At 38.2% G+C, this 61,614-nt stretch overlaps 2 protein-coding genes across 8 annotated transcripts; one reads left to right on the top strand and one right to left on the bottom strand.

Moving 5' to 3' along the window:
- Positions 1-1,037: 1,037 nt before the first annotated feature.
- sybu (syntabulin (syntaxin-interacting)) lies at positions 1,038-14,080 on the bottom strand. 7 transcript variants are annotated; one of them, XM_067448278.1, is made up of 9 exons: positions 13,831-14,080; positions 13,493-13,535; positions 10,117-10,171; positions 8,942-9,119; positions 8,516-8,713; positions 5,718-5,814; positions 5,083-5,232; positions 3,198-3,350; positions 1,038-2,824 (listed from the first exon to the last, which is right to left on the bottom strand). In XM_067448278.1, the coding sequence occupies exons 3-9, from the start codon at positions 10,138-10,140 to the stop codon at positions 1,678-1,680; spliced, it is 1,947 nt and encodes a 648-aa protein (XP_067304379.1). In that variant the 5' UTR covers positions 10,141-10,171; positions 13,493-13,535; positions 13,831-14,080; the 3' UTR covers positions 1,038-1,677. The 7 variants fall into 7 exon arrangements, with proteins under 7 accessions (XP_067304379.1, XP_067304377.1, XP_067304382.1 ...); XM_067448276.1 differs by having other exon boundaries at positions 3,198-3,353; positions 13,831-14,078; XM_067448281.1 differs by having other exon boundaries at positions 3,198-3,353; positions 10,124-10,171; positions 13,831-14,078.
- A 5,847-nt stretch (positions 14,081-19,927) lies between these two features.
- Positions 19,928-25,842, top strand: gdf6a (growth differentiation factor 6a). Its single transcript, XM_067449578.1, has 2 exons — positions 19,928-20,379; positions 23,792-25,842. The coding sequence occupies exons 1-2, from the start codon at positions 20,043-20,045 to the stop codon at positions 24,673-24,675; spliced, it is 1,221 nt and encodes a 406-aa protein (XP_067305679.1). The 5' UTR covers positions 19,928-20,042; the 3' UTR covers positions 24,676-25,842.
- Positions 25,843-61,614: the final 35,772 nt, after the last annotated feature.

The following is a 61,614-nucleotide window of genomic DNA, read 5'->3' as shown; positions in this document are numbered from 1 at the left end:
CACCATAAAACGTGGAAAACACAACAAGTGTGTATTTCTATCCCAGTGGGGACTTCAACCTGAATGCACACTGACTCATGGGGACTTGTATCACGGTGGGGACCTAAATTGAGTTCCCCATGAGGAAACTAGCTTTTTTTGTTGAAAGTGTAAAAATGCAGAAAATGTTGTATGACGCGTATGTTTAGGGGGTAGTGTAAAGGGATAGAATATACATTTTGTAAAAACCATGAAGTCTATGGAGAGCCCACAAAGATAGCAAACCAGACGTGTGTGTGTGTGTGTGTGTGTGTGTGTGTGTGTGTGTTGGACATTTATAAAAACATTCATGAAACAGTCATTTCCAATCAAGATGTAATGTCAAATAATGAAAAAAAGTTTACAAATATTATGTGTGTGTGTGTGTGTATATATATATATATATATATATATATATATATATATATATATATATATATATATATATATATACAAAATGCTAGCTAAAAAATGCTAGCTTACAAAATGCAACACTGAAATGCCACTGTAGGTGTGGCATTGACATAAAAACAATTTCCTGGTGTGTTAAAACATTGCTTTATAAACTCTTTGTAAAATCTTTGTGAACAGCAAAAAAAAAAAAAAAAAAAAAAAAAACCTGCATTAATAGGATTAATCGTGTAAATTAACTCACTTTTACTCACTTTGCTGGGCTCATCACAACATTAAACCCTTCTCTCCAAAATAAAACATCTGGGTTATGGAGATTTTTATTAAAATTATTTGAAAAGCAGGCCCAGATAACCTAGCAACTATTTTGGCATTTTAGGCACTAATTTTAGAAAATCTTACAAAAATACTACACTTTTATTGGTAGCTAAAAGCATGATACAATTATGCAAACATTCAGAACAAGAAAACATACAAATGGATGAGGATGTGTAGTACTTTGTAAATGACAGTCATTATTTATTAAACTATTAGGCCGGCCTACCTACTAATAAAACAAGTTTAGACACAAGGCAACTTTACCACACAATAAAAGACCAAACTTTAAGGGGTTTTCCATGCTTTAATAATAAATATAATGATATACATCTCATATAAACAAAAATATTGCACATAGCTCAGGCACATAACAAGTGTTCGCTGTACTGTGGCAAGTGCTGCCTTTTGGGAAAATTTCAGTTTACAGAGCAACATGTAAAAGCTCTAACTCCAAGGAGAAAAATACAATTTCACTTAACACAAAACGCAGAACACGTTTAAGCTTTGGCAGAAGGTTTTAGTTCTTTCGGAACAAGTGACATTTTAACTACAACAAAAACAACGGTCAACTGACAGTCAACCCCTGCTGTCACTCCAAATGACTTCTATCAAAAGCTGGGAATAGCAGTCAGCAGAGAACAAGACTTGAGCAACATAACCACCTGCATGATCAGATTCTGCAAAAATAGTTTATAAATATATATACACACACACAAACATAAGGGCAATAAATAACAAAAAGACAAAACAAGTCCCTTTACATCCCCTTAAATTCATCCTTTGTGCTTCAGCTGGCAGAAATACAGTGCAAAGTAGGAATGTCATAACTAAACGGAAAATAAGTGTATATGCGTATCATCACAGGTGTGCAAAAACAATTTCTACTTGATGAAGTGTAAGTGCTCTTGTTGCAGATATGGGTGAGGGCTACTAAGTGTCTGGACCGTGAGAGACATGGCGGAGTGAGTGCAATCCCATAATGCAACAGCCTCTAATCAAAGCTACAATGTTGTACACTGGAGCCCCTCCGACCAAACCGTGCTGCGAGTAAAGCCACGCCACGGTGGGCAGCACGGGTGCTGCCACTGCAACCAGATCGACCAAGAAGTTGTTGCTCCAGTGGTTTTTCCCCACGACTGCCATGCTAGAGGTGTTCTTGGAATCATTCAGGTCGAAATTCAGCTCCTCCATGAACCGGGGACTCACTTCAGGCTCGGAAACGCACAGACCGGAATCACTAGGAGCGTTTTGGACATTGTTGGTGCAAACAAGGCCAACATCTTTGACTTCTTCGTCCTGTGCTTCAGGTACCTTCTTTATGGGTTTTTGTGCTTCAGGCAAGTCCTCAAACGTTTTGAGAACCTGTGCTGGTGGCAATTCCTGGGATTGGTGGGGAGAAGGAATAAGGAGTCCAGAGAAGCCGCCACCCTGGAGCTTCAGCAGCTGGAAGAGGAGAGCTTGGAGATCAGCGGTGTAGATCTCATCCGTCTGGACACCTTTATCTTCTGCAGCAAAGGGGTCGCAGGAGATGTACTCAACCGTGCTCTTTTCCGAGACACTCGGCTCCAAGGTGGACAGTCCTGGTTGGGGAATGACCTTGGGGCCACCGTCCTGGCTTGAATCGACCGCAGTGGACATGAGAACCTGCTCCAGAATCTCTGCTCTGTTGGCCATCTCATCATTGGCCAGAAGATCACTATCAGCCATCTCCTCCGCCGCTTGTTCCTCACCGTGTAGCTCCATCTCCAACTTGCCAGCGGATCTTTCCGGAGACTCACAGATAAAGTCCAACGTCGGCTCATCCTGTAAGCTGCAGCCATTCTGCGCCAACTCCATGCTGTGGAGCAAGGACTCCAGCTTCCTGTTTTGGATGTTTATGTCAATGAAGTACTTCTGGATGCCTTTGTCCTTCTCCATGAGGCTGTTCTTCATGGTTTCTACCACTTGACGCAGCTGCTTGATCTCTTTGCGTGCTTCTTTAAGAGCAAGCTGAGCTTCCACACGGTGACATTCCTCCTCTATCCAGTCCTCTCGCATACGCCCCATTTGGGACTTCAGCTCCTCAATCTCAGACTCCCTGTAACCCATCAATGTGATATCAGCGTTCGAATTGTGTCAGAGCTCTTAAGGGAGTTGTCATTTAAAAAAAAAAAAAAAATTACACATCTCAGTCGTTTCATTTTTAGTTGAATAACATGACCTCAATGCTGCCTTTTCTGGTAGTTTTACTAGAACATAATGCAGTAACTACTAACTAACATTACCTGAATATCTGGTAGTGTGTTTTAAACAACTGTTCCAAGGTAAACACAGGGATTGGTATAGTAATGTATGTATACAAACAATCATAAATGAACGAAAACTGGGTATGGAATGGAAAATTTGTTCCTAAGGGAATCCCCTCCCTTTTCCCATCAATTTATATAATATATATCAAAGCAGAGTCTTACCGGTCACAAACGGTGTTCTGCGAGTCTCTGAGCTTGGTCGTGAGGTGTCGTATGGCTACCTCTTTCTGCTGTAGAGGGGTAAGGTACTGCTCTGGATTGGGAGGCTTGATGCCATGATTGTCTCCGCAGGAATGGTAGCGCACAGGCATGGTTCTTCTGAAAGTTAAAAAAAACATGTTTACCTTTATAATATGTGATGCAGCATGGGAATATGAAAGCTAGAGCTTAAGTAATTAACTACATGACCTGTTGTGTCTGTATCCAGTTACTCTTTACATCCAAATCGGTCAAGATTTTTAAAATGAAAAACGCCAGGGCATACATTACACAAGTCACCACAGCTAACTTTATTTGGTCAAATAAATTTAGTTTACATCAGTGGTTCTCAACTTGTGGGTGACACAGATATGGACTGCAGGACTGTTCAAGGGTGCGTTTCCCGTATACCGACGTAACGCGTTGCTTAAAGGAATAGTTCACCCAAAAATTTAAATTCTGTCATTATTTACCTCGTCGTTCCAAAACTTTATGATTTTTTTTCTCCTCCTGATATTTTAAAGAATATGTTTAAATAACACACACACACACACACACACACACACACACACACACACACACACACACACACACACACACACACACACACAGTTTGGTTACCGACATTCTTTAAAAATATCTTATTTTGTGTTCAGCAGAACAAAGAAATTCATACAGGTTTGGAACAACTTGAGGGTGAAAAAAAATGACAATTTTCTTTTTTTGGGTACACTATTCCTATCATAGTACAGTGCATTGTTTTACCATGAATTATGGACATAGCATCTGAGGACTAATTATCATTTTTTTCTCAATCCTTTTTCTTTATTTTTAGATTTAATCATAGGCTCAAAGCACATGCACACTTTAAAAATGGCACTTTAATTCTCATAAAATAAAAAATCTGTGTGTATGCATGTGTGTATATATATATATATATATATATATATATATATATATATATATATATATATATATATATATATATATATATATATATATATATATATATTTATATATTTATTTATTTATTTATTTATTTATTTATTTATATATATATATATATATATATATATATATATATATATATATATATATATATATATATATATATATATATATATATATATATATATATATATATATATATATATATATATATATATATATATATATATATATATATATATATATATATATATATATTTATTATATTAAATTAAGAACATTTCTTTTATGACAAACAATTTTAGTATTGTCACCATTTGATCTAGATAGAAAGCAAGAATCATTGGCCCTGTTAGCTGCCAACAAGGCTAGAGGCACAATCTCCTAGCAACCTGCTATGTTGCTTTGAAGTCAAATTTGCATCCGAGCCAGAGACGGAACAACAGAAGAACAAACAAGGACTCTTGAGAAGCCCAGGCATTACAGAGCGCACACATTCTGTGCTTGGATAAGAAAAGGAGCAAAATGGAGAATGTATGTTATAAAAATATAATAAAAAGGAATCTACATACAGGATAAACCCAAATCATTCCTTCCCACCATGTCAAAAAGAACTTGCCACTGAAAAACACTTTACTCCTATCAGCCAGACAACGGATTTGCTGTCTGCGTGGGCTAAATGAGAGCAGACAATTTTGCCAAAATCCCCTCAAAGCCTCGCTGAGCCAAACCGTGACCAATCTAATCCTTTATTCTGTGAAGAGTTTGAGGACACGATAACACTATGTTGCCTGCACCCTGTGTAGAATATATTGGCGACTACTATAGTATGTTCTAAACTTCCTGTCGGGTACTCAGCCTCCTGTCTGTCCGTTTGTTGGTTTCTGCCTCTGGTCCATACCTTCTTGTAGAGCTGGAGTTGCTACTGCTGTTGGTGACGGAAGGGGCTTTGGGGGGAGTCCTGTATGGGGCATAAAGCTCTGCATCACGAGGGACAGTGGGGCTTCCGGCGGGCTTGAACACAGGCATGCTCCTGATTTGAGGCCCACGGCTGAGGGAGATCAGAGCAAGCAAATAGGACAGGACAGTGTCATGATAGGAAAGGCACATAGGCTACGTTTAGAATACAAAAAAAAAAAAACACCATGCAACTCTAAGAATACTTGGAATCTATTGTTAACCTACTACACATTTGCCAAAAAATGCATCACGCTTAATTTGAACTTCCACTTTACGCCATTTACTGAATACAACATGCATGCAATGAGATCAGGTGACAACTGCACAGTTGTGCAAATATATATATATATATATATATATATATATATTTTTTTTTTTTTTTAATAATATAATGTTTAAAATGGTGACAAACCATTTTAAACATTATATTATTTAAAAAAAAATTTTTTTGTTTGACCCATGCATCATGCAAAATTATGAAATCTTACAGAAAAGAACATATAAAAATCAAACAAAAACAAATATCAGCTACCTTGTATTAGGCTTCAGCTACATAAAATGAAGCATAAACCATACCTGCGAGAAGATGGGATCTTCCCTGTGGAGCTGGGCAGTTTTTCACGTGTCTTGTAGCTTCCAGTGCTGCTAGATGAGCTGAAATCTGTCTCACTGACTACAGTGGGTAGCAATGGAGATCAAAAGTTTAAAGTTTCCTTTAAAAAGACTATAACATCAGCTAAACTTATCCATTCAAGGGTATCCAAAAAGACATGGTGGAAGTAAAGACTTCAAACCAGACTAATGCACAGCCCAAGCACGTTTCCTATTAGCATATTTCCAGTAGCCAGATCAAAGAGGCTTGTCAGAGGATATAGGGTTACACACTTCTGTGATGAGCATTGTCTGCTTCCATTATGGAAGAACTAAAGCTTGGAAAGTCAAAGACTGAATCTTTCAGTACCAGAGGAAAACTTTTCATTGGATTTCTCTCAGACTTTTATGCAAGCTTGAATATAAACTTTTTGGCTAGTTAGCATTAGCACTTAAACCACCATTTCTGCTTTGACAGCCATTCAAAAGTAATGTATTCGATCTTGCAAGCAACATACTAATTGCAAGCATTTCATTATGTTTTAGGTTTTACCAGTGACTTTTCTTCCCTTAGGCAAAGCCTAGCATATGATATTCTTATATTTTCCCTGTTTACTGCAATGAGATCTAATATTTGATTACGTACTTCCATTAACGTCCATGAAGTGGAAAAGCCAACAGATAACTTGGAACTATATTAGGCATCCTTGTATCAGATCAATACGTTTCAGATAATGCAGTATATTTTGCAGAAAAAAAACTACTGCCTTCACATACTATTTGAAGTTTCCTACTTCCCACTTCTGAAGTCGTAATTATGAGCTAATCACATAAAAAAATTGACTTGAGAGGGTGTTCATGTCCAATTTGTTTTAACTAGGAAACTAGTATTTACCATAATTCCAATAGCACGTGAAGGCAGCATAAGCATTAAAATCTAAAAGAGGTGACTGAAAGGCAAATATATGCTAAATTTGGGGTACGATAATTAAAGATCTTGTTTTTTTCCAAAAATATACACACCTGAGAAGCATCTCTTTCCTTTTGACAAAACCATGATAAAGTGTACTTTTTTTAAATGTGCTAACTATCTACCGAACAAACCAAACAATTGTGACAAACTCACTAACAATCACAAAATTGTGCAGTTGCTCAACAGGAATCAAGTTCAAATGCTGTGAATACTCACAAGCAGTGGGAGGAGCCAACTACTTTTAATTGCACTGATTGGCCATCTACAAGCCAACCAATCAGTGGCCTCTATGAGACAGGGTAATCAAGTTAATGGCACCTGCTGCCATAGATATCCATAATAAAGGCTAGATGTCTTTAGGCGGAGTCACCATCGTCATCACCGGCGGCCATCTTGTCACAGGCAAGCTTTCTGTCGGGCTCTGGGCGGGGAACCTGATGTAAGGTGATCGATCTGTACGAACATAAATACTCTTATCTCACTAAAATCTTGACAGATTTACAAATGGTTTGATTTCTTACAAATGTTATTAACATGGCTACAAATCTGGATGCTTTAACACGTTGAAATTGCAGCTTTTCGTTTCGCTAAACGACTTAATTGTGCAGCTTGTGTAAAAAAACCCCAATATTCTAGCCGCTATAACTCTGGGCCAGTACTTCACATAATTATTCTGCTTGTTTCCTAAGAATCTACAGGGTCTCAGCTTTCTAAAGAGGTAAGGCATTTGATGGTAGGCAAATTTAGGTGGGAAAAGTGATCTCTGAAGTAGGCACAGTGAAATGTAGGGGGGAAAATCCTAGTAAATTGCGTTTTTGAAGTTAAAATAAACTTAGTTTGCATGTTTTTTTTTTAAATACAAATAATTGTATTATAATAGTGATATTCTTATTATAAAGTGTGTGTGTGTGTGTGTATATATATATATATATATATATAATATAATATTTTTTCACAGTTTTAGTAGCCTATATATTGATTTAACATAAATACCTTGTGTGTGTGTGTGTGTGTATATTCATTGCACCTATCTGTTCTTTTCAATGTTACTTTCATATTGAATTCCATGGCTACTCTCTAAAAAATGCTGGGTTAAAAACAACCCAAGTTGGGTTGAAAATGCACCAACCCAACAATTGAGTTGTTTTAACCCAATAGTTGAGTTGTTTTAACCCAGTGGTTGGGTTAAATGTTGCTTAAGACAACCCAATTGCTGGATAAGAACAACTCAACCATTGGGTAAAAACAACCCAATTGTTGGGTGGGTGCATTTTCAACCCAACTTGGGTTGTTTTTAACCCAGCATTTTTTAGAGTGTATAATTATTCATAAGTATGTAGTGGCATAACTACATCTCTGGCGTCAAACGAAACTGTTTGAAAAACGGTTGAAATTTGAGCAACTTATGGTTATTAAAAAGTACATGCAACATTAAACACACTGTTACGAGTGAGCAAGCTGCCTGTGACAAGATGGCCGCAAGTTGCGGACGGCGACCTCCATTGGCCAACAGCGCACATGAGACATCTAGCCTTTATTATGGATATCTATGCCTGCTGCTTCCTGGAGTGTGTTGCCTCCAATTATTTATGTTTTCAAGAAAAGTCCTAAGAGAAACCCAGCCTCAAGGGCAAAAGAAACCAGGAGAAAGATAGGAGAACTGCATGTGTTTTCATGTTCGTACTTGCACACCCCAGTGGACATGCAGCTTGCACACAGGTTGATATGGAGGTCCTTGTGCTAGTCGTGGTTGTTTATGTGACTACATTTAGATTATAAAAAGTAGCTAATATTGTATAAATAAAATTACCTTTGTGCATGATGGAGGCAGGCTTCTCTCGCTTGTGCTTCTGTGTGGGTGCTCTCCACTCGGCCACTACGTTCATCCGAACTCTCTTCACTTTGACCTTGCGCTCTCCCAGAGAGGGTGAACCCTGTGGGCTGTTGTCAGAGCCTGAGCGGGTCTTGGTTGGCGATGCACATTGACTGCTTGGGCATCCGGTATCATCTGGGAAGACATAACCAAGTGAAAATGCTACTTCCCAATGATGTAACACCCACTTAAAGGTTATGCTAGTGTCCTTTTCCTTATCAGAGAAGTCAAATGCACTAGGACATCAACATACAAAATAAATCATACAGCAAATAATGACATATGTGTATACTAGGCTACATTAAACTTGGAATAAAATTCCCAAGTATCCTATCAGGATCCTATCATCCACATGTGGCCTACCGGAGAACAGGCTGTTTGGACTGATGGTTCTTTTCGAGTGCTGGGAGCTAATGTCAAAATCCTTGCTCTCCTCTTCTGACAATGGCACGTTGGATGCCGATGACTCCTTTGCTTTAGTACGCAAGGGGTGGAGGACAAATCGAGGGATACGGCTACGCATGCTTCCCTTTTCCTTCACCTGCAGGAAATGGAATATTGACAACTGGTGGTGTGATTCGATTACATAGAGACAAGAAATATACAGTCAGACTTGAGGTGAGTTATTTAGCCTATTTTAAAGCTGATATTGAGCTCAGTTATGCTTGCGTCATTAAAGGGGTAGTACACCCAAAACATTGCCATGTATTTACTCAAGTTATTCCAAACCTGTATGGATTTCTTTGTTCTGCTAAACACAAAGGAAGATATTTGGAAGAATGTTCGTAACCAAGCAGATCTCGGCTAGCCTTAAAATCTAGACGCACCCTAGCGGCAGCAAATCTACTTTGCAGCCAAGGTAGTCTAGCAACTCTCCGTTGGATTGTGAGCTGGAAAAACCAAACTATGGTCAGGCCAATCACATTGTGTAGTTGGTGGGCGGGCTTAACATAATAACAGCAGAGTTGCGAATGGCGGTCTTTTAAATCGGATTTGGCCGTGACTCTGGAAGACTTGGAGTTAAGCTTTTCTTTGAGAAAAGAACAAAGGACGGCACTGAAATCTTTCTTAAGAAGGGAAGATGTGTTCAGAGTTTTGCAGACCTGATACGGCGAAAGTTAAATCTGTCAACTAGCTCCGCTTCACCTTCATCTTTGCTCTGGTTGGTTGTAGCACTATCCTATCGCGTGCAGAGGAATTTGAAAGACAACCGTTTATCCCGCCCCTCAGATTGAGCCCTGCCAACGGTGAGTTCCCAGACCAAACATCTTGATGTGGATCTGGCTTGTTAGGCTAGATCTCGAAAGCCATTGACTACAATAGTAGGGGGGAAATACTATGGTAATCAATGGCTGCCAAGATCTGCTTGGTTACAAACATTCTTCCAACTACCTTCCTTTGAATGTTCATTTTTGGGTGAACTATCTCTTTAAAGTTATTTCAGTATGCAATGTAAGTTTTGCATGCATGCCGCTTGTCTTGCTGAAAAGGAAAATGTGTTTAGACAAAAATTATTTAAATTTAAGATGGCAAAGCACCTCATACATCTGCAAAGGTCCCATTCTTCTTAAATAGAAAATACTTCAAGTAAAACTGCAAAAAAGGAAACAGATTGCTTGAGCATAACGTAATGGTATGACAAACAAACTAGAAAAAAAGAAAGATAATGGTGTACAAAATTAGGTCATAACACATAATGCTGTTTTAACCCATTTTATCAATGGCTCTATAAAAAGAATAGCTTATACGGCTGAAATTCAGCAGGGTAAAGTATGATTCATGGGGGGTGGGGTGGGGGTGGGGGGGGTCTCTCTTTCTCATCAGTTTCAGCCACCCGCTAAATCTAAATTAATTTCACAAGTACTTGGCCTGCATGAACTCTTATTCTAAATTAAACTAACCCAGTACTCTTTTAACAGCTTTAACATGATTCATTTGATGGTCAGTGAATTTACAGAGTGTTATGTAAAAGGCTTTGCACTTTGAGAAGGAAGTAATATGGTCAAATTAATCCTTGTCCGTTTTGAGAGATGAAAAAACCCAACCCTTCTGGTTAACTTATTTAACTGCTTTGGGTGTTCCCGATCTGCTCATAACTAACAGACCAAAGCCCAGCAGCTGAATAATTTAATAAAATATATCATGCTTGATTGACTATGGCGTCATTTCCTGTTGTTAGTGGAGTAAGTTTTGTGCAAATCTTTTTTTGATGTTGGTTATATAAGAGTTGGAGTTGCTTTCAATGCGGATGATGTAACTGACCCCTTAAGGTTCTTATTCGTTGCATAGCTGTGTTCCTGCCTCTTTCAATTTTCTATCCGGATGCCATGTTTCATTACAAAAGAAGTCAAAGCACAACCTTTATGTAAGTTTCCCATTACACTCAGATATTCTTTTAAATTATGCATGTATTATGCAAGTTTTGAAAAAATGTTATACTTCATTTAAAAAAAAAAATAAAAAAAAAAAAAAAAAATATATATATATATATATATATATATATATATATATATATATATATATATATAATGTACACTAGTCAGTAAGTTTTTCGGTAACACTTTACTTAAAGAAACACCCCACAGTTTTTAGAAATAGGATTTATTCAACTTCTTTCTTATATTTTGATATGTGGGCAAATGCATTTTTGTCTCAAATGCATTTAGTTTGGCAGGGTCGCCACTAGCTTAGCTTAGCATAATGAATGGAATCCTATGTTGCCAGCTAGCATGTCCCGAGTAAAAGTGATCCCCCCTCCCCCCGACCTAACTAATTTTTGTGGCCTGCGTATTCACAACAAGTACAAATTGTGATGCATATTTAGACTAGGCGATTTCCTAGGCAGATATTGATTTATTATACTATATTATGGGGATGCACATGAAGCACTGCTACTTGGGCACAGAGATCACGCAACACATTGCGAAAGCTCAACAGCCAGAGTATGTGAGCAGTGATATCTCTGTATCGCTTTAATTAGGTGGGTGTTTTTTTTTTTTGGATCACTTTTACTCTGGACATGCTAGCTGGCAACATAGGATTCCATTCATTATGCTATGATAAGCTATAGTGGCGACCCTGCCAAACTAAAACTAAATGTAGGAAAGAAGTTGAATAAGCCCTATTTCTAAAAACTGTGGAGTGTTACTTTAAAGCCTTTATGTATAATGCATATAAAAGTAATTTGAATGCATTAATTATTGCTTTGAATGTGTATTATAATGCATTGTATGGTCTCATAAATAACTTTATTGAACACATCATTAGAAAGTATGGCGCCTTAAAACACATGACAAACAACCCATTTCAGAATCTGCAAATATTATAATGCATTTGAACTTTGGTTAGTCATTTTTGAAAATATATAATGCATTATAACGGACATTATTTATATTTGTATAATGCATTTTATATAAGGGCTTTAAGTAAAGTTTTTTTCCTGAAAGAAATTAATACTTCTCTTGAACTTAATTCTCCTTAATACTTCCTAATACTTCTTTTGAACCTTATAATTATCAAAGACTCCTGAAAAACTGTTATCACGGTTGCATAATATTACTAAGCAGCACACCTGTTTTCATCTGATAATGATACAATGTTTTCTTGAGCACCAAATCAGCATATTAGTATGATTTCTGAAGGATGATGTGACAGTGGAGTAATGATGCTGAAAATTCGGCTTTGCAATCACAAGAATACATTACGTTTTAAATATATTAAAATAGTTTAATAACAATATTACTGTTTGATCAAATAAATGTATGCAGCCTTGGTGAGCATCTTAAGTGTTGATATTTTTCCCTCATTCATTCAATTAGCTACAATTCGTCTGACTGTCAAATTGCCACTCATGGGAGCTAGAGTGTTCTCTTTTGGAGCCCAAATCAGAGCCTTAGCAACAGAACCTAGCAACAAAGACCTGGCAACACAGAAAAACGAAGTCTTTAAAGAAGCCAGATAGTGGTCAGTGACATTAGGCGGCCCTAATTGATGCCTTGTGTCAGGACAAGAAGCTTAGAGTTTTTACCCCATGTAAGCCTAATAGTTTCAGCCTAACACTGTTACTGATGCAATCTCTGTTAAATCACCATCCATCATATGAAAATGGCATGACTGGCTTGAGGTGATAAACAAGAGTGAAGTCACAGAGTTAGAGGTTGTATATTTGTTGCATCACAACAGCTTATGTAATGTAATGCTCATATTTAATTAAGAAGAATGACTTCATACATAAAACATGATAGCACAAATCAGCATCATATTGTTCTTTAGCCTTTAAAAAAAAGACTGTAGTTATTTCTGATAGGCAGATATATAAGTAAACAGACTGTCCTCTGGCTAAATAAAGTTAACACAATACATTAGCATTGAGACACTTTAAATCGGTTGCCTCAGCACCAGTGACTCCTCATTCTGTCATTAGTCCACTAAAGCAATGATGACTCCATGTTAATGGAGACAGAGAGTAATGTGCACAAATGCATTTGCTACTGGCTTTGAGTGCTTTCTCTGCTTACTGGTTTCAGTGTTGCCATTTGAGCTTGACTACAGAAGACGGTGTCTATACAGGCTGACAGTGTACATAAGCATACAAGTACAAATTTCAGCAATTCCTTTTCTCTAGTTGCTTCTCTATTCCCTAAAATCTACACACAGCATTCCATACATTTTTAACTGACTAGGATGTGTGCAGTAGACTTGGAATATATATATATATATATATATATATATATATATATATATATATATATATATATATATATAAACCTTTTTACTTCCTAACACTTTTATAGTGTCTTGCAGAGTCCTGGGAAACTACGTATTTTGTCTTTCCAGTTTCCCACAAAGGAGAGATGTTTCATAATTTTAGCTTGGAAAAATGAATCTCAATTAAAAAAGTCGATTGACAGTTACCTGATTGACAAACGTTGACGCTTCTGCCCAACCTAAAAAGCAACTATGCAAAAAAACAAAACAAAAATACGATTTAGTAAAAGTAGAAAAGTAATCTTTAATTTTCCTATTCCTATTGTGTCTTCAAAGTAAACATGAATGCGTTAAACAATAGCAGCGTTATTCAGATAGAGCAAACGTGTTGAATTGAGGCTTCCGTACAAATGCCGTTTTCGAATTAAAAATTTGCTAGCCTATCAAGTAATATAGACTATAACATTATTTTCCTTAATACCGTATGTTTGTTTAAAAAACGCTATGGAAAACAACAGTGTGACGCAGTAAGTAAATACACTTGCCTCGTGATGGTCTGGACGGACTCCTGTGAGTGAGAGTGAAGGATGCGCAGCTCCGTATCCCTTCAAAACAACACAATGCGCGCTCTCGGTCCTCAGCTCTTGTTTTAATCTGATGTGAAGGACTCTCAGCCTCTGTCTGCGAGAGAAGCCAGATTATTCCACACGGCACATCTCAATGCATCAGTGTGTGTGCTCAAGCAGAAGAGACTGAGGACACTGACATCGCCAGTACGACGTAAATGTTCCAAGTGTGTTATGTAACGAGTAGCAAGAATTAACCCGTACGTAGCCGAGTGAGATTTAACAAGTGGGTTTTATTGACGTGCACGGTAGACTAGCTAGCCTACTGTGACAGTAGTCATTTGCCTGAAGCTTAGTCAAAAGTGACTAGAAGTCCCCTTGTTTTAGGGTAGTGATTCTTAATTGATTAATCCAATTGGGTTTGAATTGCAACCTTTTATTTAGCCACACCTCATGGTGTGTTTTATTCTTTCCGCCGGTTTCACAGACGAGACTAAAGTTAGTCCCAGCTATAAAATGTCAGCCGAACTTAGTCCCGCCCACAACATTTTTAGGTCGGGCAGTTCGGTCTGGCCTTGCTCCATAGAGGAGTAATTATCCCCGAACAGAAACTGTTCGGACCAATGAAATCATCAGGGCGGGCTTTAGATAATGATGGACAGATGATCAACAGTAACGTAATCATGCACGTCATCAAAGGGGCTTGGATTATATTTTTTCGAATAAATGGAGAGCTTGCTTGTATATGCATTCACCTTCTAGCCTAGAAATCTAGACGCACCCTAGCGGCAGCAAATCTGCCCGCGAGGGTCGTCTAGCAACTCTCAATACCCTTCTGAGCTGTATTCCCCTAACTCTTGCCGGGCCAATCACATCGTGTATAGAGTCGGTGGGCGGGGCCATAATGATGGCGGCCGTGTTGCGTTTGCGTGCTTCTAGTAAACACAGAAACTGGCGAACGGCGGTCTTTCGAATCAGCTTTGACCGCGACTCTGGAAGTCTTGGAGTTAAGCTTTTCTCTGAGAAAATACTGTAGTGCTGTGGATGGGCCTGATGTGTTGCATTTGTTTTGTCTTGTCCAGAGAGTAATTGGAATTAGATGCAGATGCCATGGGACATGAGCTACTTTTTGTAGATGAGGCCGGTTTTAACCTCAGTAAAACCAGGAGACGTGGCAGGAACATTATTGGATACCGTACCATCATCAATGTCCCAGGACAACGTGGTGGTAACATAACCATGTGTGCAGCTATAAGCCAAAATGGTGTTGTTCACCATCATGCAACCATAGGCCCATACAACACTGCACACATTATTGCATTCCTGGACACCTTACATGACATGCTCACTGTTTAGAGACCAGAGCTTACCCGATATGCCATCATATGGGACAATGTTAGTTTCCATAGGGCTGCTTTGGTCCACAACTGGTTTGCAGACCACCCATTCTTCATGGCACTCAACCTCCCTCCATACTCTCCATTCTTAAATCCCATCGAGGAGTTCTTCTCTGCCTGGCGCTGGAAAGTGTACGAGCGTCATCCTCATCAACAGGTAGCCCTTTTACAGGCATTGGAGGAGGCATGTGGAGATACTGACCAGGCATCATGTCAGGCCTGGATACAGCATTCAAGGAGATATTTTCCCCGGTGCCTTGGACTGGAGGATATCGCATGCGATGTGGACAAAATGTTATGGCCGGACCCAGAAAGACGACATGATGTAGGCTGATTGATTTTTTGTGTGTGTGTGTGTGTGAAATTACTATTTTGTGTTCTGATTTTGTCTTGGTTTTGATGAGCGTGAATAAACACCAATACTAGAAGTTTGGATCCTTGTATGTTTACATGACACTATGACAAAAGTATGACCTCAAATTGACATTTGCACACAGAGAAAGCAAAAGCCAGATGTGTTTTGTATTCATACCATCAGTGTGTGGTTGGCACATTGTGTGCTTAATAGATGATGACTTGTGTTTACTGTTTGATACAAAAACACAATTTTTATGAAGGTGTGAAGAGTTTATCTAGCTGTGTTCGCTTTTGCAAGAGAACTACAATGTTTTGATAATTGGGTGAAAGGTTTTCTTATTTGTGTGTAGAGTTTTGCAAAAATAGCCAATAGTTACAAAAAATGTCCTTAAGCAATCAGAAAAAACTGTAAATCAGGTCCATTCTTCCTTATCCTTATAAATCCAGAATAAAATTGTTTAGAAGTCTCGCCTGCTGCAAAGTGCCCATGCTTCTTACAAGTTTTTTTGGGGGGATTGCTTACACACTAAAATTAAAAGTAGTTCACTATTAGCAAAACATTACACTCAATCAGCCCATATTTGCACAACTATAAGCACATTGTCAACCTCACACTTGTTGCAAAACTCTATGCACAGTGATTTGCAAAACACTAAGTGAATTTTATTAACTAATTTCGGGAGGAGCACTAACAGATAATTAAACAACGGAGCCGTCAGCTAATCAAACCTAATTAACAAGGGGAGCACGGCAGATAATTAAACCTAATTGAACACAGGTGGAGCATGGTAAGCTAATCAATCTGATCAACGATAGGAGATGTACTTATACTACAGATTTACCTCCTCTCGTTGACCATTTTTATTTTAGCATCCCTCCACCACCCCATCTCCTCACTTCAATTTAATAAACTCTCATTAGATGCCATCACAATCCATAAAACATTACAGTCTAGTTATAGAGTATCTTTATCACGGGGGGGGGGGGGGGGGGGATACTCTGGGTTCGGGCAAAAATCTGAGCCCGAAGCCCTCCCCTGGACAGCACGCCAAATACGCATAATCTTCACTCTATTTAATTTGATGTAAGTGGGAACTCGTGAAACACACTTAACATACATCACACAAAAAGCTATCATAAACTCACTTTCTTGCAATACCAAAGCACTGAATGTCAAATTACCACACCGTCCAAACAATTGGTTCAACACAGCCATCAGGTGTGCAAACACTTGTTCGCTTAATTGTAGACACACCGATCAGGTGTATAAGCACTATAAAAAACAGCCGGTGAGGTCATTAGTCTTCAAGCACAATGGAAAGAGCCAGAGAAAGAGTAAGATGAGGAGGAGAACGAGGAGGACAAGGAGGACAAAGAGGAGGCCTGGGACCAGATGGAGGTAGCAGCAATGCAAGGATGGATTCGTCATTCAAGACGTTTCTTAAGTGTCTTGCTAATGACAACATTCTCTGGCCAGATCCAGCTAGGAGTTTTTTTATAATAATTTTTTATTTATTTATTATTATTATTATTATTATTATTTTTTTTTTTTTTACAGTATTGCAGAACAATACATAAAGTGACATTTTGTTACAGTATCATAAATGTCCATGTCAACATTTTGGTCGTGTTGAAATAAATGAGTTTCTTCAGTCTGCAACATTGGTCTTGTGTAGTGTTTGGTGGATTTATATTATATTTGTATACTTTGATGATGGTAGCCTACTGTAATCATATGAGTAAAAGTGATAAAAGTGTTTTAGGTTTATCACAGCAGAGTGTACCTCGTGCAAACAGAGTATAGTAATGCGAAACGTGTGTGCTTCATATGCAAAGTGTGGTTTTTAAACAGAAGTGTATAGTTTTTACAAGAGTGTTTAATTATGCAAAGGATCTGTAGCGTTTGGCTAATTGGGTGTGTGGTTGTGCTAATTGTGTGTAGTGTTTCCAAAAAAAAAAAAAAAACTCAATGTTGACTGGCCTGGGCTGCTGGGACACCATCTAAGATGAGAATTAAGATGTTGACTTTCGGTAGGCTATAGGATTCATGTGTGAGTAGCTCTGCTGACAGTAGACTGAGCGCGGTGAGGAGGCGTCGGCTCTCCATGGTGCTGAAGTCAACTCACCAGACGAGCGTGAATTCAGTGAGAGTCCGCGTCATTCTCCACATGGGATTCTCCGTGTTATCGCAGGCCGAGTGAGTAACTTCCGAAGTATATGTCTGCACATTGATCGAACACAAAATAAATGATTTAGATTCTTCATTTTAAAACAAAAAAAAAAACGTTGTTTTAGGCAATCAGTTAACTTTTCTTAATGTAACAAATTAATGATAGGCTACTCAAGCAAACACGTGACTTATTGAATAAATAGCCTACTTTATCTGCTGTTTGTCATATGAAGGGCGCGCAATAATAATAATATGGTGTTTCACTACCCTCTGCTGGTAGAAATAGAACGACAAGTGGCGTTTGACTGTTTATATGATTAAAATAAACCCCCAATACTAGATCGAGTAGTCTGATGCATTTGGTTTCTTTCCTAGTGTTAAATAAAAATAAAGAAAACCTTTGGGGGAAAGTGGTCTCTTTATACAAATATGTAAAAGGTTTCGTATAATTTATTATTGTGTTTTAGGAAAAATAATGAAACGGTAATGTGATGTGATGGCAGACATGCTGAACTGGACATGTGACGTCAACAACGAATATAGCCTACCGTTTTTTGTCTAAAACTCTTACTTGTTACATTCTCGCTTAATTTTTCCATAATTGTTTACATCTTTTCCTGTTTAATGACACATTATATTCTGTCAACAATGGTGCATGAAAATTCAGATAAAATGATTTAAAATTACCTAAGTAGCCTACGTGACAGTTGTCTCCCCTGTAGCCTATGTGTCTGACCACACTTGTTGTGTTAGCTCTAAAAATGCTATGAAGTTTAAGTCGACCTATAGGACTAACTGAACGTGAATTTTGCAGGTTTCATTCAGAGGCTTGTAATTCAGAGGCAAAATTGTAACATTGTAGCGATGGATAACCGCAAGGAGGCAGTGCAGCGCAAGGGAACGGGGCATTTGAACCCGGCGAATTAACCGAGTGTCTTACTGCTGGGTATTCTGAGGAAAGAGGTGAGACGACTAGTTACAATAAATTCTTTCAGCTTCAGGACTTTAACATATGCAGAGGCAAGACTATCTGGAAATAAATCTGACCATAGATTTTAACAGAGTTGCGTTCACGTTGAAGATACAACTTCCAACAGGTCGAAGTTATTTAGCTACTAAGTTATTATGGACTTACACTTTACAACAATATATTCTCACACGACCTGCAAATAAGTTCTCCATTTCTCCATTTCATACTAATGGTACTGATTTATTAAGCAACTTCTCTTTGTACGGGACTGGTGCAGTTCTTCGCCAGACAATGTGCCCAGCAGTGATCCCTTTTAGCCGGTGCAATAGATCTGTGAATATTTTTGCCGACCTGTTAACCTCTGTCAACATGTTAGTCTACTTGGAAGACCTGGCATCCTGTTGCGTTGCCTGGTGCAGAGACAGAGAGTAGCCTATGACTCCTGAGACCGAGCAATTTTATGTCCTATATAGCAATTTTTTGTCCATCATATTTTGTTAATTTATAAGGTGACCAAACATGTCACTGTTTTAAGCAGATATATATATATATATATATATATATATATATATATATATATATATATATATATATATATATATATATATATATATATATATATATATATATATATATATATCTATCTATCTATCTATCTATCTATCTATCTATCTATCTATCTATCTATCTATCTATCTATCTATCTATATATCTATCCATCTATCCATCTATCTATCTATCTATCTATCTATCTATCTATCTATCTATCTATCTATCTATCTATCTATCTATCTATCTATCTATCTATCTATCATTAATGAAAAGCATAATTACATTTTAAATACATTAATGATATGAAATTATTAAAGTACATTCATTATAATATTTATTCTTCATATTTTTATATCGCTATTATTTAGCCTATATATAATAAACATAATAGTAATAATAATGCTGAGGACTACAAGCCTACTACTATTTTTAAAAATATATTTTTATTTATTTATTTTTATAGCAAATATTAAAATGACATAGGCCTACAAAAAACAACAACTCGGAAGGTTTTCAGAGAGTCTGGAGAAGTTCTCCAATAAATACAGGAGCTTCTGTGTAGTGGGCGTGACTCTGAGTGAGTGTGTCAGCCTCGGACTCTTGAGCGCACTTCACTTGAGACACGCAACACGGATCTCGCGCTTTTCGCGTTCGTGAAGAAAAAAAAAAAAAACACAGACCAAAAAAATCCCCGGCTTCACTGGGAGACACGGCTCGGCTTCACTTTTGGGGGGACAGTAACACCATGGATGCCTTAAGAGCAGTCGCCTTATACACGCTCTTCATTTTCCTTTGGAGTTTACCGTGCTGCCAGTCAGCTGCGCTTCTATCGCAGAAAAGGAGCAAGGGTGCCAGGAGCGCGCATGATGGACAAAGGTCACCCAAATTTCTCAAAGAGATTCTCGCATCCTCCCCGGGCGCGAGTCGTCGGGATGATTTAAAGGACCCGGTTGTGCCTCACGACTACATGATCTCTATATATAGGACTTACTCCGCCGCTGAAAAACTGGGACTCAATGCAAGTTTTTTCCGCTCTTCAAAGTCTGCAAATACCATAACGAGTTTTGTAGACAGGGGAAAAGGTTTGTTTTGTTTTATTCCCTTGTCCATGCATTATCTGAATTATGCACTCTAGCGTTTTTTAGTCTTTATTAAGCATTATTCTTACTTGAAATCTTGATTCTAATAATCGTTTAAAAATGATGTATATGCTTTAAACTCTTCTGTTCTAAAGAAAAAGAAAAAGAAAAAAAGCATCTGAAATTGACCTGGATTATTGTTAAAGGGAAAACGAGATCTTCCGTTTAAACTGGATGAATTATTTTCAGAGGTTGTTAATGGTTTGGTAATCGCTCATCCTGCTTGGGCCGCAATTTAATGGTCAGCACGACCTCATATTTTTGGCTAGTATAAAGTTATATTGGCTTTACATTGACCCTAAGGTAACATGCCAATAAAACACTAATTGGTGCGTTTTCTAAATGAAGGCAATAAATCATTCCCTTTACATTCTCGCGTGCAAGCAGTCCGAGCGGTTCTCATGAGGAAAAATTGCAGCTACATACGCATATAATATATGAATACAAACTGTACTGAAATGTTATATTTTTATTCCTACAATACAAATTAAATAGTTTCTTTTTCCTTTTAAAAGTAAAAAAAAAACCTTGCAATCCAGCTACTCCACAATTCCTTTTTTATTGAACAATAATGTGCGTAAAAGTTGCACTTAAATTAATATGTCCTTGCTACAAAGTAATTGTGTGAACTTTGTGGCGATAAACGAACACATGCAACAAAAAGAGGAAGGCGCAAACATTGTACTTTTCGTTTGCAGATATAAACGCGTACGCCGAAAGAAGAGAAGCGCACTGATTTGATGAAAAAAGCTTCACTTTCCTCACTGATTTTGATTTGATGTGTCATTGGCTATGACCCTTCACTGGACCCTCTGAGGGTTGCTTTGCATCAAACCGCTGATTGGAGTATTTGAACTGGGTGATCTAATTGAGTGTCCATGTCATAACATATCAAACACTGTCTATTCTCCCGTAATGAACTAGTTCAGCCAGTGGCACATGACCAAAAGAGGAGAGCAAAAACTGGAGAGGACCTTACGTCTATTCAAGTTAGGAGAATTGTTACTTTATGGAGATTTTGCTGACTTTATAACATTCAAATGATGGATAGTTTGGTGCATTACGCGGGGTTACGGATCAAAACGTTTTTCATAAGCACCTTAAAGCGCTGTAGAAATAGGTGTGTAACATTTACCCTCAGTGCTTAATGCAAAACCAAACTGTTCCAGTTGCCTGGCTGCACTACAGTGTATTGGCTATATGCGCCATGCGCGTCATTCGCTGCTGAATGTCATCAAGAATCATTTCCACTCAAGCGCCGTTCAATTATGATAAGGCGGTAATCTTTTTTGTGTAACAGGAAGGAATTTCCTCCAAAACAGATAAGACATTTCCCCAAATTTTAGATCGTTATGGTTGCAAGATCAGACAAGAACAAACGGAATGTATGAAAATTACTTTTGGCACTTGTAAGTAACTCATTAAAACGCAGATGGTGCCCCGGTAGCCACAGCAAGAGAAGTCTCTCTCTCTCTCTCTCTCTCTCTCTCTCTCTCTCTCTCTCTCTCTCTCTCTCTCTCTCTCTCTCTCTCTCTCTCTCTCTCTCTCTCTCTCTCTCTCTCATCCTACAGATTGAAATTATTGGACAAGAATGTTCATTGATTAAAAGCGATTTGTACATTTATGTTCGTGGCTAAACTTGTCTCAGTTATGTTTAGGCCGTCGCATAAACTCGTCCAACTCTTGCTGCATGCAATTGCATTTTATATGCGCAATAATCACTTTTGAACCCGTTTGTTTTTGGCAGAAGGGATGAAATATAAGAGGGGTGCATTTCAACGGGGTGGGAGGGAATTCAGAACTGTTAATTATTTGGTGACCTTGTATTCGATTTGTTTGAGGTCTTATAAAAACGCTAATGTGGACCATACGTGCATAGGGACGAACACAAACCTTTAATTGTAACAATTTGACAAGTATACGCCTGGCCAAAAATGTCATACTATAACCTGTTTGTTTAATTTTCGATTTCTTTGTTCTAAATGCTCATTTAAAAGGAGTTTTTAGGTTTTGATTTTAACTGCAGTGGGTTTATTTAGTATTCCCGAACATTAAAAAGCAATCGGCTCTCGAACTGCCCAATTAAAATTAGTCTGGTGTTATTCAAAATTATGCACGTATTTGTCTGGCATTTTTGTTCAGACAAAATTATATCTGCGCCCCAGGCGTATTTGGAGCGATAATAGTCTAACAGTTCAACTAAATTTCTTACATACACAAGCCCACGTGAATGCAGATAAATGCTTCTCGTTTGGTCCGTCAGAGAGATAAAAGGCGGTGATAAAGTGCGACTAGGCCTCTGGATTCCTGAAGGGGAAAGAATGCATTAATTGTGCATTGTTCAACACGTACAGTATGCCGCTTTGTGTCTGGCGCACCCCCCCCCCCCCACACACACTATGGCTACCAGATCTCTCTTATTTGTGTTATCACCTGTACATGTTTATGACAAAACTATTTTGCAAACAGTTAATATCTATTAGACAGGAATAATGACCACACACACACACACACACACACACACACACACACACACACACACACACACACACACACACACACACACACACACACACACACACACACACACATATATATATATATATATATATATATATATATATATATATATATATATATATATATATATATATATATATATATATAAAGCAAAGTTTTTAAAACAAAAAGATGGTTTAAAAACTTTGGTGCTTCATAGAACTCAGATTTGATCTGAAGAACTGGTAAAGTACAACCAAGAACTTTTTTGAATCCCCAAACGACTAAATTTATCGAAAAAAACATTTCTTCTCGAGGGTCGTGTGCTGAACCGTGCTACACCTGAAGAACGGAGGGGAAACAAAAGTTTTTCTCCTCTGACCTTACAAAATATTTGTCAACAAATTTGTAGGCTACTGCTGATATTTTTTTCTCTCCTTGATTTTCTCCTTGATTTTTGATTTCGTGTGAGTTTGTCTCACATTCCAACTCAAATAAAGCTGACAATAAGGAGTTTTAGAATGTGAGTCAACAAAGTAATTATTTAACAATCCATCTTCTATTTATTTTTATGCCACGCTACATTTGAATATAAACTCAATAATTTAAAATGTTGCATGCTTGCTACGGTTACCCAACATTTTAGCAAAACAAAAGTATAATATTTATCTCAAATGCATTGCATTTTCAATATCTTTTTTTTTAAATGAGCTATTTGCTCTCCGCTGTTCATTTTGTTCAACAAAGACTAGAAGAAAGCCGAAAATAAGGCTTTTTAGGTTTTACCTGACCCCTTTATGAGAAAGTGAGTCACTCTAAGTGAATCTGACTGCAATTATTTCTCTTTATCTTGCAGACGATCTCACGCTCTCTCCTTTGCGAAGACAAACGTATCTGTTTGATGTCTCAACTCTCTCAGACAAAGAGGAGCTGGTCGGTGCTGAATTAAGGATATTTCGCAAAGCGCCCGGGGATGTTCAACCGTCTCCATCAGGCGTCTACAACATTCATTTACTCTCATGTCGATCAGAGAGGCCACTGGCTTCCAGATCTATTGATCTTCAGGATTCCCGAAAAGCGGAGTGGGAGGTTCTGGACGTTTGGGGGATTTTTAAAAATAGGCATCAAGGGAATCAGCTCTGTCTCCAGCTCAAGGTTACGCACGGCAAATCTGACACTGAAATCGACCTAAATCAACTGGGGTTCCGCCGGCACGGCCGAACGCAGCAAGAAAGGGCCATTTTGGTGGTCTACACGCGGTCTAGGAAGAGAGAAAACCTGTTTAATGAGATGAAAGAGAAGATCAAGTCTCGCGGAGACCATGAGGAGGAGGAGGAGGAGAGCGCGCTGCAGTTTAAAGCGCGGCGCAGACGGAGAACTGCGCTCAACAATCGCCACGGGAAAAGACATGGCAAAAAGTCCAAATCGAGATGCAGCAAAAAGGCACTGCATGTTAATTTCAAAGAGCTGGGATGGGACGACTGGATCATCGCTCCCCTGGATTACGAAGCCTACCACTGCGAGGGCGTGTGCGACTTCCCATTGAGGTCGCACCTGGAGCCGACCAACCACGCCATCATTCAGACGCTTATGAACTCCATGGACCCCAACAGCACGCCACCGAGCTGTTGCGTCCCCACAAAACTCAGTCCCATCAGTATACTATACATAGACTCCGGCAACAACGTCGTGTACAAACAGTACGAGGACATGGTGGTCGAACAGTGTGGCTGTAGGTAGCGAATCACACACGAGGGTTTGGCACCAAGGCAAAACAAAACTTGAACGATGCGCAAAGACGCGCTTGAGCTGCCCAATCTGCGCATTTTCACCTATGCAAAAGGGATTCTTCATCAGAAACATTTTGACATTTTAAACTGTCTCCACCGGCCACTGCTCATAGTTGTGCCAAGAACGCGTGTATAGTTTTTTCTAGACTTGGAACAAAATCTTGTTTTAGGCGATTCGGCGTCATTTTTCCTTACACACGCTGGGGTTCTTATTTTTTTGTAATTACGTGCCCACAAACCACACATATTTCTATAACGATTCGTCCCTCGGTCGAGGCAGATAGAAGAAACGCCAGATTTATCGCATAACCGTCTGGACAGGATTCACTGAGGATTGTGTTACACCATTATCTGTGCGGACTCAGAAGAATGTGGAGACGGGCACCTGTTCAAACTCTTCTGTTAGTTATACTGTATGGTAAGATGCTGTATGGTATATGGATATGAATGAGCAAAACGCAGTGCCCTGCAAACGCTTTTTTACGATCACCGGTGCGTAATCGAGCCATATTCAGTTTTGGGGGGCAAAGGTGAATGTACCAAACACTAAATACGGCGTAAAGCGATTCTGCTTCATCCCTGCAGCGAGAAAGAAAGAGACTGATTGATGCTTTCGGAGGAGCATCGGACAACTGATTTTTGAAGTGCCTGGACGTTTTACTGTAGGGAAAAATCCAAAACAAATGTCATTTTGTACTTTCAGAGAAGTAAAAAAGAACAGAAAATGGAGATCCATCAACGTTTGCATCTTTACAAAATGCACTTCAGCAACTGTCCAAGTAGTCTGGAAGGAGCGTTTTTTCCCCCCTCGACCTATTGACTGACAAGGAGGGAAAAAAGAGACTCGCAAGCGAGATTATATTTAAATGCACATTAGCTTTGAATGCACTGTTGTTCATTATTTGAGCTGTAAATATTTGTAAAGTAAAACCTAAAGTGCAACGTATGAAGGAATGCAAAACCGCATTTCTTTGTTAATGTACATTTATAAATGCACTCAAATCGCTATAATTTCTATTCTATAATTATTTTATTATTTGTGATGTACAGAGTTCCATGATAATCGTGTATTTCTTACGCAGATAAAACAAAATTAATTTAAAATGTTTTCATTATTGCTGAGGGTGGAAATACCATTATCGATGTCTACCTCATAATTGCATAGAATATACGTTCTGAGGTGCATTCAGCTAGAGTTTAAGGTTTTTCCCAAATATATATATATATATAAATACAGTATATCAATGGATAATACTATATCCACACTATTACTGTACTAATAAAAGGAATAAATGCACTTTGTGTGGTGCCAGTGACTCCCCAGATCCATTTAAATCTTTTGTCTTTCAAAAAACATTTTGGATGATGTATTTAACTACATGTCAAGCTTTTCTCTTATTTAGTTCCAGTTGGTCTACCAGAAGGATCAACTCTCTCTATATATGTATAGAGAAAGATATCTCCCCAGATATCTTAAAATATTTGAAGTATATGAATGGAATGTGATGCCACTAACCGGCAACATTTTTGTTTTAAAATGGTTTAATCTAGTCTGCAAAATTACACATAGATTGGGGTTAAATAATTGTCCCGGGACACTGGAGATTATGACCTGCAGCAGCTGTTGAGAACCATGTTTCAAATCCTGATTCCTGTAAACTTCACGTTGGCTTCTATCCTTTTGAATGATATGGTTTTTAACCACACAAATATGGTGTCAATATTCTTTGGAAAAACTCAATATCTATACCAAATTAGATTAAACACATCACTGACATTACTTTTTTCTGAGTTTGGGGCCCGAGCAGATTTTAGAGTTTTTGTTGTTATTTTCCATTTCATTTCAAGTTTCACACGGCGTTAGAATGCTACTTTCAGCCCTGTGTGAAGTCTGACTGTTTTCACTCAGCAGCTTCTTTTCATGTGTCCATCTTTTGTTTCCATTCTCCTGACAGTTCCTCTTGTGAGATGATCCAGCTCTTCACCTGATCTGTTTCACGTTTTTATTAGCCCTCGGACAGTTTTAAAACCCCATGAGAGTTCTGTGGCTTGTTTTCACGGTGCATTATTAGCAGAGTTTTTATCCTCGCATACGTTTCTGCTCCAATAATCAGCTCCGCGTAATGGTGCTAATATGTGGCAGGGTAATGCCTCGCACAGTCACCTCTCAGTGTTGAAACATGTGGACCACAGAGATTTAAGGAAATACATCTCCAGTGTGGATCCGAGTGTATGAGCAACAGGCTGTTTTTCAATGAATTAGCTGTCCCCAGGTCAAGTTTTCTTAACACTGTAATGTTTCCCAATCTGCAGATGAAAAGGTTGAAGGATGGGATTGCTTCCATATAGGCATCAGCCTTGGCCTGGAAGCAATTAGGAAATTGCTTTGAAATGCTATATGTTGTCCAGACTCTGTTACAGTATCATGCCACTCTACACATGTTTGTTCAAGGAAGGGGAAAAAAGATGCTAATGTGCCCTTTAGCTGTCTATGCGAATGACACTTACGATGATAATGTCTTTCAGAATGAGGATGGAGACAGCATGTGCAGTGTCAGGTGGGATCTCATCAGCCATTACAGGTCCTTTTAAGAACTGTTTAAAAAGCTGGGTAAAAACACAGGAACTCATCCTGCAAGTCCAACCATCTTCCTGGTACTTTACAATAGGTTCAGTTTCAGCATTAGTTCATTCATTAATCCGGGTTTAAATATACATTCAAAAGAACAACATTTTAATTGATTTGAAATAGATTTTTTTGTAACAAAGTATAAAATTCTTTACAGTCTGTTTTGATTAATTGAATGCATCCCTGCTGAACAAAAGTATTCGCTTCAATAAAATGACATTGATTTAGGTAACACTTTATGGTTACGCTTAATTTTACAGTGCCCTTGTTACATATGTCACATGCTTACCATTGTAATAAAAGTAAATTATGCATAATTAACCCTAATCCTACCATAACCCTATGTAGTTCATTGATATTACTCAGTACTTAAAAATATAATTACAAATAACAATGACACCTTAAAATAAAGTGCAACCATAAAGTGTTACCTAAATTAATTCAATATTATTAGTGTAATGATATATTTTTAAGTACTGAGTAATATTAATGACCTACATGCACTTAGGGTTAGGGTAGGTTTAGGCTTTGGGTGAGGGTTAATTATGCATAATTTACTGTTATTACTATGAGTAAGTACATGTAATGAAAAAAGGACACTGCAAAAAAAAGTGTTATTCACTTTAGTTTAAGGTGACACAGTTACGTTACTTAATGTACTTACTATAGTAATAACAGTAAATTACGCATAATTACAAGTCACCAACCCTAAACCAAACCCTAACCGTACCTCTAAAGAAAGTACATGTAGTTAAATAATATTACTTAGTACTTCTTTGACAATGTACCTCACCTTAAAATAAAGTGTAACCTCAACCTAATAAAAAAGAAAAAGAAATGCTGCCCCCAAATTTCGGTAAATAAATGATGCCTTTATTCATACTATACTATATAGTGCACATATAAATATATATAGCCTATATATTAGCACATTATTTTATTCTGATCCACAGCAAATATATCTAGTATTTGTGCCTTTATACACAATCTTTAATCAGTGCTGTCCACAATAAACCATTTGTGTAATCCACATATATATATATATATATATATATATATATATATATATATAAGCCTTAAAGTTCTGCATAATTAAGGGCTAATATATATTAGAATTAAAATATTATAAATGTATTATGTCTATATTTACTGTATGTCGAAATTAACATTAACCAAGATTAATAATTAGTAACGTTACCATCTTCATTTATGGATTACACAAATGGTTTATTGTGGACAGCACTGATTAAAGATTGCGTATAAAGGCACACATACTAGATATATTTGCTGTGGATCAGAATAAAATATTGTGCTAATATATGGTTTCATTTCATCTTGATCATATTGTGGATTTGGGCCCTTAGTTGAGGTTTTCAAAGACTTTTGAGTATGAAAACTGAACAAAAACGGAAAGTTTTATTTTACTTATTGAACATCATTGACCTTTTAAAGGATAGAGGAGACTGATTGCAGACCCGAGACTGTCTCCTATTTGATTCTGATTTATGAAATAATGGCCGGGTTCATAGAAAGAGTAGATGGAGATCGGAATGCAGAAGATACAGAGGGTGTTTAGCTAAATGGAATGCAGAGTTTACCATTCCGGGTTCCTCAGTGCATTCCTGGACTCAGAGCTGCATTAAGTAAATGGCTCTTCCTGGTCATTGGAGAGCTATCTTCTACTGTCGGGAATGCCTCTTGAGACATCACTGTTTATTTGAATGTTATGTCTAATGTGTGTGTATGTGTGTTTTTCTTTCATAAAATTGTACAGTGAAATGCCTGGCAGAGGGACAGATACCTTTCAGTCGAGTTTTGGGGAATGTTCTTCATAAATAGCCTTGACACATCACATCTGTGCACGGCGCTATCCGACAGGATTTCGACTGTGGAGGGCTCTGGTAATGCTTTATCTCAAAGATATAAAGAAAGAAGCTCCCGTAATCTTGCAAATCAATTACTGATAATGGATTCATCAAGTAGACAGCATAAGCATCAATTAAGAAAGCATAATTTAAAAGTGGGACTAATACATTTGAATAAAATATCAAAGGGAATGTTCACTATAAACAGTAAAATGTTGCAAACAGCTCAAATAATTCTCAATTTTTAATACACAACAATGTACTAATTGTGTTGTATTGCAAAACATGTTTGCTGATATTGAGATCAGGATACAGGTAAATGTAGGGACAGGTGTGGTGGTGTGGGTCAGTTTAAGGGTAGGGTTAGGTGTAAGGGAAGTGCAAACAGTGTAATTATAAATGTAATTACAGAAATGAATTATAGATGTAATTACATGCAGGTATTTTTAAAGAATGTAAGTGCAATGTCAAAACATGTATGTACAATAAGTGCATTGTATCAAATTAATAATTAAAATGTTAGTACAGTCGCTAAGGCCAGCTAATATAAAGTGGGTCCATATAAGTATTTTATATAAAATTATTAGCCTCATTTCTGCTTTTAAACCCTCCAAAGATTGTAACCTTGATTCTTGCATTAAAAAGAAAAGGAAAAAAGAGATGAGCCGAAATGTACGGAGCCCCTACAGAGACCTGTTGGTTGAAAAAATATATTTAATTCAAAGATTTTGTGTTTGAACCCACATATTCGCTTGCAAAAAAACAGAAAAGTCTGCGAGAGCATTGACATACAATTTTTCCACCCACCTCATATTTTTTCTTCACCTTGTCCTTTTAAGGGGCTCTAATAATAATAATAATAATAATAATAATAATAATAATAATAATAATAATAATAATAATAATAATAATAATAATAATAATAATAATATATATTATTTATATATATATAAAATATATGAAGAAAAAAAACATTTAAGCACATTCAAATTTCTCCCATTTTTAACGTCCTCTTGTTAATGATTAAGATTAGAGGACACACATGTGTCAAGAGCCTGTCCATAAAATTGAATGGGAAGAGAGACAGATCAAAAGACAGTAAGGAGGAGTGTGTGTTTGAGGAGACAGAAGGACAGCAGTGCACACAGATGGGAAGATGGAGGGTGGATGAGCGCATGCTTGAAGGGTGGCAGATGCCTTGACTGACCCCCAGTGTAGCCCTGCATTCATCCGCTGGACAGGCACAGACAAAAGACCGACCCAAATAGTTCATACACTTGCCCATGCCTTGGGGTCAAAGGTCAGATTAACTTTCGTCTAATTTTGTAGCACTGTCCTCAGTGAAAAAAGAAAACACACATTGTCCGATTTACGTAATCTTATTATTTGCAATCTACGCAACAAAATTGTGTTTCTCTTCTAAACATGATTTCTTTGCTTTCAATTAATGTCTTTCTCTTAAATGTGCAATCTACTAGATTACATTATTTGGGGTTAATGTGAACCAATCAAGTACTCGAACATGATTTTTGCTGAAACTGTAGTTCCCAGCATCCTTTGCGTGGGACTTGACGAAAAGAGTAAACATTTTGAACTTAAGTGTTATTTGATGTGTTTTTTGGGCAAAATTAGATAAGGGGGATACTTTATATTGTTTAATAGTGTTTAATGTTTAATTATGTTGGAATAATCAAATTATACTGGGTTACCATAGTGGAAAAGAGCGGAGCGATTGCTTATACTGTGGACTTAGACAGCACGTCATTAAAAAGAATTTCATACATAGCACTTGACATGTTCATTATGTGCTATTGCTGGCTAACAGAATAAAAGTTAGCTTGTGCAGTCTTATAAATCAGTCAAGTGACCACTAAAATATACTAAAAACAAAATAATCATATGATTTGATTGAAGAGTCAGGGTCTCAAGCCCCCCTGTGCACACCATGTTGTTAGGAAGCCATATTAAAATAATTTTGAGACTACTCAATTGGGTTACTTAAAAATTACTTCATTCCATGATGAAGTTATGTGAACAAATTATGTTCGTTTAACTTAATTGAATCATGTGGAACCGATGTACATGATTAAATCATGTAAATCCAACACACCTTTTTTTCAGTGCTCTTTGTAAAAGGTTTTTATATCAACAAGGGTCAAAGCAATTAGTGGCTGCGCTGAAAAAAAAGAAGAAGAGATTTTTCAAAGTTGTTAATAAAACAATTTTACATTTACAACATTTCATGATTAATTCAATGTGTTACTTGCTCATTGTAATTGTTTATGAAATATACTAGCAATTTCTAGTGAAAACAGTTTCCACACCTTTTTTCACAGCTTGCAGAAAAACACTCAAAAAAGCTTGTTGGTCTAACTTAATATAATTATGAGACCTATTTCCACACAGTAGAACTGATTCATTTGAACTTAAACTGGGTTAATTGCACTGATGTGTAAAATTCATCCAAAGTGAACAAGATCACACCAATTTCATTTGACGTGTTCTGTGAATGCTGCATCTTATGCTTTCCTGTAGCTCAACCAGTAGAGCGTGGCACTAGCAACGCCAAGGTCATGGGTTCGATTCCCAGGGAAAGCAAGAATTGTCAATAATGTATGTGTACCGTGAATGCAATGTAAGTCGCTTTGGATAAAAGCGTCTGCAAAATGTGTAAATGTTTCCTGAACATAATTTACTCTTGCTGAGCCAGTCAGTGCTGTTGCTGTTCAGACTGCTGCCCTAATGCAGATTTTGCGTTTTCTGTGTGTTTAAGAAAATTGAAAGACCTGTTAGAGTTTTAAGTGTTTAAGGATTAGTTATTTTGAACATCAAAAAAAGTCTGTAGAATATCTTTGTAAAATATATAGCAGGTCCTCAACCCAAGCACATGCTCTACAGTTCATCACAATGCACTGAATTATTATTATTTATTTTTTTACTGCTTGCTCAAATTGCTTAATTAAAATGAGATAAAGCATCAGCATTGCAATACATTTTGTCCAAACTTAATTTGATTGTGTTCAATCCACTTAAATATAAGTCAAATTGAAGTCAAACTTAATCCGTTTGTGTTGTTACATGAATTACATGAATGATTTGTGTTGCATTAACTGAAACTGGGCTTGTTAATTCCCAGCATGCTTTGCATATGGCTAAATCAAGAGAGAGTAAATGTTGTTATGTAAAAACTTTTTTTTTTTTTTTTTTTTTTTTTTTGCAAGATGAGAAAGGGGGCGACTTGATTGTGTTTCATAGAGTTTAATATTCAATTATGTTGGAATTATTCGAACAATTTAAATTATTATGGATTATTGTGGAGCAATTTGCTTAAGCTGTGAACTAATAAAACTAATGTCACTATGGGAGCTTCAGATGCTAATGTGTGCAATTGCTAGCTAAATGTTTGTAAACTAGCTAGTGCAGTATTATAATTTAGTTGTGTAACATTAAAGTATATGAAATTGAAGTAGATGAATGAATACATGAATCATGACAGGGAGCCTTAAAAAAATCACTTTAAAACTACTTAATTGAGTCACTTAAAATGTATTCGTTCCATGATGTTGAAGTGAACAAATTATGTTTGTTTAACGCAACTGATGTGGCGCCGATGTACACTCTAAAAAATGCTGGGTTTTTTAACCCAATGTTTGGTCAAATATGGACTAACCCAGCAATTTTGTTGTTTTAACCCAGCGATTGGGTTGTTTTAATCCTGCGGTTGGGTAAAATATATGCTCAAAACAACCCAATCGCTGGGTTAAAACAACCCAACTGCTGGGTTAGTCCATATTTGACCCAACATTAAGAATTTTTTAGAGTGTACACAATTAAATCATGTAAATCAACACACTTTTTTCCAGTGTGGTAATCCCCCAAAACACTAACATAACAGAAACTTATAAATACCAACATTTAACACATTTAACAAAAAGCATAAAATACCACTTTATTTAATCATTTACTCTCTGAATTCAGCCCCTTGGCAAAGCATGATGGGAAGTGAAAGTCTTGTTTGTTTGTGTTACTTCAAAATGAAAACATCAAGTTATGTAAAAGAGTAACCATTTTAAGTCAATTTAACATGAAGCAATTACATCTGAACCAGAAACATGATATAATAGTGTTAAATCAAGATGAATTGCCTAAATAAAGTGAACAGCATCATAAAATCCTTTTTTTTTTTTGAGTGCACATGATGGAGCAGGACATATAAAAAAAGGGTGATGTTCCTCTAATGGGGCATCTGCTGGGTTTCCCCTCTCTCCACAATCACAGCCTGAGATGCTTTTGAGAAACACCTGGGTTTAGCTTACCTGCTAATCACATTATAACACAGGCCGTGGGCCGTTTTGAAAACCGAGTCGTGCTTTTATCTCATTAACAGCAGCAAAACATTTCAAATCTAATTGCGGAGAACGTCCAGGATTGGTTGTTCTGGTTTAAGAAAGGGAGAATACGCAAATATTTGCACGGTGTCCGCAATGATCAATGTTTCACACACTTGTTTGACAAGATAATTTATTTTTCTGGAAACTCTTTAGGCGTTGTCACACTCGTGGCTCAATTGAGTGTTTAGAGACAATGGTCCTATATTGGTTACTGTCGTTAAGTGTGTGTGCCTCTTGTCTCGGGGTTTGCCTAGAGTGTGTGCTAAGAGCAGGGTAAATTTGCACAGCCGATCAGACAATAGCGGTGTTTAGTGGCAGGGCAGGGACGCGACCTTTTTGCCACCCTCCATCTGGTTGCTCTGCTGGCCGTGTGCCTTGACTGCTACTCTTAAAACTTGACGGTAAGGTTCGGGTGAGCCGGAGACCTTCGAGCCTGCTTGATTTCATAAAAACAAGCTTGCGTCGTGGGGAACAATGGAGCGTTTGGAGTTGTACTGTAAAGTGATCCACTGAGAAAAACAAACACGGGGCATGAGCAGCGAGCTAGCAGGAACAGACCCTCCACGAACGGGGCGGGCCGGGGGATTCAGCCCGGGTGCTTGATTGGTAAGTCGGCCTGATGGACACCTCCGGGCTCTGTAGATGGTGCCTGGGGTGTCTCAAAAGGTCACAGCCTCTGCTGGCTTGCACCATCCATTAGTCATGAGGCTTTGCAGCTTACCTGTCTAGCGTTTCAGCTCGGCACAATACAGTTAACCTCAATTGCGCTTGATTAGGAGGTGTGGAGAGCGGCCGGCTGGGAGCTCATACCCTTCCTAAAAAAAGGATCAGACATACATTATGCACCTCTAGGATGGAGTTTGGGTGACATCGACTTTCGGTAAGCTTTCGGGATGTCAGGCTGCACATTCTGTAAAGAAAAGGAGTTCAGCATTGTCCAACCAACCAACCAACCGCCCCCCACTCTGTAATTACCCCATTACGTGTTAGTGGCGGATGGAACTGTTGCAGATGTTTTATGGCGGGGAGCCCTTTTCATTTTGTCTCCCTGATGAGGGACAGATTTATGGTGTAACTCGACGATGCCATTCAAGAGTGAGATTCCAAAAGCACGCACACACACACACAAACAACAAACAGATGAGTTGTTCCGGATGTGTTTTGTTTTTGTAGGCTCCCGTCTGGGAGACAGTCAGCCGGCGTTCATTCATGATGTGGTCTGACACTCTCGGCAGCGAGTGTACCACATGCACTTAATTTCGACTTGACGAGCGAACCGGGATTCCAGAAACCAGTTCTTTATCAGAAATCTCTATGTGCTCATGAGACCTAAAAGAGATTTTCTCAATGGTAGGAGGAGGTGGTTATCAACTGAAGAAGTTTCTTCTCTTGCCTTTAGACTTTTTTGAAGTTTAACAGACGACACCAAAACCACATTTGAGGCTGATACGTTTTCAAACAGCATGTTGTTGTTGTCTTCAAAAGCAATGGATGATTCTCTGGCTCCTTGTGGCTGTTATTACATAAAAAAAAATGTTTGATGATATTGTTGCTGAAAGACTCATAAGCTTGGCATGATGATACGCAATTTAATATTTCGGCTTGTTGCAATAGTGCATACCAGTTTTTATAACTTAAACATAAAATTAAGTTGATGCTGTGATCAAATAAAAACAAAACTTTGACCATGGTGATTTCCTGGTCATTAAACCTCAAAAGTAAAAAAAATAGAATTTATAGAACTTGCTTCTAGAATAGGATGTGTTTAGGATTAAGTGATTTTACATTACATTCTCATTTCTTCAATAAAGTTGTCCTTGCAGTGTAATTATATATTTAAATACTGAGTAATGTGTTAAATTAACACTGGCACGTACACCGTAAAAACCAACAGTACTTACACTTTTTAAGTTAACTTTACTTGATGTCTTAACTTAATTGTAAAAATCTAGTAATCTGTACTATCCACAGCCTATGCCTTGGTTGCTCAGAAAACGTCTCGGTTACGTATGGTAACCCTCGTTCCCTGAAGGAGGGAACAGAGACACGTCCCAATTCGTCGGTCAGTCCGACGTACGTCGAACGTGACCGACTGAAAGGGAACCCAAAATAAGATGAATTGATTGTTTCGAGCGCCATTGTGTCAAGCAAAACATTAAATACAATTTTTTTTTTTGAGGTGGGGCAATTCCTCCAATTCTCCAGTTAACCTTTCTCTAGTTGCACTCACTCATTTCTCAAAAGTCATCTTTGAAGATTGAATTGTCAGTACAACTGAAAAATTTGAGAGATAAGTTCACATAAGATGACTTCAAAAATTGTTGTTGATTTTCCTAAAGTGTTTTTGTTTGAAGTCACCGTTATGGTGATCAGTGTTCCCTTTGGTTGGGCACTTGGAGCTTCATTTATATTATTGTCATTATCTGTTTATTGTAAATCACAATTATTTGGTTTCAAATGAAGGAAATACATTGGACATAACCTCTGACTAAACCATTAACTAGACTATTACAATCACAATTATCACCTTGTGAAATGTTACATTTTCAGCTGATATAATTCCACTATATTTGTGACAATATCTTGCGGACCCACTTTATATTAGGTGGCTTTAACTACTATGTACTAACATTGTAATTAATCATTTGATACAATGCACTTATTGTGTACATACATGTTTTTGTAATGTACATACATTGTACTTACATTTAAAAAAATACCTGCATGTAATTACGTCTGTAATTAATTTCTGTAGTTACATTTGTAATTACACAGTTTTTACTTCCCTTACACCCTTAAACTTACCCATACACCACCACACCTGTCCCTAACTCTACCCGTATCCCATCTCAATATCAGCAAAAGTGCTTTGGAATACAATTTGTACCCAGTAAGTACCTTGTACTTATTTTTTGATGTAAGTACATACAAGGCCACCTAATATAAAGTGGGGCCCTCTTGGGACACTGATCTATACTAAGCATTTGTCAGTTCAACACACTATTCCTATTTCACTTTATTTTATTTTTTAAGGCAATCAGTTTGCATGTTTTTTTGTTTTTTTTTAAGTATACATGTAGGGTTAGGATTAGAGTTTGGTTCAGGATTAGTTGCATGTAATTATGAATCATTTACTGTTATTACTAGAGTAAGTACATGTACCATGTGTAACTATAAAATAAAGTGTTACCAAAGTATTTTTTCAAATACTTTTTCAAATTATTTGATTATTTAAAATGGCAACAAACAAATACTACCATGGTAGTATAAATAAATAATCTTTAATAAATAAGTATTTATAAGTTATTGTTTTTTGCATTGCAGAAATAAAGTAACAATTCACAAAGCAAAAAATCTCTAATTTCTTAAAATGAATAATTACATTCTTATTCTAATTTTAGGTTTAAAAAAAGACCTGCACATGTTCTTCACTGGTTTGGTGAGATTCCTCCACCAGATATCCCCTTTGGTTTACGTTGTCTGGTAAGTTAATATTACAATCTTGTAACACAGAATATTACTATTGTGTTATTATTTTAAAAACTTAATACTAACTTTGCAAACTTTATAAACATATAAGCATGTAAACGTAATGCAAACAGTAAAGGGTATTATTTTTGGAGCAGGAGAGTTACTCTTTGTGACTGATTAGGCATTTCTCTTCCAGCTAAACGTTGAGAGTTGTAGGTACAAGTCTTTTAACCAACAAGGTCAGAGGAGGAACAGTTGACATGAATCATTTACCAGCGTGACACAATGGGGACCTGAGAGACTAGATAGCCCAGTGCAGCCAGGACGCATACTCAAGTCCTAGATAAAACACAGGCTGACATCACCCTAGCTCAGTGCAAAGCCATCAAAACGGATGCTGATTGGATCACACATTCTCAAAATCATGTGAGATAAATAGAATATAATTTATTAAATTAACCGGTATGGCTTTTTTTGTTGTATTTTTCAGAAAATCCTGCGTCTGAAATACATCGCTAGAATTCCGAATGGGACTGAATAAAATTAAGAATTCAAAATGGCAATTTTTTTCCACCTAGTGTGCCACAATCCCCTTCCTGTCTAAGCAGATGTAACTTCACCTTCCTCTTTTTTTTCTGTTTCCCATCACCTAAGAATAAAAGAGTGAGCGAGCGAGAGAGCGTCTCTCCAGGCTGATATTTCTGCTCGCAGAAGTCTGACCTTTTTCTGAACTGTTAAGTGAAAGGCACTTTCAGCTGTGGAATCAGATGGCAGTAACCATATGCTGCTCAACTGATACAAAGGTGGGAAGGGAGGGATGTTAGAGAGTCTGCATGTTGTGGTGAAAAGGAAAGTGTCGTGCCACTTCTCTTTGTGGCGGTAAAGGGTATGTTGGTGTGTGTGTGTTATAGTGTTTGACTGGACGTGCTGAGAAACACACAGACGGTCTGCTTTGCCGTTAAGGTGGTGCTTTTACATGGATGAGTGCCATGAGCAAACAGAATTCTTTCCTTTGTGGACCACTTTGTATGAGAGTGTGTTTGCATGGGTCTGAGTGTTTAATAGTGCATGTAAGTGGGTCTGCATTTGCCTGTAGATGAGGGACCCTGAATCTCCTGGTTGGGATGTAACAAACTCCTTTTGACCCTTGGGTTCAGAGAAGTTGGGAGGCAAACTCTCCCTCTTCTGGATCCTGCTCCTCCCTAGGCCGATGACAGGAGGGCAGCTGATCGTCCCGTTTGATTGGCTCAGAGAACGACAGAGATGGAGAACTTGGGCCAGCTGTAATTGGTCAAATACCACTAATACATCATTTCTCAACCGGCTAAAGTTCACCCCCTTGATTTTATAAAAAGCAAAAATGTCCTTAAAGTCATCCCATTGTACTTTATTTTGACATACTTTTGAATGACACAGGATTTTCGATGAGAATAAATTGAGGGCAGGAATTAAGCTTTTCATTCCAGAATAGATACAGGCCAAATGCAAGTTTGCTTAACACAATGCTTAAAGAAAAGAGGAAGAGTTATTTATTATATTTTGATATTTTATCAACTTTTTTCCCCTAAGCATTCATTAACGTGCATTAAGAGCAAGGACGATTTTATAAAATCATGCTTTTAAATGTATAAATACAGACTGAGAGAAAAAGATAAGTCAAGTGTTCTCACTCCCTTTAAAGTTTTTTCTTTAATAGTCGAACTATACACTATACACGGTCAAGCATAACATTATGACCATTCTTAATATTGTGTTGGTCCCTCTTTTGCTGCCAAAATAGCTGTGACCCATTGAGGCATAGACTCCATTAGATTAAGTGTGCTGTGGTATCTGGCACCAAGATGTTAGCAGCAGATCCTTTAAGTCCAGCAAGTTGTGAGGTGGGGCCTCCTTGGATCAGACTTGTTTGTTCAGCACATCCCACAGATGCTCGATTGGATTGAGAGCAGGGGAATTTAGAGGCCAAGTCAACACCTCAGACTCGTTGTTCCTTTCCTGAACCATTTCTGTGCATTATCCTGCTGAAAGAGGCCACAATCACCAGCGAATACTGTTTCCATGAAAGGGTGTACATGGTCTGTCACAATACTTAGGTAGGTGGTACGTATCAAAGTAACATCCACATGGATTGCAGGACCCAAGGATTACTGGCAAGACCCAAGGTTTCCCAGGAAAACATTGCCTAAAGCATCACACTGCCTCGGCTGGCTTGCCTTTTCCCCATAGTGCATCCTGGTGTCATGTGTTCCCAGGTAAGCGACACACATGCACCCGGCCATCCACGTGATGTAAAACAGCACGGCTCACGAGCACACTGTTGGCACTTTTGGCAGTGGACAGAGGCCAGCATGGGCACCCTGACTGGTCTGTGGCATATTAGAAGGATTTCTGAAGGATCATGTGACACTGAAGACTGGAGTAATGGCTTATGAGCCTTGCTATCACAGGAATAAATCAAATTTTAAAATATATTAAAATAGAGAACAGTTATTTAAAATGGTAATACTATTTCATAACATAACTGTTTTTTTATTAAACCAAAACCCTTCTTTCCAAAACATTAAAAAAGAAAAAAACGTTGGTGCTGTGTTTTCTGGCAGTACTTTCATTCTAAATCATATTATCATACGTATCATAATTGCTTTATGTTTAAAATTTCTTCGAAATTAGTAATTGTGAATGTAACCCCTTAGTGTGTGCCCTCTTTCAACCCCTTCATAAAAATCCCTTCAAGATCACATACACACACACACTATCATAATCGCCAATATGGGGGGAGTGGATGAGAGGAAGAGGAAGGATGTTAGTTACAGGAGCAACATTAATTCATTCCTCCAGCTCCTCTTTGAAGAGCACAGGCAGCTATGACAGGCTAAACGCTTCCAGAGATGTCACATTTCCAGCCAATCTTAAAGAGCTCGAGCCTGCACTCTTCCTTTCATGTTTGATTCTGTTTTCAAGATTCTATGATAACAGACGAGGACGGACTGGGGGCAGGAGAGAGAGAGAGAGAGAGAGAGAGAGAGAGAGAGAGAGAAGAGAGAGAGAGAGAGAGAGAGAGAGAGAGAGAGAGAGAGAGAGAGAGAGAGAGAGAGAGAGAGAGAGAGAGAGAGAGAGAGAGAGAGAGAGAGAGAGAGAGAGAGGGCGACAGGGAGGAGGGCAAGTCTATGCTGTCAGGGGAACCAGATGCCTTTGCAAATTGGCTCTTTGTCTGTTTCATAAGGGGTTGGAAACGCAAGTCCAAATTAAGACCTGGAATTTGCCTTCAGCCTTCTAGGATTGCAAGGATAGTGCACTGAATCCAATTAATTTACATTTTCAGGCCACCAGATCATGACTTCAAATGTACAGTGGTTAAGTTAAACTATTCTTCACATGCTGCCAACACTGCAGGAAAACGATTCTGGTCACAAATATGAATTTGTTGTTTTTGGTTATATAAGAGAACTCAATTGGCGACATTATTGTTCAAAATAATATAAAAATGTTCTTGAATGCGGAGTGCAGTTTCCATACAATTTTACTGTCATTTGTCGTATTTCCTGAGTGAAATATTTAATATGTAGTGATAATATATAGATATTTAAACAAATAAATTCTTGATTTTATCCATCAGGAGTTGATTGGATGGTGAAACGATGGTAAAGTGATGGTAATACCATGGTATGTTGGGACCATAACCCTATTCTTGGAAGTACAAAATAAAGATACTAATATATAATAATAATAATAATAATAATAATAATAATAATAATAATAATAATAATAATAATAATAATATAATAATAATAATAATAATAATAATAATAATAATTTCACACGCACACAATATAACATAAGATGATGTATATAAATAATATATAAAATAATAATAAGATAATCAGTTTTTTTAAAGAAACTAATGCTTTTAATCATCAAAGATGCATTCAATTGTTTAATGTGCTGCAGTAAACACTTTTATACTGTCACAAAAGATATACTGTTTCTTTTGAACTTTTAAAGAATCCTGAATATTAAGCAGGAAAACAGTTTTCAACACTGATAACAATGTATATCAGGGGGAAAAATGTCATGTAGGTTGATTTAGATAGTATCCTCTAGTTTGTAAGCTAAGTAAGACCGAGGTCATGGGTTTGATCCCCAAAGAACACAATGAAACTAATACTAAGTACATTGAATGAAAGCGTCTCCCAAATGTATCAATATTAAAATTATTCTGCTTGTCAGCCGTTGGTGTTCTTTCCTCAATCTCTTAATACGCATGTCGAATCAATCAATATAGTGGCAGAAGTATTATTAAATGTTTAGAAGAGGAGCTACATTTAAGGTCACCATATGTGTCTGAGCAGTTAAAAGACTGAGATCGACGGGAAATGTTCCGCGTGGCATTGTGCTCGAGTTTAAGAGTAAATGTGAGCCAGAGAAAATGAGTTTAACCACATCCTTTTGACATCTCAAGCCTACCCCCCTCCTCTCCTGCTCCCTCTTTCTGAGGTCTGTGGAGTATTCTGTGTCCTAACACAATGTTAGGGGGCAATAAAAGCCTTTGGGGAAACAGAGCATTTCCAGCCAAACTCCGGAAAAGAGGCAGTAAACGGAATGTTAACCCAGGCAAAGAGAGAGAGAGAGAGAGCGAGAGAGAGAGAGAGAGAGAGAGAGAGAGAGAGAGAGAGAGAGAGAGAGAGAGAGAGAGAGAGAGAGAGAGAGAGAGAGAGAGAGAGAGAGAGAGAGAGAGAGAGAGAGAGAGAGAGAGAGAGAAAGAGAATGGGGAAAAAAAATTGAGCACCCATAAAAATGAAAATCATAAAAATACCAGAACAGTAGTGAAACATCTTTTCATTATCCTTAATAAAAGCCCTAAACAAGCTCTCAATAATGGGTACGGTTTCATAACAAGGGACTGGTTAAATGTCTATGAATCTTGTTAAAAGATATTGGTTAGAGCCGTTACATGGTCGGTTACGACGATGGGACACTCGATAAATCTACCTTCAACAGGGTGGAAGGAGCACATGCTCATCGTGATGCTCTGGAGAGCACATGGAAGGTAAATGACTTCATGGGGTCTCCTGAGAGACAATCTGAAAGAGAAAGAGAGAAACCCCGGCTTGAGGGCAGTGAGGTAGGTCTGGATGCTGGCAGAGGTGATTGAGTTCCCACAAGCTGGTGGTGCAGCCCATCCCAGGGTTTTGGCAAAGACCGGGGGGCTCCTGGTGGGTTTGGTATGAGGAGGGGGCATTCCAGAGTTCCAGCCAGGCTGATCGGTGATTGCTACTCCTCCTCTTCGCTCAGAGGCAAAGCACTGGCCCTGAGCAGCAGGATGCCCCCCTGACTGGCATGTCTCATTAACTGGATTGAGTGGTGAGAAAACGAGAGTACGACCCAAGTAAGCCACTTTCCATGCCAAACACTCCTCCTACTATGGATGCATATGTTTCTTCAGGTATAGTCAAAGGTATAATCAAACTATATGCAAATGTACAAACAAATGCTTACTTGAAGGTCAGGAAAGGGCGTAAAGAGAGATGAGCATCTTTGACTCAAGGGATAATGTGCCGTCTGAGAGAAAAATAAGATGGAAAGCAGCTCGCTGGCTCCATCAACAGGCTGCTGATCTGAATGACGTGCCCTTGGGCCAATTGCATTGCTTAGTGCAACAGCCATTAGCCAGTTTAGCTGTGAAGCACCACTGACCTCTGGAAGCTGGGACGCATCTTAAGAACATATGGCAGGGTGTTCAATGTCTTTTTGTGGACTTAATTTAATCATTGTGGGGCTTGTTCATTTCTTTTCCTTAATTTTATTTTATTTAATTTGTGTGTGTTTGCTTTTCCAGAATTATTTTATTTTGTTACATTTCTGTTCTTATTATTTTATGTTAATATTAATTTCTACAGGGACAATTCATGCATTTTAACTATATGCATTTTAACCATTTTTTATTTAGGTTGCATCACGAGGCTATTCACTTAAAAAAGGTATGATTTATTAATATTTATTTTCAAAGAGTTTAAAAAGTTTATTTACCTTCCCAGATGATATTTTATTATATTTAAAAATGTTTTTGATTTAATACAATTTATTTTACTTTAATTTTATTAAATGTTTTAACTTTTAGTTTATTTAATTTATATTTTATATATTTAATTTATCTTAAGATTGTGGACATAAGAGCTAAAATTTGCTGTCCACTTATGTGGCCACGAAGCCCTAAGAGGTTTTTAATTAAGTTATTTATTTTTAATTATTCATATATGTATATATATACACATACACTCACCTGAAGGATTATTAGGAACACCATACTAATACTGTGTTTGACCCCCTTTCTCCTTCAGAACTGCCTTAATTCTACGAGGCATTGATTCAACAAGGTGCTGAAAGCATTCTTTAGAAATGTTGGCCCATATTGATAGGATAGCATCTTGCAGTTGAGTCAGTGGATGGGTACATGGTTGTCATAAAGGGATGGACGTGGTCAGAAACAATGGCTGTGGCATTTAAACGATGCCCACTTGACACTAAGGGACCTAAAGTGTGCCAAGAAAACATCCCCCACACCATTACACCATCACCAGCCTGCACAGTGGTAACAAGGCATGACGGATCCATGTTTTGTTGTAGCCCATCCGCCTCAAGGTTGTGCGTGTTGTGGCTTCACAAATGCTTTGCTGCATACCTCAGTTGTAACGAGTGGTTATTTCAGTCAAAGTTGCTCTTCTATCAGCTTGAATCAGTCGGCCCATTCTTCTCTGACCTCCAGCATCAACAAGGCATTTTCGCCCACAGGACTGCCGCATACTGGATGTTTTTCCCTTTTCACACCATTCTTTGTAAACCCTAGAAATGGTTGTGCGTGAAAATCCCAGTAACTGAGCAGATTGTGAAATACTCAGACCGGCCCGTCTGGCACCAACAACCATGCCACGCTCAAAATTGCTTAAATCAACTTTCTTTCCCATTCTGACATTCAGTTTGGAGTTCAGGAGATTGTCTTGACCAGGACCACACTCCTAAATACATTGAAGCAACTGCCATGTGATTGGTTGATTAGATAATTGCATTCATGAGAAATTTAACAGGTGTTCGTAATAATCCTTTAGGTGAGTGTGTGTGTGTATATATATATATATACTCACCTAAAGGATTATTACGAACACCTGTTCATAGAGATATTTCTATAATAAAGTGTATATAATAATTAAATTTTTTTTCTCCATAAAACCATTCCGGTTTTCCATCCCAGAATATATTTTATTGCCAAAAACATTGATTTTCATTGCTCATGAGATTTATTGTGGTTCCCAGTTGTTTCGTTTTTTTTTTTTTTTTTTTTTTGTATTATTATTCTAAATTTCGTAAATCGGTTCTTTAGCAAACTCCCAGGTTTAAATCCCTTTTTTATTAAGTCCATTGTGTATCCAAAGAGACATCGGCAGAGCAGAGAGTTCACTTTTAAAACACTGAATAATAACAATCCTGAAACAGACAAACAAAAGCTTTCCAGCACACAGAGCTGTGTCAATAAAAGCTTGGATTTACAGACATGTCAATTTTATGAGTTGGCAGTTCCAGGACCAACACTCTTCTCTTACTGTGCGCTGGTCACATAAAATGGCTCAAGTGTTTATGTAGCCTGTGGCAAAGCTCTGCTCTTGGTTACAACAGTGCCGGTGTGACAAGATGTTTCCGGATGAAGTTATGTGTATGATAAAGTTGTAGTTTCACATCCCACAAGAAGGAAAAATCTCTAATGAGGCCTTCTCAAATCTCAATTGTTTCTCCTGGACCATGCTGTGTTTAGATGGAAAGTTTCTTGCATCTCAGATTTTCTCCCCAGTAATTTCAAATGTGCGTTTGGATTTTCAGAAGAGATCTGTGCAAAGAGACAGAAATTTGGAATCAGAGATTTCCATATGAACTCAAAATCTATGCTTAAACCAGCCTGAGATGGTTTGAATGAACACAGCCCCTCTAAAATAGGGATGATTTACACATTCAAATAGAAATACTTTATACTGACTGTATATTAACATTTAATTGACTGTGCTTATATATTCCCTGAGGAATTATAGTTTAAAAAAAAAGCATAAAGTTGATCTCAATATGTTGCTAAGAACCACATAAGGTCTCATGAGACATAAAATAGCAGTGTTTTTAGCAATAACATTTTCCTCTGGGAAGGCAAACGTGAAACTTCTGAAGCACTTGATGCCTAAACTGGTGATATGTTTTTTCTCTAACTGGGGGAAAAAGAGAACTTGCCAGTAAATAAAAGCATTACGCACAGCATTGCTGTAAACAGCGTTTTCTAACAGAAACAGCTCTGGCTATATACATGGAACAGGATGGTGGCAATCTGCTTTAAGTGATGTCATGTTGTAGAGGATGGGGTCTCCCACCCCTGCTCAGCGGGGAGATTTTACAAGGGACACTATGATCTCACACACTGCCCTAGGATCAGTGGTCGGCCTGTGGGGGAGTTCTGCAGTGCGGTGTGTGTTTCTCTGCCAAGCACAAGTCTAAGTAAATAAACAGTGGAACATTAAAAGCTTGGCCCATTCACCTCTGCACCGCTGCATTAGATTGTGCAAACATACATTCATCCACAGTTAGCGCTGACACCGTGCTCTGGAGTTTGGTGATGATCTTTTCCTGCAGTCTTGACAAACCACTCTTTGCTCTTTTGATGTAAAAAAAAAAAAAAAAATACAGTTTGAAGACTAAAATTAAAATTCTGTTATCATTTACTCACCCACATGATTTTCTTTCCTCGGTCCAAGATGAAAGGTTTCACTCTTAAAAAATAAAGGTTCCAAAAAGGTTTTCAGTGATGCCATAAAATAACCATTTTTGGTTCCCCAGAGAACCATTAAGGGAACAGTTCTTAATAGAGCAATTAGTGTGAAGAACATTTTAATAATCTAAAGAACCCTTTTCCACAATAAAGAACATTTAGTGTGGTGGAAGGGTTCCATGGATGTTAAATGTTCTTTGTGGAACTATCAATGCCTATTAAGGAGGGAATATAAGGAATAGGTATAAAAGTGAAAAGACTTGTTCACACTGCTAAGAGAAAAGCACTTCTGCCAAATAAAACGGAGGGTAACGCAGATATTACGCAATTGACAGGCGACTCCCTCAAACGCTATGCTGACACGTCCCGGGTCCTTGGTTAAAATAGCAATTTTCTCACAATTTACAAATAGTTGGAAACATTTTGTATACTGTAAGTACTCAACTGAACAAAATATATAACAAAAAAAAAATATATATATATATATATTTTGTCATATCTAACATATGACTTTTAGAGACTTGAAATGCAGTATACAAGTATAGACTACTTTTTATAGTGCTTTTGTGTAGTTTTTAGTGGTGGACAGTTACAAAGTAGTTTGACTTTTTTCTCTACTTAAGAAATGTTTTCTTAAGTAAATTAACAAGAGTATTTTTATTTTGGGAAACTTTTACTTTCACTACATTCCAAAGTATAATATTGTACTTTCCTAATCCATAGTAAAATATTCTTGCTATATTTCGTACTAAAGAATTTGCCACCAAAAACCCAAACAATATGCTATAGCAATGTCTGATTTAACGAGATGATTCTTTCCAATTACAGTTAAAGGGTCATGAAACCCCAAAACACTTTTTTTGAGATGTAAACAGATATGTATAGGCTGCACATCATTGAAAACACTAAGGGTACTCATTAATGGTATTCATATGTGAAAATAGTTATTTTTGCATTTTTCAGAGCGATTTCTGTCTTCCGGTTTGAAAAGCTTAGTCGGAGCAACGTCACAAATGCTGACGTCGGCACGGCCTTTTCGGCCCAAGTATGGGCTGCTGGGCACATGCTGACGTCGACCGCTCCGAGCGATTCTCGATATATATTCATGACATAAAGCTCATTCAGTCCAATCCCTGCGCTGTAGTATGCATACAAGATAATTTAGTTAATATGCATGAGACAGTCACTTCTGTCAGGCTCGTCTTACATCATTATTGTAGAGATATGGTGGGGAAGTTTTGGAAGCAGCGTGTGGAAAAGTCACGGAGGAAAGCTAGGCGTTGTGCTGATACGAAGTAACGTAAAGGGCGCCGAGCGAGCTGTAACCGGCGCCGTCTGTGGAAGCCTTTGCTACAAAGGCTCGGTAAAGTAAAATTCACCTGAGGAATCGCACGCCGAACCTGCAAGCGTTGACTATCTATGCCAGGAGTGCAAAATAACCAATCTGTAATCTGTAGGCTAATGAACAAAAGCCACGACCTCTCCGTTTTATTTGTCGTCACAGCCATGCACTAAACCGCATGTGTTCGGGCTCTTAGTGAAACAGTGTGCATATTTGTACAAATATAGATTTAGCTGCCGAGTGATAGACAGCGCGGATCGTCACGGCAACCCAGCGCGCGTCGCTCTGTGCTTCAGATGCGCGGTCGAGACTAGCCTCAAACACCTTCGCTTTTACCCCGATCTAGAATTACACATCTCTATCACATCGCATGTTGGGTGGTTCACGTTCTCTTATCACGTCGGCGCGTTGTTCATCTTGCCAAACAGCGTGCATATTTGGACAAATATAGTTTTATCACGTTTGCAAAATATTTCGTCATGCAGAATAACATTTATTTTCATTTCTCACTGAATTATGCTGGTTTGAACTTTGAAGAGCTGAATGATTTGCGATCTCTGCTGCACGCCACTCATAGCTCTCTCATTCGCTGTACTCATCCCTCATTTAATCTCACTGTGGTAAACAATGCCAACGTGAACCAAGAACATGTCTCAGAACCGCTTTAACTGCTGCTGTTGGTATCGCTAATCTTAATGCACCTACTGACACTCCCCTATTTATGCAAACCATTCCCTCTTTCCACACAATACCATCCCACCTTTTCACAGTCGACCACTCCCCTTTTAACAAGCTTTTTCAAATCGAAGGTGTGAAAAAACACCGCTGCAGCAGGGGGGTTTCATGACCCTTTAAATTGGTTCACAAATTACAGTGAACGATTCATTCATGAATTGGACTGATTTAATTGATCCAACAACTCATTGATTCAATGATCAAGTCAAGATGATGTCGCTAGAGCTTGAATTGCATGCAAAGTATAAGACATTATCCAGTAATTTTACCGAAATTTCCATTGACCCTTACAACAACCTAATGCAATGCGTAATTCAAAATACAGTTTTGAAAAAAATAATCAGTACTTTTTACTTTTAATACTTGAAGGTATGGTATGCAGTTTCGAACAGGCTAGCAATAGCAAGCTAGCTTTGAAAGCATAAGGTCCCACCCTCCCTTCAGAGTGTTCTCCAAAACCACGCCTCCTTCAAAACACAGGAACGTACACAGCAGCGTCTGCAAAGCGCTACGAGACGAGAGTTAACGTTAAATATAAAGCACATACTTTAACATTACAGTAATAATGAATAGAAACAACTTACAGTGCTCTAGTTGTACCACCTGACTGCTGCAGATTCATTTTGGTGTTTGGTTGACATAGAAATGCTTAAATTTACATTTCCACAGAAGATATATGTACATGTTTTAACATTTAGACCACATATATTAATTATTGCTATCAGGATGTGAACAGAGTTTCAACCAGTATAACAAAAAGTGCTAATAAAAATGTATATTGTCTACCATTAAAGGAACGGTATGTAAGAAATGTATTTCAATTAATCATAAAATGCCCTGATATGTCACTAGACATTAAGAAATGTTCATTTCAAATACTTATATCAGTGACAACAGTAATCCGGCCAGGATATTGTCATTTAAAAGTTGTTGTTGCAGCCCTCAACTGATGTTGATGTTGACATGAGCTGTGTCTCATTTCAGAAGGCTGCGTCCTCCGGAGGTCGCATTGGAAGGGTGCATACGTCATAAGGCCGTCTCATTTTATAAAAGTGAGCAGGACACTCCAAATGCGACCTCCGAATGCGTCCTTCTTTCACAGGCATTCGGAGGTCGCATGAGGAGTATCCTTCACGGCTATTCTTTGCGTCCCTGTTAACAACCGTCATATTTTTTTTAAATATTAGGCTATATGAAAAAACGGCACCACCGCCAGATATACATGCGAGCGTAGGTGTGGTGTTTAAATTAAGTAGTTCAAGCTTTTGTGCTATTTTTTTAAGCTCTATTACCTCAAACAGATAGTTGTGGTAAACAGGATTACAACTGTTTAGTGCATTTTAAACGTTTAGAACAGTACATTGCTGTCAAGACAAGAAACATTTCATAGTAATTTTCAAGTTATAAATAATTTTCATTCATATAATTGGCGTGAGAGCGCAACGAGGCTGAACTTGTTGGCATAGCAACGTGAGACTCCCTGCCTGTGTGTCCTACGAAGGACGTCTCGTTTAATTCTGATTGAGGACACTCCGTATACTGCATCCTACACAGGATGTGTCCTCCGGAGGACGCAGCCTTCAAAATTTAACGAAATGAGACACAGCTATGATGTTGAGTTTTGGCCTGAAGCTCCACCCTCCACCCTCCACCTATCGACAAATCACGAAGTCAGTAGTGTTTCGGCATCCGGGTTGCCAGATCTGCTCTAGTTAACACAGCTGCAGCTACGAACGTTCCTCCTGGATCCTGGCAACCTCGAGTCAGGAGGGACACTTTTGTACTTTTACTCAAGTAATGATGAAAATGAGCACATATATTTACTGGAGTAATATTTTATTAGGGTATCTATACTTGATCTGTGTACTCTGTCCTCCACTTTCTGACCCCCTTTCATTGATCCCTATGTGAAAAAAACTGCATTAATAAAATCTTATATCTATATCCTTTTAGTTTTCCACAGATGAAAAATCATTCAGATTCAATGTGACAGTGAGTAAATCATTCTTTTTTTAGTGAATCAAGTTATTTATCTTAACTTGTCGGAGAGAAAGAGTGAGAGAGTTAAGTGCACTCACCACATTTGGTATGTATTTACTATCCATGAGCTGTTAGTTTCCCTTAATCACCTTGGCAACATTGCCGTGGTTTAGTAAACCAAACAATCCCGTATCCAGGTAGATCCACCAGCATTAGTGGATGGAAAGCTCTCGGCTCTCTAAAGAGCTTACGAATTAGAAGCCGTACCTTTGTGCGCAGTGACCACATCATTAAAAGTAGATGCCGAACATGCCCTTACATATTTCTGAGGGTGCAAGCATGTGTTCATCTGTTTGTGTGTGTGTGCATATGACCTGCATTACCCCCCCCCCCCCCCAAAAAACCCTGGTTACAGTCTTTCGTGTTTTTGACTCATGATTTGCGCCCCGAGGCAGACAGCAGGGGTTCCATTCTTGCTTCCTGTAAAAAATACCTCCCTTCTCCACGTCCTAATTAATCTGAAGGGCATGCCCAAGATCCCTATAAAATCATACGAGACTATACCAATTTCCTGGTAGTTGTGTCCTACATGTGCTTTTTGTTCATGAGTATAAGTTTCTTTTCCTGTGACTCTACAAAGATTTATGCCTCTTCGTGCTTAATCTTTTGTGTATGTTTGTGTTTACTAATTTTCCCTTTGTAAGATTAAGGTGTTATATTGCATGATAGTGAACAATTCTAGATAACAAGCATACGGATTATCCAAAAACATCAAAAACATGTGGCTCTTGCTGGTTTGGCATATGATATGATTAACCAAGGTTGTGTGTCTGAGAAAATGAGGGATTGTATGGTGCGTGTGTGTGTGTGTGTGTGTTTGAGAGTGAGCATATATGCATATTGAGTTACACAAGGCCTAAAACAGTCACGGTCTGACATGTAAAGAAACATACATTGATTTCTGCAAGCGCTCTACCTCCAGACAAAACGACAAAGCCAGTGAAAGAAATGTCTGCGTGAAACACAGCAGAGCCTCATTGCAAATGCTAGAGCTGTGTGTCATGATTACAAAAGCCCAGCATATACACTCCCAAACCGATAGATCAAAAAATTAATACAAGTTTTGCTCATGTAATCAAAATGCCGATTTATAAAACAAACCAGATTTTATCTCAATTATTATCTCAATTATTCTCAGAAGGCCATTCAGTTCTTTTTTAAGATTTTAAGTAATATTATCATAAAATGAATGTGTTTAGGTATTAGTAATTTTTGTTTTGGAATGTTAGGCTACAGTGTGAAACCCAACGCTCAAAATAATGAATTGGTTTGAGTAGAGTAAAATTAAAGGGTTACTTCAGTGATTTAGCATTAAGCTTTGTATTTAAACTGGGTCATTAATGTAGTAGAAATATGAAATTATTTTTGAATTTGGTGCCGTCTAGACTGAGAAAAGAGAGAAAATGCATTTTTGTCTCATGGGGATGAAAGACAACAACTCAGAATGCACTTGCTTCGCTGCCCTGAGGCCACTCCCAAAGCCACCGCAACTGGATTACTGGATAAAGTCACTTTTCCACTGCATTTATTTTAATAAAATCAGAGAACAGACACTACAATTAGAAACTGAGCATGTCTGTTCAATAACGCGATTGAGCTGAATGAGTGTCACAGCACGAACGCAGCAGGCGTCATCATTTGAATACAGTCCCTGACAAAAGTCTTGTCGCTTATCTATTTTCTAGAAATACCTGATATTAACCTGACTTTTAATTAATTAATTGGTGTTAGAAATAGCTCATATGAAAAGCTAAAACCCTCCCAAATGATGTTTAATGCACAGAAATAAATAATTTTCACAGAAAAAATACTTATCATTTAATCAAGACAGAAAGGTCAAATTTTGGCACGTCAAAAGTTTTGTCGCCTATACAGAAATTGAACAAATTTACTGTAAATACAAAAATATGTCAGCAAATTAAGTTGTGGTGCTATGAGATTCAGATTTAATATCTTGTATGACTTCCATGAGCTTGAAGGACTGCATCCATGCGGTTTGGCAAGGATTCATACAATTTATTGATGAAGTCATCAGGAATAGCTAAGAAAGCAGTCTTGCATGCCTCCCAGAGATCATCAATATTCTTTGGTTTCGTCTTCCATGCGTCCTCTTTCATCCTACCCCACATATGCTCAATGATGTTCATGTCTGGTGACTGGGCTGGCCAATCCTGGAGCATCTTGATCTTCTTCGCCTTGAGGAACTTTGATGTGGAGATGGAAGTATGCGATGGAGCACCGTCCTGCTGCAGAATTTGGCCTCTTTTATGGTTGGGAATATAAGAGGTAGCTAAGATTTCTTGGTATTTTAGACTATTGATGTTGCCTTCCACCCTGCAGATCTCTGGGCTGGCCTTGGATTTTCAAGCCAACAAACGGTCCTCTTGAGCAGTTGTCTTGCAGGGTCTGCCTGACCTGGGCTTGTCAAAAATGTCTCCAGTCTCTTCAAATCTTTTTTTTATCCTCTGTACTTGATTCTGAGACACATTGAAGGTGTCTGCCACATCAGCAGTGGATGTGGTCTTCAGCCTCATGATAATCAAAACTTTAGTCTCAGGGTGAATCTTAGGCATGTTTGCAGAGGTCTAGTTGCAGTTGATGTGAAGGTCAAGTGTACTGGGGTTCTTTTTATACACACTTGAGACCTAATTGATCCAATATTAGTCACAGGGGAAGCTCATATGACAAGGCGACAACACTTATGTCTTTGCAAAAATTGACTCAATGGGCTTTACCAAGCTGTGAATATTAGAATACTTTTTGAAAGTTTAGTTTTTCACTGAAACATTATCAGAAAAGCTGGTGGGATTAAAATGAGCCATTTCTTGTAAAAAAATCTTGATTAGAAATATATTTCAGCGGCACTTTAGGTCAATTTGTACACAAGCGACAAGACTTTTGTCAGGGACTGTATACTCCCAGGTTTCTAGTGATACAAAGCCATATGCTAAATCGCTGAAGTAACCTTTTAAAAGCAAATTAGTTCAATCAAATGAACTTTTATGAGTATTTAGAACTTTCTTTTTCTTTTGACTTCACAAAACTGACACATTTTTGGTAATCTGAATTGTTTCTTTGTTTTGAGTTTTATGAACTTTTTTCTTTTAATTTAGACAAACTTAAATATAACTGAAACTGGGCTGGGACTTCCCAACACTTTGCCATACTCAAAGGGAAAGTAAATGCTAAAATTAAGTGTTATATAATGTTTTCTGTACAAGATAAGTGTTAAATAGGATCTTTTTTAACAGTTGTACAAAAAAGGTTATAGAAAAATGGAGACTTTAATTTGACCTTCACTTCTTGAAAGGATGCTGATGTTTAATTCATTGCTTTAAAAAATGGAAATACTATGATATTAATTGATATGCGGCCGCATGATCTGGGGAAACAATTTTAAGTATTTTTAATATTACATTGTTGTGACTTAAATGTAAAAATGTATGTTGAGAGAACCCAGACTGCAACACTTTATTTTGATGGTTCCATTTAGACATTCTGTTGACTAAAAATAATGCTGAACCTACATGTAAACTATCTCTCTTTAGAGTATTAGTAGACTGTCTGCTTAATATCTGCTAACACTTTATTTTGAAGATCCCCCAACAGACATTGTTCTGACTATTGCAGCTACATGTGAAATTATTGTTATTCTTACTTTAACCCTTAAAAAAAATCATGTTTCCAATATAAATTATTTTAGTGACTGATCACATGTAAATTTTTCAGTTGGCCAAATTGAATATTTATCAATTGATGCAATTTAATTTAAAATTTAATTTGGCCAACTGAAAATTTATGTGATTAGTCACTAGAAACGTTTCATTTGGAGACCTGAATTTTATTTACAGTGTACCAGTCTACTAATACTCTACCAATATTCTTTGGTACATATAACTTATATTGATATATAAGTGCAACATTACTTATAGTCAACAGATTGTCTAAATTGGGACCATCAAAGTGTAACCCATAGTCTAAATGACAAAGATTTGATTTTGATTTTGTTTTCATCCATATTTGTATATAAATGTACAAGGAAGATTGAAAAAGCATTCACAAATGGTTCTATTTTATAGAATGCTTAAAAAAAGTGTGCGTCAGTAACTTTTGGCTGTCCAGTTAGACAGAAATAGCTGCTTTGAAGCTGTACATTTTCACGTGTACAGTGCAGCCTGCTTCTGGTAAACATGCTGAAAGGTGGTAGAACTGAAATTCAGCTGGTTTAGTTTTTAAGTGTTTGGCTATACTTTATAAGTGATTGAATAAAGGTGCAATGGCAAGATATGAAGGTGGCCTAAGTGCTGCTAAAACAAGAAACACTTCCCTTCCTCTGCCCTACAGCCTGTGACGCAGTCCAGATCCCATTCCCGAGAATGTGTGTGTGTGTGTGTGTGTGTGTGTGTGTGTGTGTGTGTGTGTGTGTGTGTGTGTGTGTGTGCATGCTTAACTTGTTGTGAACTAGCATGGGCTTCTGCCTCTTATCTCTGCTGTCCCTCAGAGGAGTTTCAATCCATCATGCCTAGACTACAAACTCATTTATTGATTTATGTTCATTTCAAAATTGAACACAATCATTAGAATTTGTTCAGTAAGTAACTTTTGTTTAAACTCACTCCATATATAAATTATATCCAAACTGCTAGCTCGACACCTTGAGGTGGGTTTCATGTAGCTAGAAGGTTTTTATTGGCCTCAGACCAAGAAACAGGAAAAGAAGGAACTTTGGCCAGGCCCTAGCAACAGACTTCAGGCCTGAGGAAACGACTGTCGTTGGGTAAAGGCGAGAGCTTTGTGCTGACTGATGGATGATGGAGGTGACAGTGTATTGATAAGCAACAGTTCTTACCGCAGCAGCGAAAACATAGAAAGAGAACAATGTCTGTAGTCAAAGGGAGGAAATTGGGATGTGCAGTCGTAAAGTTGCTCGGTGGAAAATAAGTCTTGTATTTGTGAGGGATTGCGAAAACTTAAACGTAGTAAACTTTCCAGAGAAAAACACCTTCTTTTTTGTTTACCTTCTTTCAAAGTTGCAACTTCGTCCTACAAATGTATATCTCACAATGTGACTCACAATTACAATTACTAACGTTATAATTATAATGTGCTAAACTCTATCAGCTGTAACTTTTTCTTGCAATGAATTGAAACTAAACTATTTTATTGCATTTAAATTTCTCATTAAGATTCAGATGTAACTTTTTTGCAACCTTTAAACATTTTGTAAAAATCAAAACAAAAAACGGATAATTAAACGGCAGAAAATTACCAGGACATTATCCAGTAATTTTATAAGCATTTAAGTTAACCCTAAAACACTATGCAATGAAGTCTAAAATTTAAAATACAGGTAAAACCAGCCGGATCTCACGAAAATGTGTATAAATAGTACGAGTGTGCAATGTCGTGGAATGTGTATGCCAAAACTCATATTGGCGTGTCTATGCCACGCTGTTTCTCGCGTGCATATGATACGCACTTTATGGCATATTATACATACGAACCCCCCACCCCACTACCCTAAACCTACCTAAGAGCGTGTCATATATACGCCATAAAGTGCGTATCATGTGCACGCGAAAAACAGTGTATCATATGCACGCCAAAATGAGTTTTGGCGTATACATTCTACGACATTGCACACTTGTACTATTTATACGCATTTACATGTGATCTGGAAAATTCTGTTAAATTAATACAGTAGCCTACATTGTGCTAGCCTAGAAATCTAGACGCACCCTATTAGCAAATTTAATCTGCCCGTAAGTGTCGTCTAGGAACTCTCAATACCCTTCTGAGCTGTATTCCCCTAACTCTTGCCGGACCAATCACGTCGTGTATAGAGTCGGCGGGCGGGCCCTTAATGACGACGGCCGAGTTGCGTTTGCGTGCTTCTAGTAAACACAGAAACTGGCGAACGGCGGCGGACTTTCGAATCAGCTTTGACTTCGATTCTGGAAGACTTGGAGTTAAGCTTTTCTCTGAGAAAAGAACAAAGAACGGCACTGAAGTCATTCTTAAAAAGGGAAGATGTGTTCGGAGTTTAGCCGACCGGATACGGTGAATGTTTAATCTATCAACAAGCTCTGTTTCACCTTCGTTGCTCTGGTTGGTGTAACGCTATCCTATTGCATGCAGAGGGAGTTTGAAAGACAACCGTTTATCCCACCCCTCGGATTGAGTCCTGTCAATGGTGAGTTTCCAGACCAAACATCTTGATGTGGGTCTGGCTTGTCAGGCTAACATTGTGCCCTATTTTTACGGATTTTTTTGAGAGTGATAAGATGTGACCTGCACCGATTATCTCCCAATTGCCTTTTTATTTTATTTTATTTTTTTACTCTGAGGTAGAATTGTGCTTATGTACATGTATTAATGCTTATTCATTAGTTTTATGTTCTGTATATTTTAACATTTAAAAGTAGCATTCCTAATGATTTTCAACTCTTTAAATAGACTTAAAATAGACTTTTAATGTTTACATTTAAAATGAACATTTCTATAACATATTAAAGGGTTAGTTCACCCAAAAATGAAAATTAAGTATCATTAATTACTTACCCTAATGTCGTTCGACACCCGTAAGACCTCCGTTCATCTACGGAACACATATGAAAATATTTTTGTTGAAATCCGATGGCTCAGAAAGGCCTTCATTGACACCAATGTCATTTCCTCTCTCAAGACCCATAAAAGGCACTGAAGACGTCGTTACAAAGCCCGTCTCACTACAGCGGCTCTACAATCATTTTATGAAGCAACGAGAATAATTTGTGTGCGCAAAAAAACTAAATAACAACTTATAATAATGGGCCGATTTCAAAACAAAGCTTCGAACAGTAGTTTGGCGGTTTGACACATGATCCAAAACATAAATCGATACACTGCTTCATAACGGTTCAAAGCTTTGTTTTGAAATCGCCCCATCACTATATAAGTCGCTATTTAGTTGTTTGATGGTTTTTTTTGCGCACAAAAAATATTCTTGTAGCTCCATAAAATGATTGTAGAGCCACTGTAGTGAGATGGGCTTTGTAACGACGTCTTCAGTGCCTTTATGGGTCTCTAGAGAGGAAATGACATTGGTGTCCTTTCTGAGCCATCGGATTTCAACAAAAATATCTTCAACTGTTTTCTGAAGATGAACAAAGGTCTTGCGAGTGTCAAATGACATGAGTGTAAGTAATTAATGATTAATTGTAATTAATAAAATAATAAATAAATGATTAATTTTCATTTTTGGGTGAACTAACCCTTTAACTACAGCAGAGCCATAAAATAAAGTAAATGTTCTACATGATTCCGTATTTAACAGTCACTTATATGTTTACAAGAAGCACCCGCTAATTAATCTTTTGTTCAGATCGGAGTGTGACCGCTGATGTGAGCAAGACGGCCACGGGAAACCTTCCTATTACTCATAGGTGTGCTGTGTTTCATGAAATCTAGTCACTGGAGTTTTAAGTAAGTCTTGATGCAGTCAAAGGTTAGATATTTCAGAGGGCACTAATCAAGCCGTGTTCTCCATTTCCTCCCCGTCCGTTTCTTCCTCTCACCTCGCAGCTGCATTCTGTAAGTTTAGCCTTGCACTGTAACGTTGCATCCCTTTCATCTCATGTCCTCATTAGCATTGCAAAGACTTGTGCATAGTTAAGGTTGCTCACGGAGAAGGGGCTGGCCGGGCAAGGAGGGAATACTCGTATAACAGTCCAATAAATATCAGGTCTGCGTTTATTGGTTCTGAAGCATATTGCTATTTGTTGGGAACACTAAACCAAGGAAGGGTCTTGGCGAAGTGCTGGGGTGGTGCTCCTTTCTGGGTCAGTGAGAACATTGAGGAAATCCACCATGACATTAACAGGCTGCTATAGGAAGTGTTGTTGGATTAAACCAACGTAGCTCTGGTGGGCGGCTGGAAAGGCGGAGGTTGGGAAATCATGGAAGCCGGGGTGAGGGTTTGATCTCAGAGTTTATGCCGAATATTGGCTTGGGTGCCTATGATGTAGATTTAGCGAATTTGGAGGCCCTCACCACAAGGGTCTCTGTGAGCTAGAGGTGACTCATAGGTGTGGCCCGGCTCCTGTTCCTCTTAGCGGCACAATTATGCCCCAGGCACAGGGCGTGTCATCGAGCGGAGACGACAGAATGTCGCGTGAATCACTGATGGCCGAGTGCCGAGTTTCTGGTAGTCTTTCTTGCTTGCTTTTTTTCTTTCTTACCTTGAGTTTATTATTATTGTTTTTTATTTGTTTGTCTCACTATATGTCCCATGTGTCCAGTGCCACCAATGACGAAAATAAGTTCACCCAAAATTACGGCTTGGAGAAAGCTGCATTCCAGCTATTTCCTGTGACATCCCACTGCATGGCCCATTGCTTCTCATGGCCCTTTGCTGCTCAGGGTTAAACAGCAGGTACGGAGTTTAACATTCTGGTTAGATTGTAACACATCCCTTGAGATCAGAAATGTTCAGGCTTGATCGGTACTATATTAGTAGTATTATCGTTGTTATTATGATTATTATTGCATATTGTGTGCATCATCTTGTGCGAATTAGAATTTGTATTTCATTAAAATAAGTGTTCCATTCATTTCCATTGTAATTCAAATTCTTGTTACTTCAAATCAAATTCAATTATCAATTCAAATTCTGGAATTTGGGTATTATGTAACTGGGCCAAAATGAGGTGTCTGTAGAGTCAGTGTAATTATTTGGAACATCATGTCCGGGGATTGATTACGATTCTTTAAAATGCTATCAACTGGATTTTGGAACACAGCTATTGTCTCTTCTATTGCATACATAGTCATGACAGCAAAACCTCAAGTCTTTTCTCTTGCTTATAGAGCTACAGTGTTCCCTTGTGTCCTTTCAAAGGCAAACAAATGGAAATAGCCGGATATGGAATTGGAATGGGAATAATCATCATACATTACACTGACAGATGCAATAACTATGGCTCTTTGATTAATACTTCATTCTTGCGTAACCGTGTTGTGGCCCAAATATCACTTTGCTTCCATAGAGGCCTTTTCAAATGAAATTCTAGGGCCAACTCAAGCTGAGAAAGCGCTTAGTTATAAGAGTTAAAAGCATTTTCAAGAATATTTCAACTATTTATGTGAATAAAATTAAAGTCAATGGGGTCCAGAATGACATTGAAGCACACTGACTAAATTTCTAGAATGGACAAAAACTACCCTTTTAAGGGGTCTGTTGAAATCAGTTGAAGCTCTTTAACTCGGGTCACAAAAAGCCGGAATGTTCCGGAAGGAGCTCATGGAAGCGAGGCTATCAACTCACGAGTCCCTCCACAGCCTGCTCCCGCCCGGCCAACCCGCCGCCCTTCATCCAAAGTGATGATTACAGTTTGATAAGGCCCACAAGGGTCCGGGGCTCAGGCGGGAGAGCCCAGAGGGAGAGAGTGTGGGGGCCTGTAGGCTTGAGTAGCCGCCCCCTCATAGCTGTCTCTCATCACTCCATTGACCCCCCAGGAAGCTTTAGATGCCAGAAGCGGTTTCATAATTCTCTTATCCCGACGAATCTGTGAGATAAGCTAGGAGGAGTTGAAAGTGTAAACGGAGCACCACGGACCTGGAATCCTGTTGCAGGCTCATTCTTTACCAGCCCGCCTGCATCGTTTACAGCCGGCATCCTCCCCCTGTGCAAAGACGCAGAAGTACGGCTGCGGGTCTGTGTTTTTCAGTATGTGTGTGGTGGGCCTCTGTCTTTTCTGACCATTCCTACAGTCCTCATCAGGACCCTTCCGCTCGGCCCGCTCAGATAGTCGGAAATTTGATTGATCTCTGAAAAAAGAAAGAATGAAGAAAAGAGGGAGCGAAAGGCTTTGGTCACATCCTGTGACCGGTGCTGATTTCCTTTGCTTGAATGCAGCCCTGGAGTATATCTCGGGCTCAGTGTCACGTTTGTATATGTTTCCAAAGATCACTAAGAAAAGTGAGTGGTGTGGGGGGTGGCGGGCCCAGACCTGTGCAAGTTTAAAGCGTAGCCCTTTCTCTGACATAAATCTGTGCCATGGAGAACGGATGTAGCTACTGGGGAATGCGTTAATTGATCCACAGATCACATGAATCGTATAATGGTTTAAAACCAGGGGTTTCACAGGTCCGTGATAAACAAAGGGGGGTTCGTGGAGAAGATATATAAAACATTAGCCATTTTTCTAGTCAATACGTTTTTAAATGTTATTTCATGTGTAGAGAAACTTTGTTTAGGGGGTTGCTTTGTTGCTCCAAATGTAATAATCTCTTCCTCGAAATTCCCACTTCTCACTCACTCCTCTGTCTGATGTGCTCTCATAACATTGCACAGCCAGTTTGCGTATGATGCAAAGGATAATTGGCGGATTCTTATGTGGTAATTAGTATTTAGAGGTGTCATTTTAGATGTTCTACCCTTACAGCCTGTAATTAGCTTTTATACCACCTGAGGTAATGTGACTCACCTTTTTAGAGGCGGCTGATGTGTTTGATGAGTCGTAAGAAGTCGTGATAGAATCATCCACTGTCCACCATCATGAGAATTTCACACTTATTTTCCCTTCATTAACACACAAACTCGTGACGTTTTATTGTTTACACCTCTAACTAAAGATGCAAATGACTCAATTGTTCAGTCGCCCTTCCCTGATACCGCTCTTGTACTCTGCCGTGTTTTAGCAGGCCTAGATTATAGAGTGCCACGGCATTTCTTGGATATCACAGTAATACAGTAATGGCTTGGCATGAGAGGAGTCTCCCTTTAATTATGCTTTTCCAATTTTGCAAGGGCCATATTTTTTTCCTCCTCTTCTCTTTCTCTATTCTTTCAGAGCTGTCGCTGTCTCTTCTCTTTCATCTCTGTTTCCACCTGATTGTGGGCTGGTGTGAATTTGAGAGTATGGTTTGCTGCAAAGCTAAATAACATGCTTGGAGACTAAGACTCTTACACGCTACACTCTTTATGTAATGAGACTTCAAACCTGTAGTCTTGTCTCTCTCAGACATACACACAATGCCTAGCCGGCTGTCCTGTGATTAATTTGGGACGTGTCAAAGCAGTCACCCCTTTTAGCTCGGGGAATATTGCACACACATCCAGTCTGGTGTATCCTCGTTAAACGTGACAAGTGATTTATTGATTTTCTCACAATAATTAGTATGATTGATTTCTTGTGTTTTATTGCATGTTCTTTGTCAGGGAGCTTACCTGCCTACCCATCCATCCGTCCATCCATCCATCCATCCATCCATCCATCCATCCATCCATCCATCCATCCATCCATCCATCCATCCATCCATCCATCCATCCATCCATCCATCCATCCATCCATCCATCCATCCATCCATCCATCCATCCATCCATCCATCCATCCATCCAGCCATCCAGCCATCCATCCATCCAGCCAGCCAGCCAGCCAGCAATGGGTGGATGTCTCCTTGGTATCTAAAATAAATGGAAAATGAAAGAGATCTCATTTCTAATTTTCCTTACCTAAAGGAGAGCTTCGGCCCACTTTGAGCAAATGATGGATGAGCCGGTAGATGAGGAGCAAGACTTGGAGCGGTCCTCTCTTACCCGGGGATTGTCCGAGGAAACTAGCCCGCTCAGAAAGCCTC

Source organism: Pseudorasbora parva, chromosome 7 (genome assembly GCF_024679245.1).
Source record: "Pseudorasbora parva isolate DD20220531a chromosome 7, ASM2467924v1, whole genome shotgun sequence".
Taxonomy (NCBI): Eukaryota; Metazoa; Chordata; class Actinopteri; order Cypriniformes; family Gobionidae; genus Pseudorasbora; species Pseudorasbora parva.
Note: the sequence above shows the minus strand (reverse complement) of the source record. Positions and strands in the feature narration are given on the sequence as shown.

Coding starts and splice junctions, on each gene's coding strand:
- sybu (XM_067448276.1), bottom strand. CDS start 10,140: ATGGGACCTTTGCAGATGTATGAG. Junction 5,815..8,515: donor TGCCTCCATCATGCACAAAG/GTAATTTTATTT, acceptor TACCCACTGTAG/TCAGTGAGACAGATTTCAGC. Junction 2,825..3,197: donor CAGAACACCGTTTGTGACCG/GTAAGACTCTGC, acceptor GATGGGTTACAG/GGAGTCTGAGATTGAGGAGC.
- gdf6a (XM_067449578.1), top strand. CDS start 20,043: ATGGATGCCTTAAGAGCAGTCGCCTTATACACGCTCTTCATTTTCCTT. Junction 20,380..23,791: donor TTTTGTAGACAGGGGAAAAG/GTTTGTTTTGTT, acceptor TTTATCTTGCAG/ACGATCTCACGCTCTCTCCT.